The following is a 58,697-nucleotide window of genomic DNA, read 5'->3' on the forward strand; positions in this document are numbered from 1 at the left end:
TTGGATAAGAAAATAGATCTGTGACATCTACTTTGATACATCTTTTCGCCAAGAGAGACCAGAATCGCACCAGTATCAGTGAGTGAGCACCTTGCGCCATGAAAGTCGTATCAGCTTGTACGAACCGGTAGTCCTGTAACCCCAAAGCTTCAGCTAGGCATTCTTTTAGATGGACGACAATTGCCGAATCGGATCTTGATGCACTGTGTTGGCTCTTGTCTGTTAATACCGCCGAACTGGTAAGCAAATTTGATAAGGCAGTTTTGTTTACCTTTCCATGTGGTGTCAGAGGAACTTCTGGTATGATCTGGATGTTGTCTGGTATCATATAGCATGGAATTGCACTTCTGAGTTTGTCGCAAACCTCTTGATAAGTGATGGAATCTGATTCTTTTAAATCATCGCCCAAAACTAAGTACGCGCAAAGATATTCAGTTCCATCCGCATTCCTGTCCGGCATTGTGGCAACGTGTGCTTCTTTTACTCCTGCAATCAAGATCACTATCTTGTTTTCGATTTCTGTTGGACTTATTCTGAAACCTCGGATTTTAACCATGTTGTCTAATCTACCCATGAGCTCTATATCTCCTGTTGGTAGCCAACATCCTAAATCACCGGTCCTAAGAGTCTTGACAGAATTGATTTGGACGACATCAACATCTCCAGTAGCAATTACATTGCCGCTGATGTACAGTTCGCCTACAGTTCCAATAGGACATGGCTGGAGTGTCGTTGAGTCAAGAATCTGCATCGTGACCCCTGGCAGAGGTTTTCCAATCGGAATAGTTCCACGTCTTGTTTTTGGCACTTCGGTGCCTTCAAAACAAGACCAATCGATAGTAGCTTCGGTCATTCCGTAGCTGTTGATTAATCTCTGATCCAACCTGAGCCGACGCCTGATCTGATTGTATAAGTGCTCTTGCAGTACATCTGATCCAAGAACGAAGATCTTGATGGATTCCATGTCACTTTGACGGGCATGCTCCACAATTTGAAAACCAAATTGCGGTGTTGTTTCAATCATGGTGACGTGCTGGTCTCGAATGAGGCTCAAAATGTGTGGGATGTCTAGTCTTCGACTCGCAGGACAAATAACCAGCTTTCCTTGAACACATACAAGTGCCTTGACAACATCACCAATAAATACGTCAAATCGTCGTCCGTATTCCATAGTGGCGTATAGTGGGGCGCCGCGAATAAACAACTTTTCGAGAAAATCGGGTTTGAAGAAATGCCAATTTAAAATCGAGATGTGTAAATCAGACATTCATTATATTTTTTTAATGATGTGAAATTTCTGTAGTAAACTAAATAGATTTTATTGTTATATATTTTTCAAAAGAAATAAATACATACTATTGCTGGCAAACTGACAATAAAACTATACGTCACTATGGAAAACGAACAAAACGCAATACCCTAACCTTACGTTAACCGTACGCCACCTCGGTCGCCGTGTAATCCCTATGGCGTTACTTTTCGTCGTTCGTATTCCATAGTGGCGTATAGGTCCGATACGCGTACGCCACTATGACATACGATGTTTTTCATTTTTGCCGATATTTCATAATTATAAAATGTGTATAAAAAGTGGCGTATGGTCGATACGCCACTATGGAATACGAAAATGTCACTTTGTAACTATACGCCACATTTAATTAATTAATTACTAATTAATTAGCTAATTATGACTGATGAGACTTAGAAAAAATGAAAGAGAACATCATTATAAACATATGTGCCAATTTTCAAAAAAATGACCAAAAATCACTATACGCCACTATGGAATACAGCCGACGAAATGACATAGGTGCCCATTGGAAAACGTGTACCTCATAACTCTGAATGGAGTACTTGACTTTCCAAGCTTCAGCAATAGTGCGTAGACTTCGATGTGAAATGCGGCACTGCTTTGGTTTTCCAGTAGATCCCGATGTTCTGATAATATAGGCTGTGTCCTCACCTGTCACAAGAGTATCCATGTTCTCACCTTCTGTTGGTAATTCATTCTCACACGATTCTAACATGTCTTCAAGGTTCCACATTGGAGTTGGTGGAGGAAGGTTTTGCACTGTTGCTAAATGGAAATCAAATATGAAGGCTGCGGGCATCTCTCGGTCGAAAATATCCTTTAAACAGGCTTCGTTACTCAATGATACAGGCAGGAAATGCCCTCCTGCTTTCCAGATGCCAAGAATGCAAGCAATGGCATGTTGGTTCTTTTGCACAGCCATGACCACTGGTCTTCGCCTCAAATCCTCCGCCGATATATTACGACGCAAGAAAGTTGCTATCTTGGTAGATATCGTATGAAGTTCTCCATAAGATGTGTAGTGATCCTCACAAAAGATTGCTGTGGTAGTTGCATCTTGTAAGACGTGGTTCTCAAATTCTCTGTGCACTGGCATGAACTGATGACAAGTTGCTACATTGTCGTCATTGCTGGTGGAAAGAGATCGAATCAACTGGAGCTCGATTGGTGAAAGAATTTCCACTACGGATAGCACCTGATTGAACTTGAAGCCTTCGCAACATAGTCGTAACACTGCATCAGAGAGTCTTTCTACTATTCCGTCATCTACCACGTTCTCTGCATATTCGGAAATGAGGTGGTACGTGTTGGATTCTTCGTTGAAGATTATGTCTATGCTGAGAGGCATTTTGGCATGTTTTGTTCCGATTCGTATCGCATTGTGAGGAGATTGGGCTGTGTAATTAAACATCACATAACATAGCGAATGTATACTGCGACCATGTGCCTTCCACAACAGTCCATTCACTTGATCCAATGGATATATTGAGTGGCTATGTGTCTTCAACCACTCATATTTGACATATCTCACATAATCATGCATTGTTTGATTTTTCTTTACTCTTACTCTAAACATCACAGTGTTGATAAACATTCCATCAGTGTTTGCAAAGAGGTACGTTCTAGTTGTCACAGGAACAGCAATGAAGAAATCATCAACGCCAAGGTATCGTTGCAGCACCAAAGATGTACATGCAAGAAAATATTGGAACTCAGTAACCTTTATACTGCTGCAATACCGTTTGATCTCGCCCACTGATTCTGAACATATTTCCCTTCTATTCTCTTTTGCTCCATGTACCACAGCGTTCGCATGGTTCTTCTCCGCCGCTGGCTGGATTGCAAGATTGGAATCGCCTGGTAATGTGGATAAATTTGCATCCCAAAACTCTTTGTCGGCCTCATGATTGGCAGATGCGTAGTAAATTTCCTCATCATGTACATAAGCTGAGAAATGCTTGGATGGTGATCGATTGATTGACTCTTTACCTCTGATAATATCTTGCAGATCCTCTAGAATCATCTGAAGAGTGACAAGATCTACAATTACATGATGCACGTGGAGCACAAAGAGATGATTGTCTTTTGTAATAGCGATGTGACGAAACTTGTACAATGGGCATGCGATAACGCCGATGACGGGAATAGACTGCTTTATGTATTCTTCACAGTTAAGAGGTCCTTTCGGTGTTTCTGATGCAATCCTCGATGGTGCGTTCCTTGTTGTAGTCATAGTGTACGTATCCTTGTCGTTGGACATCTGAATTATGGACGTAAGTATTGGATGCTTCTTCACCAACCCTTCCAAAATCTTAGTTGGTTCAAAATGCCCGGAAGCAGGACAACAAGCTAATGTCTCCACATAAGCTGTTGACTTTGGAGACATTTGCTGCATCAATACCATGCGCTTCTGACCTGATGATAATGGGAATGATGACGGCAAGGGAGAAGCTGGTATCTTGAGATCTTTCTTACCCTTTGCCCGTAGAACCACTCTTTTGACATCTTGATACGAAGGGTTACCAAGAACGTCTGTAATGTTTATGTCTGTGTTACATTTACGCTCTAGTTCGGAAACCAGAAAGACTGCTTCGATGGAATCCCCACCACATTCTAAGAAATTTGCTTCCTCATCTGGTTCTTTCTCGCATCCCAAAACCTCCATCCACACCTCCTTGAGTACATCTTCTCTTTGACACGCTTCCCCTTCTGTATCTTTATTGCTAGCCATATCTGGAATAAAAGAGAATTGAAGAAGGATTAGAGATATCGATGTCCTTTGTAATGAATGTATAGTTGGATTTTGCTACGAAAAAGGGGATTAAGCCAGGCCCAATTACTGATAATTACCCCCTTTGGTCAATTACACTTCCAGCTGGGCAAGCCCACCCCAATGATAAACCACAGCAGACAATCCAAAAGATAGAAAATTGTTATATAATAATGTTATTATGAAACCTGTTGGCACACTTTTTATAGACCACTTGGCATGTGACGTCATTGCCCGGCAGTATGCGCACGAATTATGGCAATTTCCATTGTTCTTTTCCCTGCAGTGTGCGTACGCATCGTAGTTTGCTAAGGGCACGTGCATTTTAAATCGCCCGCTACATTTCACATAGTACAAGAAAGCTATTGAACAGTGTAGCGGCTCGTTCAAGCATATCGATAGACTAATCCCTCGCCTTTGTTGATAAACAGTGATGTCAAGTGGTCTATACCATGTTGATAGTTCTATAATGGGAAATCAGCAGGAGCTAATTGGAGGGATTAGTGGTTTTGATTTTTATACTTTTTTCGTAGAGCAACCAGAATATATATGTTCCGTTGGCAAAGAAGTCACAAATGTAGAGTATTCATTTTATTAACAGACAGAACAAGCTATGTATTTGTGTCGATCGCCTACGTCTTACTGCTACCAAGAACCATCAGGAGGTTTTGTAAGGGGTATCATTTCCGCCCAATATGCATCACTTTTCTCGGGAGGGGGAAACGCCCAAAACTTAAGGTTAAAATTTATCCATGTAAAATAATTCTATTATGTCTGTCATCAAAGTAACAGGTGTATTAAAGTCAGTTCTTCTGTGGCGAACTGGCCAAGCGGGGCTTCCTGTATAACTAAAGAACCGCAAGACCTACGGAAATATGAGTGCGATTATTGGATTCCTTAGCTCCTTTCATATGAAGATCAATGTACTACTACAGGTTTATTAGCAGCTACCTTTGACTATATATAAATACGTATTTACAAAATATATGCACGTGACCCATGGGCACGACATACCAATACCAGCAAATATCCTCATGTCATTGAAAAGGATAGGAACTCTTTAAATAAAATAAAACCTTCCTTTTTTAAAATAGATATCATCAAATTTAAGTATTAATTGAATAGCAAAATTATTACACATAGGCGGATTCCGAATTGTAGTATGTTATCAAAAACAACATTTTGAAAGTATTTGCCGACAGAAAAAAAAAACATTTATCGACGGAAACGTTTACAATTATTATAATCACAAAGTCGGAACAAAATAGACAATTTTGCTGCACAGTAGTCTCGTGTTGTTAACAACATTTGCATTCAAATGTACAGGAACACCACTCGCTATCATGTAGAAGACTTCCTGTCTACAAGCTGTTATGGCAGCGAGGAGGTGGTCACGTGCGTATCACACGTATTTATAAATATAGTCGAAGCATACGGTTTAGTTCCACTCGCCTTTGTATTATACGTACAAAATATTTTATAAAACCATCCTGAATTGTACAAAATGCATATTTCGGAAACTCGTTTTACAAAGATGACACCATATTGTTTTTGAATATAAAATGATTCAAATATTTGTCTGTCAAGTTATAATTTGAAACCCTTCATCCTAGAGGGGCGTAGCCAGTGCTGTCAATCAGGGTGAGCAATGCTAATAAAATTCCCACAGGGGAGATGATTATCTGTCCAAGCTTAGAGCCCTCATGATGCAGTCATGTCTACAGTAGAATTCACCACGAACTTTGCAGGACTTAAACCCCATTAAAAGCTATTAAACCAAGATAACACTCATTGAAAACAGCTCAACTTATTAAATCAGATCTTCTCTGGTTGTGCACATGTGTCTGTTTTATATGTGCGGTATCGCAATGAGCTGGTATTATAGCTTCAGTTGGGTAACCGATTATAAAGGAAACGCAAGGAAACGATGGTAAGTGGACCTTTGTTCACGAAATGAGACAATGGTCTGCTTTTTGTTAACCAGCATTCTTGAAAATGAGCAACATAATGATTGGTGACTTAACACGGTTTGGAAATAATTTCTTCATATTTGTTGGTGTTATCTGTCGTTTACATATCCTTCCTAAAACACCAAAGTACGCATATTTCCAAACATCTAAATTAGCTAAAAATTTAGGACATGTTACAAAACTATATTTTCTAGAATTTTAGAAGAGTACTTTTAATATTGGCCGGTTATTTTTAACACAGCGACGTTAACTAGGCAATGTACTATTACCTATAACATACACTAAAACACCAAAGTACGAATATTTCCAAACATCTAAATTAGCTAAAAATTTAGGACATGTTACAAAACTATATTTTCTAGAATTTTAGAAGAGTACTTTTAATATTGGCCGGTTATTTTTCACACAGCGGCGTTAACTAGATAAATCCCCATACTTTTAACGTACGCTATTTGTAGAGGTCACGCGTCAATGGTAAGTATGTGTCCCCGGAAGCTCCTATATTTTAGGCAGTTTAAGACACCTAGAAGATCGCATGCTATAACATGAGCTTATTTACATCCATTTTGGAATTTTGGAATGGGAACATTCAATCAGTCACGGGTTTGGGACTTTTTATGATCCAGCAAGGAAATGCTCCTTACTTTGTTCTTCTTGTGGTTGAAACTAACAACACTAAGACTCATACTGCCCTAGTTACTTTTACTTAGAAAACTAACCAAAAAATAATACCAATAAAAAAAAAAAGTACGGGGACATTCCCTATCCAGTTATCTGTTACGCCACAGTCACGGTATACAATTCCTACCATATATGCCAGTCAGCTGATAGGTAGGATGTTTTAGTTTCATAACATACTAATACCCAGAAACACATAATGTAACCACAGTTTCCTTGGGGAACAACCCAAAAGTTCGATGAAACCCTATAAACGAAAGTCCTTTTTCGTTAGGGAGGGAGGGGGTCAAAAAGTCAGATTACCTTTGTAAAGAAGTAGCTAAAACATCGGTCAACGCTGATCTTTTTTTTTAGGATTTTATACATAATTGTAAAATTTTAGTATTTTCTGAAGTACGATATTGACATTTTACAGTGGTTGCCTCAAAATGATTTCAAAGAAATATAGAGTGCATTACTCGCAACCTGTAACATGTAAGTTCATTTTTTAAACAAGCTGCACCACACTTTTAATTCTTTTTTTATTTGAAAATCCAGGAAGTCCTAATTTTTTATATGAAGAAAAATATTTCAAAATAAAATAGAATTATTGTTTCTTAAACGTGATCAATATCCTAGCAATGTCGCACCCCTCCACAACCCCATCGACCATAGCGACGGCCCCGTGCCCAATGAATACGGGTTGGAATTTTCGATATTTGACACTTACGTTAGAGGGGTGGGGGAGGAGTTAGCCTTCTAACGAAAGGACTTTCGTTTATAGGACTTCATCGAACTTTTGGGTTGTTCCCTTAATACAGGAAGTAGACCTATTATATATGAAGAGCTTTGTTGCAAAATCCCTTACATCCACTTTTTGACTTCTTGAGAAAAACAGCTTTTTGAATTGTGCAATTATTACTTGTTCGTTTTGATTCATTTTGGTTTGGATAAAGTGTTGATGAATAGAAACTAAAAGAATAGGTTTGGTATAATTTTCAAGTCTTCCTGTTTATTTTATTATTTCTTTTATATCGCGCCTTCGGATGCAAGACCTTTTGCAACTAAATAAATTTACCCCTTTTCTAGAAACCACCTTTGCAATCAAATTTTAGCCCATTTTTGCACTACTTTTTGTAACCTTACTTATGCTTTCAAAATCAAAAAGAAAAATTGAAATATCTCATTTACTTTTTAATTAAATTCCGCAAAATTCCGCAAAATGCCATTTTATGAGTATTTCCGAAGCTCAGTGTAACTTTTGTTAATTAAAATGATTTTTTCAAACACAGTGTTGACAAAATATTTAGCAAAAAATGTTTGCAAAAATAGTTTACAATAACATTTTGAAAACATTGTTGTAGTGTGTTTTCATACAAAACGTTTTAAAACGTTTTCATGACCCTTATATAACCCGACATTTTAATGTTATTCAAACGTTTTTACCTAAACCAAAAGCCAAAATATAACTTCTTTAAAACGTTTTTAAACGTTTTTGTGTTTGCTGGGAAAGCACACAGGTATGTTGATAAGCACACTGCCATTTAATATATACCACACACTTTCCTTGATTAAAGTTCTAATGTTATTTCGATTCATAAAATGAAATTCAATTCAATTCAGATTCAATTCTCTTTGTAATTGTAGTTAACCTGTTTCGATCCAATTCAAATTCAATTCTTACTTTGTATAATCATTTTGATTCAATTCAAATTCAATGCATTGAAATTAACTACAAACCAATTTCAATTCCAATTCACAGCATTTAAATTCGATTCATATTCAATTCAATTTTTACTACCAACACTGATACATTTTACCGGGCATTTGACTAAAAGCAGATTTAGGGAGAAAATGTGTTGCAACAACTGCAGATAAGCTGACAATACAAGTGAAATGACAGATTTGAAATACATGTTGTCCCAGCAAACACAAAAACGTTTTTAAAACGTTTTAAATAAGTTATATTTTGGCTTTTGGTTTAGGTTTAAACGTTTTAATAACATATTAAAATGTCGGGTTATATAAAGGTCATGAAAACGTTTTGTATGAAAACACATTACAACAATATTTTTAAAATGTGTTCAAAATGTTATTGTAAACTATTTTTGCAATCATTTTTTGCCAAATATCTTGTCAACATTTAAATAACATTAGGTTAAAATATTTGCACCCAGCAAACACAGAAATGTTTTAAGATGTTTTTTTTTCAAAACGTTTCAATAACATTTAAATGTCGGGTTATATAAAGGTCATGAAAACGTTTTTAAAACATAATTGCAAATATTTTTCAACCCAAAATAACATTCTGTTTAGAATGTTTTGTATCAAGTTTTCACAAATGTGTTTTGGAATGTTATTAAAACGTTTTTATACCCTTTATATAACCCGACATTTAAACGTTTTCTTTAAACATTTTGTGTTGCTTGGCAGTAGATAATGTTTTTTAATGTTATGAAAACGTTTTATACCCTTAATATACCCTTTAAACCACCCGACATTTAAACGTTTTCTGACAACCATTTATAGGGCTAACCTTTTGCGAATGATGTCGAAAACGTTTTGTGTTTGCTGGGTTATTTTGTATTATCTTACCAGTGGTACTCCCATTCCAACATTGTTATCTTTATATGTGATTCAAAAACAACCCAAGTCCGGCATATACATATAAAATGAAAAGTCCTCGAAATGGTTATCGTCATACCTAATACAGTTTAGTCCACTCATTTGCATGTAAAATTTGCCCTATTGACCAGGTAAATCTAACTGAATTTTAGTTTTCTCAAAATCATTTTCCATGGACTTGGGTGGGTTTTGTACAACTTATAATGGAAAAATACTCCTACAAATTTCTAAAAAAAGCATTGACAAAGTTGAAGCCCCATTCAATACATGTAGCTAATTTCTCTACTCAAGTATAGAGAAATTAAAATGCCTTATTTTGTCTTTAATACACGGCTTTCAGCTTAACCACTAGCATGCTATGTAAGGACATCTATACACTAACAAAGATGCCAAAACCTGAATTTTGATGATTTTTACGATCGTGCGGATGAGCAAATCACTGAATGGTGATTAATAATTTGATGATAACAAAGAACTTTCCACATAGTGGAATTGAGATACATACCAACTTGAAGATTCCCTATAATTGTTTCCACTTCCCATCTAGTCCATGCAGGTGATAAATATTATTTCGCTTTCCAATTTATGAGTATGATGAAAATTCCCTTTTATATACTTTTTATATTATGGGCCTACATGTATGTTATGTCCTGTCAGCATATGATTGGTTGATACCACATTACATGACATAAAGATATTCAAATTAGGCTAAAGAAAAAAAAGTTTTGTTTCCATAGGCCGTGAGTTTCGTTTTTTGAGAAATTTTACCACATTTTTTGTTGCTGTTGTTGAAAAATTCAGAAAAAAATCGGTTTGTTTTATCATTCTCATTTGCACTAATTTTATAATAAATATCTATAATTGGAGACATACGTCGTACAGTCATGAAAAAAGTTTGGAAAAAGTTTTTGTTGAGAAATCCAGAAAAAATCGGTTTGTTTTATCATTCTTATACCTCTTGTTATATTATAAAACCTACTCTGCACTAATTTTATAATAAATATTTGTGATTGGAGACATACAATCATACAGTTTGGAATACTTTTTATTTTAAATTAACTGATTTTGTATTTTATTGGAAAGCTAAGACATTTTTATCAAATCAAATGGTATAAAATGAGATTAAAAATAACAAGATTTTTAATGATAATCACTTGAGCTGCTTTATTTATCATCCTTCGTATGTGATGCTTTAGCTTTTGACCATCTGACCATTGTCTTTTGAACAATAGTTTGAGGTGTCGTCGAGGTTCGGGTCGAGGTTCATTTGATATACAAGTAAATGTGACCCGTTCCAACAAGCTCTATTTCGCTAAACCCAAAATATTTCGGTACTTAATTTTGAGATCGACCTATAATGCATCGAATTCTATATATAGAAAACAGGAAGAAAATGAAAGAATGAAAAGTTTTGAATTAAAAGTATTATCCCGTTTTGCCAAATGAAATGTAACTAAATCCTAATTCTTTAGTTAGTTCTAACTGATGGTAGGCCTAATGATAGACAAATTTAAATTTTTGGTCAATTTTTGGAAATAAGGGCCAAAACATGCGTTTTTAGGGCGTTTTTCGTATGATGTGACAATCAGGCCGAAAGACTTGTACAAAGACTAATTTCAAGTTATGCATTCTACTTTTTGGAAAACATATTTTCTAATCTATTTTATTATCAAAAATAAAATTAAATATTATAATTTCGAGCTAACTCTTAGCCTATACTCAAGATTTTGAATGCTTAGATTTGTGTCAAGAACTATAATAACTAAAGAAAAGTTTTCCAAGCTTTTCCAGTATCATTGACAACTGGTAGAAAACCTGGAAATCCAGACATTTCTTTTACTGAAAATTTTTCCTCTGTAGGGGGTGGTATGCACAGAGAGAAAACGAAATAGAAAGAAACAAAACAAGCACATAAAATGAAAGAAGGAACGAAGCTGAAAATGAGAAAGAATGCATGAATGTATAAACGAACAAATGAAAGAATGATCGAACGAAAAAATGAATGAATTGAAAGCAAGCATAAAAGCCTAAAGTAAAGTAAAACCGATTTGTTTCACTTATATTTGAGCATTTCTCAAAATGTAATATCGGGAATGCAAAGAAAATCAAAACCGAACCAAAGAAATTCCTGATTCATAAATTGAAACATTTCAAACAAAGGGCTCGAACATGGTGATAGGTTAAAGAAAAATATGTTAAATTGTAAAATGAAAGATCTGGACAACGCAAATGTTTAAGCTATACAAGACCAAATATCTAAGCGAATTCCTTTCTTCTCCAGATTTTCTTTCTTCACCACTTTTCCTTTCTTCCTTTAGGGGAAAAGCCACAAATTCGACGACGTCTTATTAACGAAAGTCCTTTCGTTAACGGGAGGGGGGGGGGCTCCGATTACTAGTTAAAGTATTGGTCAAAGTTGATCTTTTTGAGGATGGAATTTTTAATATAATTGCACATTTTTTGTAACGGGAGGGAGGGGGGAGGGAGGGATGGAGGGAGGGGCCAGTCTCCTAACGAAAGCACCTTCGTTTATAGGATGTCTACGAACCTTATTTCTTTCAAGCTTTCTTTTCTTCCCTCTGTTTTCCATTTTATTTGTAGGCCTACGATGTCAAGTGCTCGTCTGAGTAGGCCTAATATGATCGTGAGTATTGCACCCTGCATCATTCAAAGGCCTCATTTTGAAAATTATAATTTTAAAGTTTAGCGCAGTCTTTGAACTTGTTACTTGTGCACATATTTTCGAACAAAGCAGAACAATGCAACACATTACACAAAAACTTGTCTTTGTTATTTTGTAATGTCTATTAAAAGAAAATATAACCGGAATTGTATAGATCTACTCATTCAAGATCGAAAAAAAAAATCTCAAGAAGTAAATGAAAAAACAAGAAAAAAGCAGTAAGGCCGAAAAATGAATGTTTTGGTCATTCTCGTCCCCTCCCGCCACAATTTCTTAAATTTGTCATTTTTTTTATTATTATTTTTTCTTAGATTTTTCAAAAAAGTAAGACTTTGGAATGCTTAAACAAACCCTTTATAATGTAAAATAATGAGCTTATTGGAGAACAAGGATCACTCAAGTCTTTTTGTGGTATGTAGGGATTTTATCCCTCAGAATCAAGCACATTGAAGGGGAAAACAATAAAAAACACCTCCCTCTCTCTTCAATTCAGGAAAATCCCATGGACGAGAACCAAAACATTAATTTTACACCGGCTAACAGAAACAAGCAAAATATGTTCCGGAGAGAAGAGCAGGAAGCAAAATCACAGAAAATAAATAGGCCCTACAAAACAGAAAGAAGAATAGGGTAGAAATAGCAGGAACAAGAGAAACAAGGTAAATAGAAGGATGAAAATAATATTTCGAAGAAGTAAAGAATACAAGCTATACAGGATAAAAGAAAACCGAAAGCGAGAAATAACATACCGGATGATACCGGTATCAAACGGAATATGAAGAGAGAAACTATATAGGCATAGGCTTAGAGAGCAAAGAAATTCTAAATTTCAATGACAAACAAGGAATAAGATTATTTAAAAGTGGTAAACGAAAAGAAAAGAAATTTCAAAATGGTGTCATTCTCAACAAAATATTCTCTCACTCGGACCGGTCACTCATTCACTCAATCACTCAATCACTCACTAATCAATCAATCAATCAATCAATCAATCACTAATCAATCAATCAATCAATCGGAGCAATTAGGGAACGTTCATAAATACTTTGTGTGGGCTGGACAATTTTGATTTCTGTATGTCAACACTTTTGACCCCCCCCTCTTTCTGTATGTTAAAACTTTTAGACCCCACTCTTTATGGGCTCAAAACTGTTTGACCCCACCCCTTTTGTATAGGCTTATACTCGAACTTTTTGACCCAATTTTTTGGAAGGTCAACACTTTTTTGACCCCCTAGAATTTTCCAGCCCCCCCCCCACCAATGTATTTATGAACGTTCCCTGTACGCATAAAACACGGCTGTACATTGTACATGTCATGCAAGAAACAGGTCAAAGGTCATCAAAACAATTTTCCGTCCGACCAGCGACAGGTGTATTTTGATCATGGATAGCAACAACATAGAAATGAAAACGTCTTTGGTTTTGACAACTTTTGATGAAACTAACCAACTTATTAAGGTTTGCTTTTAATTTACAACTTGTACATTTATTTAGTTGTCGATATCCTCGGTCTATTCTTTTTCTGATGGTAAAGTTACTTAGTAGTTAGTATAGTTTTTAAAAAGCTTACAAATTTACAATTTTTAAGCTTCCTCAAATTTTTTCAAATTGTGTTTTACAATTAGGCCAAATAAAAAAATAAACATGTTTCACGTCCCCTCCCGCTTCCTTTTTTGAGGTTTCCTGAAATATTTTTTTATTTTTTGAAATTCACTTATAACTTTTCAAAAATATGTCTAGGAAGTTCGGATGCTTTCTGTAGCCTTGTTAAGATACAAGAAACATTTTAGGAAGGTTTTGTGATCATTAGAGGGGTGTAACTCTCAGAACAACAAATAAAAAAGGGCCTCCTCCTTTTTCCAGGCATTATTGTATGTACGCTAAAACAGCTCTAAGTATGGGTATTTTACATCAATTTTGCGATAAAAAATAGAAAATAAAAAGCCCCCTCTTCCTCCTTTTTTTTGAAAACCCGGACGTGAAACATGTTTTATTTTTTACTTGGCCTTACAATGTACATAGAGCCTTTTATAGCATTTACTCAAGAAGTGCAGCTTCGGATTTGCACACGATACACCTTCGAAGCTAGAGTCACTCCCAAGCTGTAGCCCCGGGGTAGACTGCGGAAGTCAGTCCTCCGATTGATCAGTCATTTATCTTTTGGTCATGACTATCATTTGAGGACTGAGTTGTTATAATATATTTTCCGAGGAGCAATTTCAGACAATAGCTGGGGATTAGTGGGGCAGAGGTTATCTATTGAATCCTTTCATGACCACTGAAGCATAGTCAAGTCTGCCCAAGGACAGTTCCAATAATCGAAACTCCCGGCTCCGACCGGGAGTTCCAACAGGTGCTGTGTATATGTGTTTGTATGTGTTTAATGTGCATTCACATACACGCTTAGCCGTCGGTTCGAAGAAATCGTTGCTCCAAAAATGATTGCAAATTACACATTTGTAATCATTTTTCACCACAAAATATGGTACATGACATATGAAAACACAGGTGAGCAATGTATGAATATATGGAGAGGTGAAACAGGTTATTAATTATTGTCAATAATATTTTGCGACATTTATAATGAAAATAATTAACACTCCAGCCACCCTATGGCACCTTCTACAACTTGAGAACAAGTCCTCAAACGTTCGAAATTTGTAGTTACTACAACTGGCCCAAGGACACTCGGCACAAATTGAAAGACCATGTCAACTCTCGACAAAAGAATGCATGCATGTCAGGTCATACGACACCAATTTGGTGTTTGTTATGACACCAATTTGGTGTTTGTTATGCTCCTCGAAATTAGTACCTTACAGTCTATGTCTGGCCCCGGGGCTGTAGCACATGCATGTAGATCAGCATTCTCTCGGTCGGGCTGACGTCACACAGTCATGACAGTGGAAAAACCCTTGTAAAACCAGTGTGCGCATGTGTAGTTCCCCCGTTCCTCGAGCTGGTTGCTATGCACGCGCTTGTGCAAAGGGGACAAAGAGGACAATGTTCCCGGATGTCCGACCGAGAGAATTTCCATTTTAAAATAGACTAATCATTATTCATTGATCTAAATATATTGAATGTATATGAATCTTATAAATTGGAACTTGGTGTACTTATGTACAAACATATTAATGATGATTTGCCTAACATATTTAAGGAATACTTTTGTAAAAGACATGAAATTCATAGCCACAAAACTAGGAAAAACGATGATTATGATATTCAGAAAAGAAAAACAAACTTTGCGAGCAAAGGTGTCAGGACATCAGGGCCTTCCCTTTGGAATGACCTTCCTCTCGAATTAAAAAATGCTATGAATGTTAAAACTTTCAGAAATCAATTTAAGAAATATTTATTGAATCAAACTTGGTTGTAATTTCATGTACATGCTTCTTTAGAGCGATTAATGTCTCAATTTATCTACAAATTGTGTATGCTAACTCTATATTTATACATTAATGTTTATGTCATTTCAATGATGTTATATTCATTGTGGTGACATAAACATTATTTAAATCATGTTTGTTTATATTATGTCTTAGGGGATGATCACTTCTGGCCTTCATGGCCTTTTGATCACCTCCTCCATGTCATTTTACTCGTCTTTTTTGTCTTTTTCATGTTTTTTATATATTCTTGCTTGTTGTTTAATGTTGTTGTTAATGTAGATGATGTGGAAAATAAAGACTTATTATTATTATTATCTATCATTATTAACCGGGGGTTATAAATCCTAACAGTTACAGTAACACCCATTGAATGATATAGATACCACAAAAGACCACGATGAAAACCACTGCGCATGCGTGAAGTGCTATGCTCACACAGAATCGCTGCAGTACAGGGCAGCGTAACCTGTGTGGCTACTGGTCGGTGCTTGGCATGCAGGGGGGTGAGGTTTGAATTAGTCTTGGTCCCAGCCGATTTGTGCTCCTTCGTCACTAAACAAACCGGTCGTCTGGCGACAACCTCATAGTCCGTCTTTCCTGATTGGCTGAATTAACTCAGTAAAATATGGAGTTGCCAAATAAGGCTTGATGGACAGCCATGCGGTGATATAAATCAACACAATGTATGTGAGTACGCGCTGCGAGTCAGTGACGTGAAAGGCGATATCAGACGATTGGCACCTCAGTGCAATTAGCTAGCGTACGGTACATTATGGTCATTTTCACAGTAAAGGGTGTAACTTTTGATTTTTGGGTCAAAATTTCAAACCACTTAAATATGTTTCTGTTTACTGAAATCATGCATAGAAGCAACTTAAATTCCAGTAAAATAATGTTTCAAGGCTTAAACCTTTTGATTTCTAATAAAAATTTGACATTTCCATAACATTTTGGTTAAAATCTAAGAAAAATGTATTTTACATAACCTCAGAAAATTATGACATGAAAGCTGGAATACATGTGAAATCCCATTCCAAAGTAAGTCAACAGATATAAGTTAAATTTTATACCATGTTTTGCTATGTTTGTAATTGCAGTTTTGAAAATTTTTAACATCAAGTGTCATTTACAATGGAAATTTCCAAACCTTAAACATATTTTTAAAGTTTTAATTGGGTTCCTAAAATAATTTGAATGTCTAACTTCATGTACAAATACTACTTGATGAAAGGAACCTCCCAGCCAAGTTTCACAGAAATTGGAGTTATTTTTTAGAATTGGCAATTCAAGCAATTTGTGTTTCGGAGGCTTCAGTTAACAACACAGGTGATCATAAAAGTAAAATATTTGGCTAACCACTACAAGTTGACATAAAAAAATAGGTAAAAAATATCACAATTACCAATTTTCATGCTTTGCTTTTAAGTATTGAATTTCAGTTGTGACAAAAATTAAATTATCACAGCAAGTCATTTTTTTTGTTTCGGAGGCTTCATGTTAACAATTGTTAAACATTGCAGAAGTAGTTTTTTTTGAAAACAACAGTGTTGGGATCATCTAAGCTGTTATTTTCTTGTGTATATTGAATCAATGATTCTATGCGGCAGATATTGTAGATTTATCACATGTTAATTTTTTCACCCATTTGTTAAGTATGGTGTTTTTTGCATGTGAAGCCTCCGAAACAGGCTTTTTTGGATATCAGTATATTTTTCAAACATTAACCATAATATCAAATTTTTTTTTAATTTATGACATTCTGCACATATCAAGTAATAATTACAATGCAGATATCAGTATGAAACACACCAATTTAGATATGCATAGATGATAATTAATCTTATTGTTGTTTCGGAGGCTTCATTTGTTTCGGAGGCTTCAATTGTTAACGGAAAGTTTGTATTGGGTCCCATTTTCAAACGGTGATATATATCTCCACGATTTAAAAACATGTGACTTGAGGATCTACTTTGCTACATTTTGATAAATAGATTGGATGAGCTCTTTTATTTATATTTGCACAAGCTTGCTGAACAGTTTGTTTCGGAGGCTTCAAAAAGTTAACGGAAAAACGGCTCTTTGAAGTCAAGATTTTATAAAAATTTTAAAAGCTTGCAAATCGACTAATTTTGTTACCCATTTCAAGTTAAGATAACAACTGTTATGAATCAAGAAGAAGTGAAGAAATAACCAAGAATTATGAACCAAAGCTACACCCACAAAGTTTGTTAACAATTGTTAACAGAAAATGAAGCCTCGAAACGACAAATATCAAGTCCGGTTCTCAAAAATACAGGGCTGTTCACAATTAAATCTAATGTGGCAGTGTTTACTGAACATATGACTGTACTTTCAGGATAAGAAAAATTATCCATGAACTAACTGAAGAAAACACAGGGTTTTACAAAAATGTTACTGTTTTTTATAGTTTTTCAAAATGGCAATATTAAGTACATTTAAGCCTGCTAAAACTGAACGCAGTAACTCCCAAAGCTGATTATGCTACCCAAGGTAGCTGCTAACTAGATGACTTATGTGGCCAAAAATCATGGAATTCTGTGGCTTTATTAGAACACTACGGATTAAAATGTTAAAAATCTAAAGTTACACCCTTTACCGTGAAAATGACCTTATGCGTTCGAGGTATCTACAAAATAGGATGTTTGTGTCACGCCTTATAAATCATCAGCCATATGGGTTCCATAGCCAATTGAAAACATTTTTTATTTAGAAATTCATTAACCAATCAGGGATCATCATTTCGGGGTTGTCGCCAGACAGTTTGTTTAGTGACGGAGGCCACACAAACCGGCTGGGACAGAGACAAGGTTCGAATACCGGGGGTGCCAACCAAGTGACTTAGTTTGTTCATCTTCTCTCCTTTTTCGTTTCTTCAAAAGTCCATTGAATGGCTGGATCAAACAGTTGCTATGCACCTCTAAGACCAGGGGCGTAACCAGACCTGACCTTCCGGGGGGGGGGGGGGGAAGATTGGAAAATTTCCCAATTTCTGATCAAATTTTTTAGTATTTATGTGCGAGCGGCTTGCTGCGAAGCATTAAACGGGTGGGGTGGGGTCCAGGGGCAGAGCCCCGGCAGGGGTCAAGGGGGGCTGCCCCCTGAAGCTCCTGCCGTGGTTTTTGGCATAATAGAAGCTAAAAAATCAGTGTTTCAGAGTACAAATTTCACAATGAAAGTAGGATAGATCTTCTTTCTTTCTTTCCCTTTTCTCTTCTCCCTTCCCCTTCCCCTTTTTCTTCCCTCTTTTTTCTTTTCTTCTTTCCCCTTTCTCTTCTTCCCTCTTTCTTTCCCTTTTTCTCTTCTCCTTCCCTTTTTTCTTTCCTCTTTTTCTCTTCTTTCCCCTTTCTCTTCCCTCTTTTTTCTTCCCTCTTTTTCTCTCCTTACCCCCTTTTCCCCTTCCCAATTTTTTGCTCTTCTTCCCAGTTTTTGGGATTTGGGGGAAAACGTTAAAAACATCAAAATTTGCTCCTAATCAGACTCCATTCGGGGGAACTGAACAACCTGCCCCCCCTCCCCCCAGCTCCCCCCACTTTCAATGTGCTGCTTGAGGCCACTGAGGTTAGGTTAAGTTTGCCTGCCATTTGGACAATTACAGAATGAGGTCCAAGTGCAAACACAAGCTATTGAAGCAACAGAAAATGAAGCAAGCACAAAATATTGTGTCCCTTAGTGACTGGCATGTTTACAGTACTTATAAACAGTGTAAAAAAAAAGGTTACGGTTTTTCATACCTTGATTCCAGAGGATTCCAATTAAAGGAAGTCTCAGGCAATCGCAACATTATGCAACAAGAAAGAAGAAAGAAGGAAAGAAAAAAGAAAGAAAGAAGAAGAAAGGAAAAAAGGAAGGGAAAGAACTTTAGGGTTAGGGTTAGTTAGGGTTAAGTATCAGATTTAGGGTTATGATTAGGGTTAATGTAGCATATCATGGTAGGGCAAAATAATTTAAAGGGGTCTACACCCCTGCCCAATTTTGTGCCTATTTTTGCATTTTTCTCAAAAATTATAGCGTATTGGTGACAAGTAAGATATGTATATTATAGGGGCTCGGACTACAACTAATGCACTGGAAATTTTATTTCAGCACCGACAACAGTTGTGGAGTTACAGTCAAAAATGAGGGAAAACCAATATTTGATCAATAAATCAATAACTATTTTCCTTGAGTTGCTGAATTTTCAGTGCAGTAGTTGTAGTCCTTGCCCCTATAATATACATCTTACTTGTCACCAATGCGCTATAATTTTTAAGAAAAATGCAAAAATTGGCCAGGGGTGTACATAGTACCCCCTTAACACCCTAAAATGATGGAATTAACACCTAAGTTTCAAATCCATTATTATTGAATTCATGATTTTAGCATTCTCTTTTTAGGGTATGGTACAGAACAATAACTTATTTGTCTATAATATTTATTCCTGTTTAGGTTCCAATAGATGAGGAAGCAATATTTGCTGAAGACTTGGTGAGAAAAGCTGGCAAACTGTTAGGTGAGTTTATGCAGCTCAGAAAAAAAGAGTCCTCACTTGCTTGAATTCTGAGGTATCATGATCCCTGAACAAGTATTTTTCAGGGACTTCCATAATACCCTAAACACATGTACCGGTACCATGCATATTTTGCTCACATTTACTACCCAAAACCAGCAGAAAATGGTCCTTATTCTGCCATTTAGACACCCTGAATTTATTTATTTATTTATTTTATTTATTTATTTCTTATTTAACCTGGGGTGACCAATCAATGCACTGGCACTGTTCTCCCTTGGTTCCCAGGAATTATGTTCTTTTTGATGTTTCATGTTTGAGGCTCTGTCAAACATACCTTTTTAACTTATTTTCCACACCCTAAATGATGTACGTGTGACATCACCTGCCCATGAAAAACTACCCTTGATACTTGTTTTTTGCACAAACATCAATCATGATGTCCATCTCGAAATAAAAGTATCCCCCAACCATATAACTTACATGTAAGCACAATTAATTAAAAGCAATGAAGCTGGTCATATGAAGTTGCAGTATGATTTATACCATACAGCATTTGTGTAAAATCGATTGATTGAGAAATTATTGATTGAATTGAATTTGGTGCAATTTGAAACAGATTATATGCAGTTTGAAATTGCATAACCTACAATATATGTAACATATTGTTCCACTCACCTGTAGTGGCGGTCAGCAGGGTCGTAGCTAGCCCAAGTTCAGTGCCGGCTAATTTGACTGTCCAATTGGAGTGCTGAATTGGGGCACAATCTTTTTAACAAACATGAGGGATCTGGGAATAGGCTAGGGAATATACCCCCTAAAATATTTTTGGTTTTCTACTCTTTAAACTCATTTGTGGAAAAAAGAAAGAAAAAAAAATTAATATTTTTTAAATTTTTTATTATTTTTTTCACTGGCAACCCTGACCGTAGTGACAACACTGGCGGTCAGCGCAGGGCTGTCAACTCTCACGCATTGGCCGTGAGTCTCACACATTCGGTCATTTTCTCACGGTATCATGCCAAGGTAGTATAATCTCACGCCCAGGTAGTAAATCTCACGCAGAGAGCTGTCAAATGAGTAAAATCTCACGCATCGTAAAAATAATTTGTTGTCCCTACCCCCCTTTTTAGATTCTCAAGCGCCATGGCTAAAATAATCCTGGGTCAAAATGAACATTCTAGTCGGCAAAAAATAATTCAGCCCCGGTACAACAGTGTCTCACGCCTAGCAATTCCAAAAAGTTGACAGCCCTGGGTCAGCATGTGTTATTCAGTTCAATTCAATTAATGCCAATATAATTTCATCGCAATATTATTTTTCTGTTTGAAATTTGATCTACTCAGCCATATTAAAGTCTGTTTATTTTCTATTTCAGGATTAAAAGATGCTAGTCTGAAGTATTTTGGTATACTTGAAGGGTTACATACTCCTGTGAGGAAATTCAGTTGTGTTGACAAGGTCCCAGCATCAGCAAAAGGTATGTTTCAACTTTTTTTTGGGCATAATGTAAAAATAGCATTTTTAGCAAATATAACAATCATGGCGGTTCAATAAAGGGCTACAAGCTGGCGTGTCTGCATTGAAACACAGATTTCACTGTGATTTAATAATAAAGAGAGCAAACGTGGAAGCTTTTTTGAACAAAATTTGCAGCGAAAAATGGGTTTCATTGGTCAAAGCAGAGTTTATTGAAGAATTAGGCCTACTTTAGGCCTAACGAGGATTGTCATGTAGACGGGTTTGAGTAAAAGTGCTCCAGCCAAGAATTACGCCCATGAATATCTTTTTCTCGTTATATGAGATTACTTGATCGGTATGATAAAATGGTTATTATGGGTTTGGTTTATGGGGTGATACAGATTACATTGCTCTCGCCTGATACATGTACGTACCACTTGACTAGATAGCCCGTATCACCCCCAAACCTCGCCTCCTAAGTCCTAACTAATATACTGCGCCAAATTTAAAGTATCCTTACACTTGGAAAAAAAATCACAATTTCCAAAGTGAGCAATATTGGGGTAAATTTGTTTTTTTAATAGATGCACTATCTAATCCTGCACATTATGACACCACATTGGATCCAATGTGACTTCAAGAAGCAAAGTTAGAAGCATTTGATTAGATGAACGTCCAGTTTTAAAAGTGACAAACTGGCCTAAAACTCCACAGACTAGACATCTGGTTTGAGAGTGGTAAATGGTTTTAATTTATGCGTTTGGCTTTAATTTCAAACAAAAGGAACAAAAGAAAACTGAAACAAAAGAACTGACAAACAAAATGAAAGTTATGAAACTGTGTTGTCTCTTTGTTTCGCTTGTTGCAATCTTTTTGCACCTTGTATACTGAGGCTAGTTTGTCACTTTTAAAACTGGACCTTCGTCTATTCAATTGCTTGTAACTTTACTTCTTGATATCACATTGGATTCAATATGGTATCATAATGTGCAGGATTAGATAGTGCATCTATTAAAAAAACAAATTTACCCCAATATTGTTCAGTTTTGAAATTGTGATTATTTTTCCAAGTGTAAGGATACTTTATTGGCGCAGTATATTATTTTGCAGCCAAACAACTATACAAATCTGACTGCCCTCACCATACTCTCTCGTTGGTGTGGATGACAAGCAAACAATTTTTTTTTTTTGGGTGGGCTTGGGCTTGGGCTTTATGTATGTTTTATTTATTTATTATTCATTTGCCATTTCAACAAAAGTGGCAAGCACTGACAACTGAGATTTTTGCAACTTTTTGAAGAATGTGGAGCTAAAGTGAAAACATTGTTTCCTTCCATTAGTTCTTTCCTTTTCAGTGAATTCTGCTACAAAAACAACAGCTCATGAAGTGTTTGAAGAAGAGTTCTGGATTCACAGAATATACCAATTTTGTCTCAAAATGAAGTATTTGAAGAAGAGTTCTGGATTCACAAAATTGAATACATGTTAGACCAATTTTGTCTCAAAATGCCTCATAACCCTTTAATATTGGTTTCTGACAAGTTATATAATTTTGTCTGCGTTCTTGTCAATGAAATGAACTGACAAATGCTGACAGCCCTGATTGTTTTTAGGCTATTCCAGTTAAAATCTATGTACCCCTTGTAGAAGACATGACCTTAATCTTCCACACAGGGAGTGTGAATTTCAAATGCGGTTACCAGAATGGATGACTCCATTTGAAATCTACACCCCCTGTGTTGGAGATCAAGGTCAAGTCTTCCATAGGGGTGTATGGATTTCAACTGGAATTGCCCATTGCATATTGCATGTAATTCAGCTTTATCAGGCATTACCTTTGCTATACCTCTTTGTGCAGGACTAACATTCCAGAAGTGGTGCTTCGACATTAACCAAGAAAAAAAGTTCTTGTTTAAAGACCCAGCTGCATTGCAACTCCTCTGTGCTCAAGCTAAAGCTGCTGTTGAACATGGTGAGTAGATCAATAAGGGGTGGCTTCAAAACTCGGCGGGCGGTTGACGGACGGTCGATGACATTTTATGTTCACAAACGTAGTTTAAAAATAACCCCTTTTTTCACGAAATTGGGAATTATCATGCATACACATAGTCAATGTTTAGTGGTAACCAGGGTCTTAGGCAGGATTTGAAGGTTTGGGTGTGTAAATTAAAAAAAACTGGGTGTGTAAATTTAAGATATGTGGACAAAAACTGGGTGTGTATTTACAAATTTGGGTTTGTAAAACACTCCCTACACGGCTGGCTGCCTAAGCCCTTGGTGATAACACCGGGTTTGAATATTGATTTTCAGTCAAAAGGGGTTATTTGTTTATGAAGTTTTTGTAGTCGCATGGTTATGGCACAGGTCTTTGGATCCTCCTTTAAAAAAATATATTAAGACAGCGACACTGTTGACCCATTACCACTAGCAGATGCAGGGTCATGCCATGGGCACATGCCCCCACCCTGGTTAAATAAATCAAAAAGCAAACAAATCTTTTGAGTTTTACTCTTTTTATGTAAAAGGCAAGAAAGCTTGACCATATAAATGTTTATAATAATTATACTAAGATATAGGTGATTTACCCTCGCTCTTATGTGCACAATTTTCTAATTCCTAGAAGGGAGTCCGCTTAGGCTCCCCAAGAAAGTGGCACCCCTGTGGTACCACAGTTCTGCATTCGCACCTGCTTACGAAACTATGCTGGAATTCAGGATTGTAAATAAAAATAGGAACTGCAGTCTGTAGAACAACAGCTCAATGGGCTATTCCATTTGAAATCAATACACCTTCATGGAAGACATGATATTAATCTTTCACACACAGGGTGTGTGAATTTCAAATGTAATACCTGAATGCAGGGTGACTCCATTTAAAATCTACTCCCCCTGTGTGGGAGATTAAGATTATGTCTTCCATAGGGGTTGTATGGATTTCAACTGGAATAGCCCAATGTTGTCAGGAAGCCAAAGGGACAATAGGGAATTAATCAAGGGACGGTAGTATCAAATTAATGGTAGTATGATATTTCATAATGATAATGGTCTTTTTGTATCATCAGTTCATTCATTATTACTATGTAGATCAGTCATACTTATGCAGGTATATGTTTCCTTATGTAGGACGACTGACACCAACTACAGAACAGCTGCAAAAATTAGAAGGTGAGTTACTCAGTTGATCATTAAATGGTAAAAAATGTTTTTGATCAGGGTTGTAGCTACAGAGGGCGGTGGTGGGCAGCAGAGCCCACCACTCAGTTTTGGAGCCCACCATTCAGCTGCAATTATACTATAATTTATAGCACTGGAGCCCACCTCTCTGGAGGCCAGAATTGCACATTGTGCAATTTTATTGAATTAGTCAAGAATTCTGTCAAGATTTTCATCAAATGTCACCCAGCACTAATAAAAATGTAAATAATAATGTTTGTCATATGCATCATAAACTGTCATATCTCAAAAGGCTACCTTGTGATTTTTATTGCCAGGGATAGCACAAGCAAAGGGTCCAATTGATTTTTTTTCGGTCCCTTAAAGCCCTGCAAAACCAATATTTAAGGGATCCAATGAGAATTTTATATTGGTATAAAATTTGCAGCATGCTTCTTTCTTTTATGAATGGATATGAGATTGTACTGTTATATTACCTCAACATTTATAAGTTAATTTTACAATGTATATCACCGCAGTTAGATGACAATAATAAAAAAAATCACACAAGGCAGATTTTTGAAATATACGACAGTATGTGATGCACACAACGAATTGTAGAATACATGCTAAGGGATTGGATTGGATTTCTGTCTCAGTTGTTATTCTCTGTCTGTCAATCTTCATGTTTTTCATGCTGTTTGTTACTGTCATTTTCTGTCTCAACCTCTGTCTGTCTTGCTCTGTCTGTTTCTGAGATGTGTGTGGTGTCCCAGTATGTCTAGTCTGACTTTCACTGCAATCCATATCCATATGTAACCTGCTACCACGAAATCGGTGTAAAGTCACTGCGACTTTATACTCATTTTGTTGAGTTGGTATTTCCGAGATATTAGGTCTGAATAAGTTGATGTTTGCTGCCACCTGTACAAACCAGTAGTACCCTTCGTGAATGGCCCATTGTGCCCCCATTCACAAAGGATACTTATAGTGGCTTTAACAGGTGAGTGAACACCAACGCAGTAGCCAGGGCGTTTGAGACTTGATGCTGATTACGTGGTAGCAGGTCACATATGTTTCTGTCTTGCATGTGACAGTATTTCCTTTTTTAAATCATGTAGGCCTTAATCTCGTCGTTTCCTACACCACAGAGCTGTGGAAAATTATCATGTTCAATTCTTATAGTCCCTGCTTGAATAGAAGATTGAACAAAACTGAAGATATTTAAGATCTAAGATTATGCGCAATCATACATGTAGTATTTTGCTTACATTTGATCATAACAACATGTACCCATTTTCCTATCATTTCAGAACACAGTGACCCATCATTTACAGTTCCCTTACCTTATGTGACAGAGTGTCATTCCATGCATGGCTATAGCAGTGTTACCATCAAAGATTGTGTGTTATTCAAGGATTTTACACTAAAATCATTACAGGTTTGCATGCTTACTTTTTTTTTTGCATTAAGATAAATTTCAGCCAGAATATATTGTGATGTAACTTTTTAAATTATTTCAGGTAGATTAGATTTTGTTTTGTAGATTGTTCCATGATTTTAGATTAGGTACTGTCATATTATTTCGGATCTGTTTTATGCATATCGAAAATATTTATTCGCATCATTCTAACAGTGAATGATATAGATTTCCGGGGGGAAGTTATAAAATAATGCATGAAAATTATTTTTAAAAGCCTGGTTTTTCCCTTACTGGTCCATATCTTATTGTGATTCACCGCATTATTGCTGAATAGCAGGCATCCAATGATGAACAACTGTCTACAAAGGTTGACTTTTTACAGTGAAAATACATGTTTTCCTTGGTCGCCATTTTTGCCGTGGTCGCCATTTTTGCCTTGGTTTATACTTGCATGTGACAAATCGCAATTCACATGTTATAGTCTGTTGAACTCTCAAGTTGCGAGTAATGTCATGTTGGATTTTGCAGTGGCGGATTCGAATCGCATGCACTACCGTAATCCTGTGGAGCATATACATACGCGTTGCAGGGTGATTTGCCCATACGCTGCCACTTCAAAATCCAACATGGCGTTGCTCTTGATTTGAGACAATTAAGACATACTGTGGATAGAGATGGTTTATAGTACTGTAAAAGTGGCAATTTTCATGGCACATAATTTTCGAGCTCAACACCGCTACCGCGAAAATAAAAACATGGGAATATGTTCTGTTATGCATCTACAAAGATGCAAAATTGCAAATTTAAGAACAAACAAAGTAGTTCGAAATCAACAAATCATGAAAAAATTGCATGTGCAAAAAATTTACCACTTTTGCAGTAATCTGTTATTAGGCAGAATGCAAAAATCATGACAAAATATAAATTGGTAATCTGAAAGATTTTTGTATTTGATCTTTCCAGTTTCCTGAAGGTACAGGCATAGTATTATCAGCAGCAAAGAGAGGCTTACAATTACAAATTAATGGTGAGGATTACTTCCTGTCATGGAGAAAAGTCCGCAGGTAAGAGCAGTTTCAGGTATGCTACAGTCTGTCCACTTAGAAGTACAAACCAAATCTGTGGCACCGGGGGTCGATGCTTTGTGTCACATGCGAGCGCGACGCGTAAAGAGCATGGTACACATATCGCGCAGCAGTTGGCACGCCAAAGAAGCATTGCACTGAATTAATTATTCTCATACCTCCTGTTTCCAAGGTCTATTTACTTTGTACTTCTATGTGGACAGACTATAGGGGTACTGTAAATTATGGTTCAATGTATAGTACAATTAACATCAAGCTAGTGACACTGAGTAAGACATGTGTAAACCCTGTGCGGTTACATATGGGATCACTACTGGTACACAGTGGCGGCACCACAGCGGGGGGTAAAATGGCCCCAGTCAGAACTCGTTTCCCCAGTAAAACCCAAAATAATGACAATTTAGCAATTAAGAGCAAAATTGGTTGATTTTGCCCCCCCATTCACTTTTCCCTGAATGCCCCCCCCTAAAAATATTCCTGGCACCGCCACTGCTAGTATACAGAGGAACCTAAAGTGCAGTTCCAATTAGGTGGTCTCATAACAGTGAATCGATACTGAGCTCATTGTTGCAATATGAATGTCACAGGTGTAGCATGTGTACTGCATGATGTGTGGCACTTGCCAAAATTAAAACACACTCACACAAGGCTGGTTTACATTACAGAAAAAAAAGAACAATTCCTTCCTCTTTGGTACTGATTAAACTATAGTTAATTCAGGCATGAACAAAAAATCTAAATCGTCCTCCAAAAAGGCAACATTTGGGGCACTCCGTGTACTCATATGGCTCCTTATAGGTACACCCTGGTCCCCAATTATCCTCCACCATTGTTGGATTGTTTTGCAGTTGCAGCACTTGATAGGCTTTGATAGTCAATGGATATTTTATGCATAATTTCAGGACAAATGAGAATGTTATTACAAAATTGCTTGTACTATAGTAGTTTCCTATGAATCCAGTGTGTTTCCTGATATCATTTCAGGTGGACTAGAGCAGAGGAAAATGTGTTGATGACCATGGTGATATACTCCATACCGTCGGATACCTACGTAGATCTATGCATTAAATCTCATCAAGCACATTATTTAGTAGCTGTCGTCATGGAAATGATTAAAATAATGCAAGTAAGTAATGAAAGGAGAGGCTGGCAAATTTAATCATAATTTTTTAAATTTCATCTTGTCAAAACCATAAGAATTAATCTGACAGTTAGTGCAACCTTGCGGTGCTCTAGCTTGAGATGAGTTGAAATCCATACACCCTCCTATGGAAGACATGACTTTAATCTCCCACACAGGAAGTGTGAATTTCAAATGGAGTCACATATTCTGGTAACCTCAATTGAAATTTACATCTTCTGTGTGACATGTCTTCCATAGGGGTGTATGGATTTCATCTGGAATAGCCCAATGGAGTAAGCTGGAAACATCATTATAAAACCCACTTACAAGTTTAAAAAAAACCATCTGAAATAATTTTATTTAACCATGTTAAATCTAACAAAGCAAAATCACTGTGCATGCATTCATCCCGCAGGGTAGTGCAATGACCCAATAAACCTCACATCATATACATATGGTTTTGTTGGCCAGGCCATCGAAACACCGTGACTACACAGTGACTATGCACTGCTTGGGACATGATGAGTCCTGGGGTTAAAACCTGATAGTCCCAAGCAACTTTTTTGTTCATCTTATCTCACTTGCAGCTAGTTTTCAGCTAATTTTCTGTAGTATGCCATTTTAAAACCAATATCCAAAATGTAACAATGATGTGTGTAATGGTAGACAAATGAAACTTTGATCAACACTTCACTGTATATTGGAAATTGAAGACAATTTTGGACATATCACATAACCCTGTTTTTTATTCAAACATTATATTACAGGCTGAACTCAAAGGTCCTGTCTTCCAGACATCGGATTTAAAGCGCAACAAACGTGGCGAGATCATCGAATGGAATAATATCACTTTCTCAACAACGAGATTCAATGCTGAAAGAGAAATAGCAGAAAACCTTGTTGATATATCAACAGTTACCTGACAAGGATTACCTCTGTTGATTTTATATGGGCTATTGAATCAGGTGCTAATTATAGATGTGACATCAAAGGGGGTTGCTTCACAAAATGTATGACCCATTGTATTCAGTGGTGACCAGGGGGGGGGGGGGGTACTCAGTACAAATGATCAATTTGTGCTGAATTTGGCCAACATTTTGGGATATCGCCATAATCATTCCCAATATTTGTGGAAAAAAGGCTCAACTCCATGGAGTTGGGCCTTTCCCGGAGGCCTTTCTTCCATGGAAACATGATTAAGTGTACTTAAGACTATTTAGAGAGTGGATTTGAGTCCTTCTTTCACACACAAGGAAGAACTGTCTGCTAGCTATAAAATTTGTAAATTGGTGCATTTTGGGCCCATCTTCCACTTAGGTATTCAATTGGTATATTGATGGGTCCACTTTCAAATTTTCAGCAGCATACCCCCCCCCCCCGGTTTGGTAATGATGAAGTTACATATTTCAGTGGTGTGTTATGTGTTATTGGAGGACATATTACACATGCACCCCCACCCCAACAAGTGTGTGTTGTCAGGACTATTGTGGTGCAACCACATAAGGCACTGACGTCACTACCAAACTCAAGGTGAAACAAGGTCAAGATACTTGCTCCGGAAGATAAAATTATATTACAGAAAATACAATGGAATATTGTATTCGGATAGTATGTCTCCCTTTTCAGTATTCGCAAGATAAATCTATTGTAAAAGGAATCCAGCAAACTATTCATCCCAAACATTACCCACCATCAAAAGCTTGTTAATATTATTCTTCCACAGGATTTGAAGGTGCAAATTCTCACTTCCCATATATTTTATCCATCCACGCAATTTGGGAACAACCCAAAGATTTGATGACTTCCTATAAACGAAAGTGATTTTATTAGGAGGCTGACCCTTTCCCTCCCTGTAACCCAAGTGTGAAATATTGAAAATGCTGAACCTCGGATAATCAATTTTGACCAATATTAGTTTATTACAAACGTAATCGGGACTTTTTGACCCCCCTCCCCCCAAAAAAAACCGAAAAGGACTTTTCGTTTATAGGACGTCATCAAACTTATGGTTTGTTCCCTTAAGTATCTACCTGATAAATATTTCATGTGCATGTTGCAATATGTAAAAATAATGTAATATATTTTATAGCTTTATTAAATACACCATATTGTTATTTTTTCATAAATTTATCTGTTTGTATATAATGGTACGTATGAAAAGATATTTTATCTGTGAACATATTATGCAATGGACAATAAAAGTATATGGACTATAAAAGTATTGAAAATATTTTTTGCTAAATTATGTAACGTTATAGCTTGGAAAAGTGTTTGTAGATGCCATGTTTCTATATAATGAGTTTTGCTTGAATATACAATGTATTATAGTCTCACTTCATAGAAGATTAGCCCATCATCGACCTCTTCCACACTTTTTTCCTCCCATCAAATAAGAGAGTTTGGTATATGTGGAAAACTGGAAAACTGGAAAGTCTTTATTTTTCTCATGGACCCTGTGACATACTACAGTCAAGTTCTAGGTTTCCTTTCAGAATTAACTTGGAAAAGTTTTGTACAAAATTGGTAAAAACATTTTGTTCGAAACATCTGGTCCAATTTACAATGTTAACATCACACATTGTTGCCATCGGTCACAATGCCGTCCCAGTAAACACAAAACATTTTATTATAGGAAACATTTAAATGTCCGTTTGACATAAAGGGAATAAAACATTTTAATAACCTTCAAAACTTAATGCAAATCATTCTAACATGTTAAGTGTTCCCAAAATATTCTGCAAAAATGTTTGCCAACAAATATTTTGTAATAAATGTTATAGTTTTTTTTCCACGCAAAACAGTTATGAATGTTTTCATGCCCTTAAAATAACCCAACATTTAAATGTTATTAAAACATTTTGACCAAAACCAAAAGCGTTTGTAGCACGTTTATGTTTTAAAAACATTTTTGTGTTTGCTGGATCATCATATAAGAAGAGATGAAGGTGTGAAAGTTGCTCAAACAATGCAGTAGGCTAGCTAGATCCAGGCTTTGTGAGAGTTGAATGGATCAAAGTGCAATTTTCATCTTTTCTTATATGATGAGCTATTGTAAATTGAACCAGGTGTGTAAAACAAAAAGGCTACCAATAATATCATAAATGTAACCCGTTCTGACAAAACCAGGAACAAGCCGCATTTTTGACATTTCATGATTTGAATAAAAATGTAAGCACTAGACAATAAGCTTTAAAATGATACCAAAATTGTATAACATCAATACTTTAATGTATAATTTTATGAATGATACATGTACCTTGCCTATTTTTGTTATTCTGAGCAATGGGCTAATTAGTTTTCTGCCTTACACAGGATTGAATAGGGGTTATCATAGTTCAATTGTGGATTATTGATTAAATAAACCTTGTTTTAATAAGTAGTTTCAAGGATTTGAAAGTACACTTAGTCCCACAGTCAAATACCAAGAAATTAAGAATTCCAAAATTTGACTTTTTTTATAGGAATGTCATCTTTAAAGGCCTATAACTCAAAAACATGCCTGGCGACTTGTTCCGGGTTTTGCTGGAGCTGGTCACAAATTTGTAAAGAACTTTTTGATTTATTTTAAAAAGTCTTGGGATCTTAGAACCTATGGACCCTTAAGAAAACAGCAAAACATTTTTATGTGTTAATGTATGTGACATCAGACAAACAAATATTGATATTTTGCTTGTTGGCAAACTTTAATTCAATGACATATATTTCTTATTTACAACTTACTGTAAAATGATCATTAATACACATTTGTAATTTTCCTGATAAATAAAATACACGTCATACAATGCAAATTGTGTGCATAAACATATTTCTCTTGTTAGAGTCTAAATGATGAGAAAAAGCAATGTTTCAGTGGCAGAAAGACGCACCTCCATTATTAAAAATAAAATAAATAAATAGCTGCTGTGTGTATGATTTACCTGTACATGTACCTGATAGCATTAGTTGATTCATGCAGACATGCACAGTGCTTGCCTGGTATAGTTGTATGGGGGTGTACTTGTGCATTAGGTGCATCAGTGTCAATCATACAAAGAAGCTAAATGGACTCAAGTCTTTCTGTCACTGAACCATCAAAGGTAGTGAATTTTTTGAGCAAAATATGTTAAACATCAGATTCAATGGGGTTTAACAAAACTTGGGTGGGGTACTTAAATATATTGGAAATGATTCAAAACTCTTTCTCCACTGTCGTAATACAGCAAGTACAGTGTACATCTGAGAGACGGTAGAATAGATCTAAATAAACATCAATTGGTAAACTTGAATTGAATACCTGTGTGGAAAAAGGGCCCAACTCCATCAAAACTATTAAGAAAAAACGTAATATTTGGACAAGTTTTATAGACCGAATGTTTTCATCTTCAGGGGACCTTTAATACATGAACATACAGTACTAGTATTACATACATTCGAAATTAAATATGATGTTTCCATGGTAACGGTACAGGTCTTAATTCAAGCTGGATTTGGGCCCTTCTTCCACTAATATACTGTAAGAGCCCGTAAGCAGATGTGTTATAAATAGCTACAGAAATTTGGTAATTATCCATTAATTGCACAAGTAGAATCATGTAATCTTAGCAAGAAAGTTTATTGTAGTGAAAAGCAGATTTCATGGATGAACAAAATTACTCTTTAACCCAATTTGTGGAAGAAGGGCCCAAGTCCATGGAGTTGGGCCTTTCTTCCATGAAAACCATGATTAAGTGTACGTGGAAGGCTATTTAGAGAGTGGATTTTGGCTCATCTTTTACACACAAGGTAGAACAGCCTGCTGGCAATAAAATGCTGTGTCTAACTCAATTGGAGTTGGGCCCTTCTTCCGCTCAGGTATTCAATTATGAACCACTTTGCAAATTATAAACTTTGGAAATATCTATGTACAAATGAGTATGGTCATTTAGGAATATTTTTAAAATAGTCAATAGTTAGTGAACAACCCAAAAGTTTGATGATGTCTTACAACGGAAAGTGTTTTCATTAGCCCACTCCTCCCTCCCTGAAACAAATGAGTATGGTCATTTAGGACTATTTTTAAAATAGTCAATAGTTAGTGAACAACCCAAAAGTTTGATGATGTCTTACAATGGAAAGTGTTTTCATTAGCCCACTCCTCCTCCCTCCCTGAAACAGAAGCGTGAAATCAATTTTGACCCTTCTTTTAACCAGTTTCTGTCCCCCCACCCCAAGATGCCATGTAACCTTTGTTTTGTTTCCTTACACAAATTTCATTGCAACAATAGCAACATGCTAAAATGGCCCAGTTTGTAAGGTATTTCAAGTTTGAACATTCTGCAATCAGCAGTGCACCTGGCCCTAGTACTAGACTTTTAACTGTGGCGATCCTTAAAAAAACACTATACCCGAAAACTGCCAAAGCACAGCGACCGCTCCCTTTTTTTTCGGGTAGAGTGGTCACTAGGTTTTAAGTGGTTCTTGGAGTAAAGTGTGTTAAAAAGGGCCTAGTAGGGCTACAGCAGGAATGTGACAGGAAATCAACACCAGCAATATGAGATAGTTGAACGATGAAATGGAGCACTGAGCAGAGCAATTTTGAGTTGATGTTCAGACCACCGCAGCATGTTGATGTCTAACCTTTGTACAGCTTTAGGTTTGAACATTGTTTCACATCTGCAACAAAAGTTAAGCTGAATTTATACTTGTGTGATTACTTTTGCAGAAAAGCGATTCTCACATATGCTCAGTGTTTACTTCTGTTTTCAGAGCGTCAAGCTGATCAATCGATACAAATCAAGAGGCAAAAATCTCAACTTCTGAGCGATTTCGCTTGACACGTGAATGCATCAACCAATCATTTCCAACCAACTGGATCTATTATTTTACTAATAAATTTACACCTCAATATTTACCTTTTGGTGATGAATTAATTCACAGCAATAATTATTGACAGCAATGGGTGTTTTAAAATGTATTTTGTGGCATTTAGAATATTTTAATTGTCGTCTGCAATATAGCTACATGTATCGCTGTGAAAAGTATAAATGCAAAAGCAAGGAGCGATGCATCGCAAAATTTGGCAATTGCCCATCGCTTTTAAAAAGCAGTGCATCACAATCGCTTGGCGATCAAGTATAAATTCAGCTTTAGCAGTCTACACACTGAATGAAATAAAGTATGGTAAGGTTGCCATAATAAGTTATCCATTGAAAAATTATGAAATACATCGCATGTTGTAACTTTCAAGACCCCATTACTTTATACTTATATGGCGTGCATCAAATAATACATTTTGGTACTTGCAAAACATTGTAGATAGATTTCAGCAAACTGGACCCCAGCTGTGGTTACAGGTGCAATTGGAAGAATCAATTTTCACATTTTGATGATCATACCAGATCAAAATCAAAATTAATATTGGTACATTTTTTTGGCTAGTCCAACTGACCAGCAGGTACTCAAAGAAGGGATCCACAGGGATACAACTGTGAAACACTATAGCAAAGGATTATGTAAAAACAGGGTCAATGTCACACAACATCCAATAATGGAGGAAAAATGAAAAATTTCCCCCATTGGATGTTGTGTCACATTTTGCCTTTTCTAATTTAAGGAATTGTAACAACTTTATAAATTTATCCACATCACTGCATGTATGTAAAAAGCAGGCATTAATTACATTGTTGTAGTTCACACCCCATAACTACCTCGGGTATAATTATGTACATGAAAGTTGGAACTTTGCATTGGAATAAGATGACAACATCATGAGCCATGACACATGCAAGATGTGCCATATTTAGCCTAATTAGCATCCCTCCCCTAAAGTGCCCCATACAGATTTGTTCAAGTAACTTCATTTCAATGTACATGTACCTAAATTGCATCAAATGTATAGTTAAATCTTCCAATTTAGAATTATGATGATTTTGACTTCACATATTTTTAATGCCCATGTTTAATAAACCTCCCTAAAAGTGACAGAAGTTAATTTGGTTGATTACGGTGGGGACACCCGACAGTCTGAAACACCATCAATCCGAACCCCCCGTCAGTCCGAAACTCATCAAGCGTTATAGGGTACCCTAACCCTTACCCTAACTAATGGGTTTTCGGACTGACGGCGGTTCGGATTGACGGTGTTTCGGACTAAGGGGAGACCCCAATTTCAGTACATATACATACACCAGCGATATGACTTGCACCTTTGAATGTCATCTAAATGTATTGTGCACTTGACATAATTGTTGTCATTACCATATACTTATTATTATTTTAAAAAAGGCATACTGATGGGGATGAATGTGTAAATACCTCTTAATATGGAAGTGTATGTACAGGGGTGAAAATAAATAAGAATCTACTTTTCTTACAATAGACCCCTAAAGGCTTGGAACCAGGAATATATATTTTTTGCATATCAGCGAACAAAGTAACACACACTGTGCCAATTGATAATGGTCATGATCTTTTCAGCACTGACATAAGATAATCCTAGCCAGATGATGATGAGTCAATCAGATAATATTTTGTTGTTGTCTTGTTTTTATGCTTCAGCTCTAAATCTGGATCCCAGCTCATTTTCAAACATGACCTTACACATGATCACATACATGTCCATAACTTCTCTACTCCACTTTGTCATACAGAGAAGCTTTCACCACAACCACAAGTTCCTTTGATATTTGGGTTATTGAAGACAAATTCACTACTAAGTTGTGATTCCACATAGTCCATTTCTGTTCCTAATAATGACAGTTGTGCTTTTGAGTCGATGAAGACTTTGATACCTGAAAAAAAGAGAGAGGGGGAGGGGGGAGAGAGAAAAAGAAAGGAAATTAGAGTTATGCATAAATAAATCATGCTGGTATCCCTCCCCTATAGTTTTCTTCACAGTTCTTCAGCGGTGTGCCAATTTGGCACATATTTAATGGCTACCTGATTCACATCATCATCACATCGGCATCTCATTCCCTGGTCAAGCTGCATAGCAACATGTGACCCAGTTCTTTTACGCGATAATCAGAGAGAGCAGACAGAAACCGCTGAAGGAATTTGCTGAATAGTATAGTACTTTTTGCGTTGGAGGATTCAGGAATAGATGATCAACGATCTGATATGTTGTTATCTTAGTTCCCTATTTGGAATAGCCTATATTTTTGGGCAGGTGTGGTATGCATGTACTTTTCAACTGATGGGCTCATTATCTCCACGTACCATTCGGTACCTGTAGATCAATAATACTTAGCTGAATTCTTTTCCCTATTTCAGGGCAATGGTCGAGGTTCCATGCCCTTTAACCCTAACCACCCCTATTACTACAAAATCCTACAGCATCGAGCGACTAGCCCAAGCGTCCCATGTGATCTGATTGTGCAGTCATCCAAGCACATATACACACAGACCAATCTTGTCCTCTGGACCCGACGAGGAGTCTGTGGTACAAAACTGGACTGTTTCAACTGTATTTTCAATCTTTTCACCAATACAACTTACCATCTTGGCTAACTTCTTCATCAAATTTGCCTTTTTCCTTGGCATAATCTAATGTATATGATAACCCATTGCATCCTCTGGTTTTCACTCCAACTCTTAGAGCTTGAACATCTGGCTTACTCTGTAGAATTTCTTTCACCTTATGGACAGCAGCTTGAGTCTGTAAAACAAAACAAAAGTTTGTATGTTTAAAACTTAAATCCTATTCCTAGCAATTAAGTTACACAAATGCTGAAATAACGCGCCAAAGATTCACAGAGGATGATAATAGTTTGTTTGTCCTCCACCACACTTGACTGACTCTCAATGCAGGTCATTTTTATCAAACTTTTAACCTTTTGTACAAGCACCCTATTATAATAGCTAAAATAATAAATTCTTGATCATGAGAGCAGGTACCTTCTGCGTACTAATACTGCGTTAGCTATTTCCCCATGGAATAACACAGTCGCGCGACCTACATGCACAGGAGAGGTCGGACATTGCTTTTTTCCAGTCACGCTGTGCATGTAATGCTTGCTCCGTAGCGTGTGATCTTTGCGTAGTACGCTCGACGCAGGGCTGGACACAAATATCAGTGTGTTGGCTCTCATGATTGACAATTTATTATTTTAGCTATAGTCTAGGCATGATAATTGATATGTCGAGTCTGGAACCGATACATGCATTTGCATGCACTTTGTAGGTATGAAAGGTGAATTCAAATTTGCCATCAAACTGCATCATTTTATATACTGGTATCAAATTAAAGCCCTTGAGTAAAGAAAGCCAAAACTGAAAACCGTTTTGTCATAGCACTTTCCGTCTACAGCAAAGTTACATCTTGTCAAAGATTGACTTTCATCAAAAATATTCAGCCATTACCAATATTTAATGCATCAATTAAAAAACAAAACAGCATAGTCTCATGATAACTTGATAAGTGCAGATTTTCTATGTGGAACTGCTGTCAAAATCCCTCTAAAATTCCATGTGCGATTGTCTCATCAGTGATCACCAAAAAAAAATCATATATTTGGGTCAAATGAAGTAGGTAGTTTCCTTGACCAATGTTTTCTACTAAAGTTAAATTTTTATTACTTCCGTGGTCCAAGCTGTGCGCCAAGCATCGACGAGCTTACACACAGAAGAAATAAACAATCCGCTGAGCTGATTGGCTGATCAACGCACTTGACGTGTTGACAACAAGCCGGTTGACCCATTGGTCTTCGGCGCGGCGCGTAGTAGGCGACCTTGTCACTTCTTCGCGATCGCAATTCACCAGCGTGTACCCGGACCACGGAAGTAATAAAAAATTAACTTTAGTATGTATTTTACCGGTATCTAAGGTTTGCCTCTCAGAGTCTGCTCATAGTACTTTGTCTTACCATTTAAATGGACGCAACAGGCACATTCGAGCGTGACAAAGAATTACCTGATTTACCTTTGCCAATATTAAGGAATTGAACAGAAATAAATTATAAAACATGCATGAAACTTTAAGCTTCTAAATCTATAATATTTGACATATGACATTCACATTCATGGTCATGGACATGGCATGCGTCACTCTTTCACACTCATGTTTTGTACTTCAACGCCTCCCATGAAACAAGTAACCCATTCCCTAAAATGTATACTATTAGACATACCATTACTAGAGCCGCTCTTGTAGGAATTTGACGTTTTAAGCCCTTTACAGCTCTAACAGTTGCCCTCCCAACACTCGCAGCCATCGCAAAATTTAGATAATAATTTACACAAAATTTTTGCGTAACATAACAAAGAAAACACCGTTCAGTAAATGGTTCAAGAGAAAACTTTAAACGTCTAGGATTGAGGGTACTAAAAACAAATATTTAATCACCAAAATTTTATTTAATTGGTTTGGCTTTGGTAATAAAAATATAATATTTATTAGTAATTTGAAGAAAAAGTTATTTATGATAATTGTAAATAACTTTTTTAATATTTCTTCACGCAGCTATTTTAAAGAAAAGTTTGACCTTTATCAACCGTACGTTATAATGAATAATGAACAAGTTGCCAGCCTATTCTCAATTGAATGCACTTTGGAAGGAGAACGTAAAATCGCTGAAGAGGTTGCACCTCATCTACAGAAATGCCAATTTTCAGAGGGAAGGGATTAGTGTATTATGTACTACCTACCCAGCAACCACAAATCGTTTGACAGAAAACATTCAAATGTCAGGTTATATGAAAGGTGTACCAAGGCCCTAAATATTTTGTAATATGTAGGGGAAAGTGGGGTAATGCCGGACTGTGGGGAATCCCGGACACGTCGATTGCAGCTAAACGGAGAAGGGTGGTACTATTATACTACCTTAGGGTATTAGCTACCTCAAGGTGTACCTCACGTGTACTACTACCAGCGCTTTGGGTCTCGTCTTTCTTTGTGAAAATTACGAAAAACAGAAATTGCCATTTTGACTTTTTATCTGAACAGTGATTTATTAGCTGGGTGACAGTTAAAGCGACAAGGGACACAGATTAAGTATGGCTGAAAATTATGTTTGATACTTGATTGTTAGCTGGATGTATGAATTCTGGTATCTTAAAATGGATTAGTAGAACAAGCACTGAAAAAATAAATCGAGACCGTGAGGGGTAATCCCGGACACACATGCGTCTCTATACAGATGGGGTAATGCCGGACACTTGTTATTTCGAAAATATAGACAACAACAACAGCCCCCATAGTTGCATGCTTGAGGTAACAGAAGTACCTAATACATTCAGGCGATTATCATCCTACTCCACTTTCCCTCTTAGCAACAATCATGTGTCCGGGATTACCCCGTGTCCGGCATTACCCCATCATTTTTTTCCATTTTGTTTTTAATTATAACTTATTAACTATAGATGTTGAGTTATTAAAAACTGGTTACTAGTTAGAACATTACTCCTACTTTGCATTGATATGATTTTCACTGATGAACTTTATTTAATCTTGTACCTGTGTAGCCTTAACGAAAGGTGCCCGGGATTACCTCACTTTCCCCTACATGTATATGAAAAATGTAAAATAATGCGCCAAAGTTTTACTTCACAAAATAAAAGTCATCAGTGATGACTTTTATTTTTGATATTTGATGTTTTTGATGTAGGCTATGCTTCTATTAATTTTGGATGTTTGTTTTTAATTGTATAAGACTTGTATAATTCTACCAATTATTACCGGTAGGCCTATGTACTATGTATGTACCTGCTATAGATTATGATTGAGCCGGGCCGGCCGGGGGATTTCCAAACGGCGTGCCAAAAATTCATGTCAAACAATCTTTGCCACCCCTCACCCTTTGCACATGCCAAATTTTGGTTTCCTAATTTCCAAACCTTAGTGGTCGATGGTCTATATGATACTGAGCGTATTGAGCTGGAAATTTTGCATTGAACGTTTTTGTACTGTTTTAAGCCCTTTTTAGCCCTTTTAAAGCGTGTTATTTCGGGTGTCCCGTAAATGTTTGTCAAAAATCACCTGCTCCCCTTTTGACAAAAAGTTCACCCCGTTGGCTTTGCTTTTTATCAACATATTTTGCAAACATGCTTGCCAAACTTTTGCCATGCAATTTTTTTAAACGTTGTTGTTGTAGTAGTATTTTTTGATATAAAACGATTTTGGAAATGACTTATGACCCGATATTTAAATGTTATTATTAGCATAATGTGACTCAAATTGCGATCTGGTCCATGGAGGCCAAAGGAGGCATAGTTTGAAAAATAATTGAGTTACTCATACGACTGAAGATACGGTACCCGGTAGGCTATAAGCATCGAGATAATCATCAAACAACTGCCGAATATAGTCTCGAATATGGTATACCACATTAGCTCACATTTGAGACTAATTAGGCAGTTTTTGATGATATCTTCAGAAATACACTGAGTTGGAACTTCTAATTTCAATAAGTTATGTTTATGAGAAAATAGGGCCTTTCACTTGAAATCAATATATGCTAATATATTACATGATCATGATGATTATCATTAATAAAAACACTGTAGACTCACGCTGTATAAATGTCGGTAATTCCATTAGGAATTAGTCACATTTACAAAAAACATTTAGGGGCCTACATGTTCTTTTTGCATATTAGTGCTTGAAAGGGATGACATTTTATGTTATACGTAAGTTTTAAAATATAAAGAATATGATTTTCCAAATATATCAGATCACCTTCCTTTAATTAAAGCCATACCGTATTATAACATTTGCTGAGGAAGACGCCCTCACTGAATTTTTAAAATTACTTTTTTTACACGATTAAATTGTACTTTATTAGACCAATATACCCTGCAAAAATCATGACTCTAGGTGCTGTAGTTTTGTCAAAATCCGAGATTTTGAATAAAACGGCGGAACCGGTGCTTTATTATTACGATGGAATTATTAGTCGAACGCATACACGATGTTCATAACACACAGTACGTACACGGCGTGCGGGACGGTGATATACACAACACAGGGTCGTACCACAACATGACCGAAGGAGTGGTACGTATTGGCGACATGTGCGCTGGTAGTAAATTCCAATTTTCTTTGCTTTGCCGTATAGTAGTTGTTCGGCTCAAAAATAAAAGGGGATAAGCTAACATTTTATGGCAAATAAATGCTAATCTATTTTGTTTGAAAATGTTATAATATGGCTTTAAGTTCTAAAGTTTGGTGATGTCTATTTTATTATGTATTTCAATTGTTTTTTTAAACAAAAATTGATTGACAATGAGGACACCTTAGGGAGCGATCGTTATTTATGGCAGGGGGGGAATGGGTAAATTTAGGGGGGAACACGAAATTTTTTTGTGGTCTTGAGGGGGGAACCTGAAATTTTTAGTTGAACCAGGAGGGGGGATTGTTAAATTTTAAATGGAGAAAATTGGGAAAACAAGGGGGGAACGCGAAAATTTTGAGCGGACGCGAGGGGGGAACGTGAAATTTTTTGTCGATATTTTTGCCAAAACACCCATTCCCCCCCTGCCGTAAATAACGATCGGTCCCTTAGCCCGATTTTTTACGGTTTGTCCAGTTTGTCGCATCATGTTGGTTCTGTTGGCATGCATGGTTGGTGAATAGGACATTAAATTTGTAGGAGGGCACTATGGCAAATGCACGGTCTTTGCCTGAAAAGGCCTGAGGGGTCGACCGGGCCCGGGCCCCAAAAGAAAAAGGCTTTACCCGGGTATTGTTTGATTCCTTCTATAGTCTGTATACCTCAAGTTCTCGAGTCAGTAATTTGGCATCGTTTTTTTCTCTAAATGCAATGATGAGAAATTAAAGTAGGCCTATACATTTTCAGAAAGGAAATTGTGCAAGAAATCCAACTAGCATAACAGATTCCTGCAAATATTTACACTTTTTGAGAAAATATCAAAATTTGATGAAGTTACTTTATACTGACTCGTGTGGGAATATTGTGTAGGCCTATCATGCGGTTCCATTCAATGTAAGTTATGATTAGGTTTCTTAAATTTTTCCCAATATCTGGGGATCTATCAGGCTATGAGGTACCGGTACTCAACCGAATTACTAGTGCAACATTAAGTAACTATTAAATTTATTGTTGTTGTTGTTGTTATTGTTTTTGATTATTATTTTATTTATTTCAAATATTATGTTTAAACCTTTGGTACAGCGTGACGGCCATGGCAACTTTACGAATCGCTGTATTTTTTTTTACATCGGTTGTGCAGTTTGAATAATTTATTACAAAACAGGCAAAATATTTTGCGAATTTCACTAATCTGCCAAAAAGTATTAAAATATGAAAAAAAAAAACATCCCCCCAAAACATCGGAAAAGTGCATTACAAATTTGTTAATGAAACAAAAAGGTATCGTGATTACAAACGAAAACATGAGGGCAAAACACATGTAGTAGTTTCAATTTGTTTGATGATCGCTGGTAATTTAAAATTCTCTGAATTTGAGATTGTTTTGCATAACTGGGCAACCAGGGGGGGCCGGCCAAGATTGGCTGAATTTTGACGTTGTCATTGGTTTTACACGTAAACACAAAAATGTCTCAAATTATTCCAAAACTGTACGTATGTTATTAAGCACTATTTTATCAGTCTAAATCCGTTGAGGTTCGCCAGTGAACCTCATTGTAAGTACTGTTTTTTGAATGTTTTGTATGAATAACGCACGGTATGTTTATGATATATACCTAAAATTTCCCCCATTGTGTATCACGGTTCGCGTGGTCTAATGGTAATGGGTCTCGCCTGCGGTGCATAGGGTCCCGAGATCGAGTCCCGCTCACTCCCGGCTATAATTTTTTTTTTTCTTCACATTTATTTTGAATCCAAAAATATTTATTTTTATGTGAAAATTTATACATTCACTGAGAAATATATTTTGTGCATTTTTTTTTTCTGTAACGGGGCCAATAGAGCTAAAAACACAACTCAGCACGGGCGTCCAATGTTCAGGCAGTGTTGCCGTCATATTGTCTGTTTTGTTTACGATATTGGCTGTTGCCACAGTGAATAATGTAGTCCACCATCGTCTGTGGGCAACACCAGATAATGCATAGCGCCCTCTATAATAAATTGGATCATTGTTTTCTGAAGATGTAAGCTTATGCTGGGTCGTTTTTCACATGGACTTTTTGCTTTTTGCAATGTATAGGAGCTGAATTGTGGAATCGGTAGAGCAAATTCGGAAGCATACCATGATATTAGGTCCAAGAGAAGCTTATAAAACTGCTTGTGTGATCGAGGCATTTGATTGTAAAACTAGTACTTCGGCACGCAATTTAATTGGTAAGCTTAACTTCACACTGTTCATGACTCAAGTCCCCGACCCGGTCTCATGTCATTTGTTCTCAAGTCAAAGACTCAAACGCATACAAGTTGTTTTAAAGAAGAATAAACTTATATGTAATTGAAAAAACTGAACAGAGCATAAGTTTCGTTGATTTGGACGTAGTGTTTTTATCTTGCAGGCATTGGAAAGTATTATTTTATGCAATCTCCACTGAGTCTGAGTACAAATTGCAGACGACAAAATGGCCGAAGCAAATCAGCAGCAACCAGAAGAAGATGTCACGCTACCAAGAGCAGCACTAAATAAAATGATCAAAGAACTCCTACCAAATGTTCGTGTTGCTAATGATGCAAGAGAACTCATACTAAATTGCTGCACAGAGTTTATTCACTTGATATCGTCAGAAGCCAATGACGTTTGCCTCAAGAGGGACAAGAAAACAATTTCTCCAGAACACATTCTTGCAGGTACGTTTAAAAAAAATAAAAGATGGAAAGAAAGTTCTGATAATTACAATTTGTCATCAGTTTATTAATTGCAGGGGCTCTCAAGTCTCAACTACATGGATCGAATCCATGGGTTCCTAATCATCCATGGAAAACAGGGTACCGTACGTACGGTACTGAAAACCAGTACACCATGTTCATATGGGCCATGACTTGGTTTGTTTACATTGCAGTAATTCCTTCAGAATAATCAATTGATTCCAAACAGTTAAAACTTACCTCATATCAGTTTTAGTTGCCCTATAACTCCAAATTGACATGACAATGCATTCTATTTGCTCAATTTCATACCAAAATCAAGGAAAACATGGTTTTGTTATTACAAAGTAACATGGAAATCACACAGGGTTTATCTGGTCACTCTAGTAGGCCATTTGAAGTAATCAATATTGGTACTTGAATGGCGTGACTCAGTGACTTTCTGCTCATTGTAAGACTGATGTGTTGTAAACTTGATTGCATAACATTAAGATTGCCAACTGATAGCCTTTGTTGTATTTGAGTTGTCAATTATGGGAGTAGGGGAGATTGGGGTTAGTTGAAACATTTTTCACAAAATTGTCTTTTTAACGCAAACCGATTACTTTCAAGAAACACTAACCATATCAGTATAAACATATACATACATGCTACAAATACAGCCTTAAACTTTATTGGACCTGCTTATGATTATTCATATAATCCAATTTGAAAATTTGAAAAGAAGTGTTTCAACTAACCCCACCCCTGGGGTAAGTTGAAACATAGGGTGGGGTTAGTTGAAATACGGCTTGTAAAAATTTCAAAATAATTATTATTGTGTTGTTAGGGTTATTCTTCCCTTGAAGGCACCCTTTAACATACAATCAGTGTGAAAAAATGAATAAATAAATATGTGGGAGTGCGGGTCAATACTTTGGACACAAGGTGACGAGTGTCACCATGGACCAAAATATGAGAAGCCTAAAATATTATAAAATGTACTTTCTGTGTGCACTTTTTGCTTGTATTATTGCTTTTTAACCATATTAAAGCAATATTGAAGAAATAATAAACATGTTACAAATTTTTAAAAAGTCAAATTTATAATATTGCTTGATTTATTAAGTCTGGTCTTGTTTTGAACTAATTCAAACACTATTTTTAGAATTTAGCATGTTACAGGCATCAATTTTGTCTGTCCCAGGAGTGAACAGCCCGCCCAAAATGATGGGTGGATGGGTGGCTAGCTAAAACACTATGAGTTACATAATGCTCAAAATTGGAAACATAAACTTATCAAAAATGATTTTAATTGACACCAGGTACAGAAATGGTATTTTTCGAAATCACTTAATTATGTAGATTTTTTTTTTCAGATATTCTGTGAAAAAATGCTAAAACAGATCCCAATTTTCAGGCTTTGTGAGTCAAAATATGTCTTTTTTGTAGATCATTTTCTGAAGTGATACGCTATCTCTTAATTGCTGCAGACTCACACTCATTGTATCTTGTGAAAGTGAGTTCACTAACTTCCACTTTAAAACCATTTTTTTCTGTTTTCCCCCATCAGCTCTTGACAGTCTTGGGTTTGGAGCTTACTTGGAGGATTGTAGAGGTGTGTTGGAAGAATGTAAGACAGTGGCAGCAAAGAAGAGAAGACAGAGTAACAGACTTGAGAATCTTGGCATCCCAGAAGAGGAGCTACTTAGGCAACAGATGGAGTTATTTGCCAAGGTATGGGAACATTGGCTGTGTATATTACTGATCCATAGCACCCTGGGTGCTTTTAAGTCACTTTCAAAAGGGGGGTTATTACTGGGGCACTCCAACTTTGGAGGTGACGCGTATGTAGGGCTGTTAAGACCCCTTTTTTCAGCATCGCTGTCACCCAAAGACCCCATATTTTTTTACTTAACACATGCTCTGTCACCCGAAGACCCTTATTTTTCCATTTGATCTGTCACCCAAAGACCCTTACAAGTTCAATTTGAACAGCAAGTTTCATTTATCACTGATTTTGTTACTTATTTTGAAAAAACAAAGAAATTTGAAGCCATTTAGAACTAGAAATTCGATTTTCGAGGTTTCTGTAGCGCTGTTTTGGTTCTCACCCAAAGATTCCATTAAAAAAAAATGTCATGTTCTCACCCAATGACCCCATATTTTTTACATTTTGCTCTCACCGAATGCCAAAAATCATGCTCTCACCCAATGACCCCATATTTTTTTACATTTTGCTCTCACCGAATGCCCCTGGGTGCAAAAGTGCCAGCCCTACACCTATATCCATTTCAAATTGAAGTGCCCCCCCGGGGGTTATTAAAAGTATTAAATGACAATTCAAATTGGGAATTTGCCATTTTTACACACAACTCTAAAAAGTCACATGGCTCAAGACAGCTTAGTAAATTGGCGGGAAATAATGAGTCAGAAATGCGCGAATCTGAAAATATTGTGATTACGCCGCGATTCGTGGACGCTGGCGCAACTCTGCGCGTATGTCCAACGCAGTCAAAGCGCATTCGGTATGTTGTTAACGCCAGCAAATTGTGGTGTCAACAAAACAAAAATTTGCAGTCAAAATGCCATTTTTTAATTATTTTGAATTTGGCGCACTGAAAGCAGAGATTATAGATTCATGGGTGCAAAATATGCATATTTAGACCATGTACCAGATACAGCTTTTGCAAGTGTGAAAGTCTTACCGTTTTAAAATATAAGGACATTTTGTGCATAATTTTTTTATTAAAACGTCGATTTCTCAGAGTTCACTTTTGACAATATTGCGCGATTTTTGTGACAAGATAACTCAAAAAATATGCAAGCAAAGGGTAAACTTTTGCACTATCCTTTAGAGTACATCAAAGTCTAGGGAAGGTTTTTTCATTTTTCAAAATATTTGTTTTTAAACAAAAATATACACCATTATGTCAAAGCTTTGATTTCATGTTTGTCCCCTACTCCCCCGACTTAACTTGGCCGATGGTTTGCCAGGGCACATTCCGAAACAAAACATGAAAGCATAAGACTACCGTACCTAGTGCTTACTGCTTCTTCTGATAAGCACCCCCTACAATAACAAAATAACAAAAATATACACCATTATGTCAAATTTTTAGCTTAATAGAGTGACAAAATGGCTTTTTTCACATGTTTTTTCAATATTTTGAAAGAAGAGACAATTTAAAAAAAAAAAAAACCTTCCCTCAGTTCATGTCTCTTCTTCATGAAAAGCTAACTGAATTTATTTTACTCCGAACGGATTTTTTTCTAAGTTGTCACAAAAAAATTGGGTTAAAAAAGTGAATTTTTGTGATTTTGTCAAAAACTTGGGATTTTTGAACAAATCTGACGTCACCATGGGATTCCTTGACTCATTTCCTTTCCAAAAATGTATAGTTTTATATACTTCGGACATACAATTCAGAAATAATGAAGCTCGAAAAAGTCCATGTTCTCTCCCATTACTCTGCCCTTAACATGTGCATTGTGCAATGAAAAGGGGCGCTTACAGTTGCCACAGGACAAACTCTGTAGGGGTGCTTATCAGAAGAAGCAGTAAGCACTAGGTACGGTAGTCTTATGCTTTCATGTTTTGTTTGAATGTGCCCTGGCAAACCATCGCCAAGTTAAGTCGGGGAGTAGGGGACAAACATGAAATCAAAGCTTTGGAATCATAACACTGGGGAATTTGAGTACCAGTACTAAATAATATTTAATCACCAAGCAAACATTTATGTAAAAGAAATTAGCTTGATGCGCAGTGATAACCATGCATTGTGTTTAAATTTTTATTTTGTCCAGGCAAGGGAAGAACAGGCAGCAATTGAGCAACAAGAATGGGTCCAACTTCAAGCAGCACAAGCAGCTCAGGGGCAGACAGTCCAACAGCAACAACAGCAGCCTGGAGGCCAGCAGGTGTCCATCGCTACAGCAGCTGTTGCACCACAACAAGCACAAGTACCACCAGAAGGACCATCATGATGTCAAATAGTGGAAGTGTAGGCCCATTTTCAAGAGTGTAAAAATAGTACTGGTACATGTAATTTGTAGCTTTGGTCACAATGCCAAGTCTGTGGCGGTCATGGTGTTAGCCAGAGACCCGATTAGGCAATTTCAGTGGATAAATCCTCAACCCATCTTATGGACAGGCACTTTTGGATAAGCACAAGCAAGATGTTATTTTGCCATGCTGAATCTGGACCTGGAACCTGGATCACATGCAAAACTTTTTGGATAAATTTTTGTTGAAAATTGTCACCGTTTAAATTCCATTGCAACCACCTTCAGAAAAGAACATGTGATATTCAGTTTTGCTCTTGTTTTAATAGCGACTGATTGATTTGAAATTTACAATCAAATTAATCAAAATGCAGTGAACCAGAGGCTGATGTTTTTAAAAGTTGTTTCTGGTTCTTGAGCACTTATTTTGAACCATGGCTCAGTAACCAACCTGATGAGTAATCTCCAAAAGTTGTATGTAGTATACAACTGTATAGTTTGTTTGGCTTATATATTGGCCAAAAAAATGATACTCATAACATTGTTTATTGATATAGAATTGTGTGCATGCAGTTGGGTGCAATACAATGCTAGTTGTGTGTTGCGTAATGTGTGAGTGACGCACAAGCGTAATTTGGGACTTTTTTTGATGTATGCAGTAACAAAATGAAATACGGAATAATTTGGGCCGGCTAATTATAATTATAAGCTGAACAAACTTTAATATGAAGTGCCAAATGTACATGTATGCACATGAGTTTGTTTGGAGGGGTTGAGTTTTAACGTGTTAGGGAACAAACCAAAAGATCGATGACGTCCTATAAACGTAACTAGTTTCGTTTCTCAGCCGACCCCCCTCCCTCCCAGCCAGAAAAGTAATAATGAAATGTTGAAAATTTTGACATAATAATAATAATGACACATTCTTCAGACCGATGTTTTTGAACAAACGTAATTGAGTTTTTTACCCCCTCCCCCTAAGCGAAACTAGTTTCGTTTATAGGACGTCATCGATCTTTTGGTTAGTTCCCTTAGAGTGTGATTGTATGTCGTCGCACGCTTCAAATGATACTTTTGTGGATTCAGAGACTCTGTTGAACAAGACTCAAAAGCTGGAATGATTTTGGTTGATTTTTAACAAAACTGAAGAACTTTGTATTTTCACAAAGTTAAATTAATGCCATATTTCAGCATAGACCAGACCAGAGTAAATTACAAATTATAATAACATTATTTTGCCCTTTTTAGATAGTAAATTGTAATTAAAAAAAAATTGTTCAAAAATCAAAGGACTGTTTGAATCCACAAAACAAAAAACAAACACCAAAAAAAACCTCATAATTTTGCAACCATGTATTGTATATAATGCTAAGGATTTTCAGCAATAGCACACTTGGTTGTGGATAAGTGAACTAATCAAAAGTTTGATGACATACGTTATTACGTGTACAGCTCAACTTACCGTAATTTTCCTAACCAGACAGTCCATGCCAAAATTGTTACTACACCTTTACATTTCATCAAATCTCTTTTTGATGTCTGTCATTTTGAACATCACACTTGAAAGATGTATGCTATGTAGAAACTTTATTTTGCAATTTCATAATGTGCATATTATTAGCATATTTGCAATATTGCCGTTTGTTATGACTTGATGAATGAAGCTGTTAAAACAGATTTTGATATTTTTGCTTATTTTTCCTTTTTTGCCCCAAAATGTGTAAAAATCAAAATTTTTGGATGACCTATATTTTCTTTGAATATTTATCAAATTTCTTAATTTAGGTATAATACAGTGCAGAAAAGATGTCAAAAAATCTGTTAAACAGATTTCCAATAAATTTTCCATTTTGGGTTAAATACTCAATTTTCATGCGCGGGATATTTGAAACATAAAATGAAAACATGTCCATTGCACTTTTTCCTCGAAATGTACTATAATATCAAGGTTACGGATATATTATAATCCCTTCTTATCTTCACTGATCCATCAGATACCTATTGTTATGAATGATCAATGAAAAGGTTCAGAACTGGGCTACTAAGGGTCTGTCAAGTATCTATAGTTATTTTCATGACTGTGTCAACTCAAAAATCATGCAAGGTCGAATGTAGGAAAAGTATGATCAGTTGAGCTGTATTGAGTGTATTCCCAACAATTGTGTGAAAAATTGGTTAAACTATCTGACAAAGTTGATCTTTTGAGGTTGGAATTTTCAATAAATATGTCACACTTGCTTTTTTTAGGGAGGGAGGGTTACTAGGTTAGCCTCCTAACAAAAGCATGTTTGTTTATAATAGGACCTCATCATCTACCTTTTGAGTTCCCCAAGTTCTGATGATTTAAACATTGCCTTCTGTGGCCCTGTTGGATCAGATCTTACAGCCTACAGGCTGAGTCAAAAAGAAGTAAACTCATGTTTGAGGGGCTGTAACTAGAGATCTGTAAGAAATCTGCGAAAAATGAAAATATCATTGGAAAGAGCAAATTCTACACATCTACATAAAAAAGAATTGTTGCAATTGCTTACAGCAAAGTCATGTTTATATACTCATTTGAATACAACCACCCATTTTTGTAGCTGCACATGGTTTCACTTCCCAAGTACATATTATATTGATGGTTAAGGCGCGATATTCAAATTCAAATAAAGTTACGTGGCAGTTGTGGTTTCGATCAATAATTCCCTTGTGTTAAGGTTCGTTCATACTACCACCGCATTTGCGATGCGTTGCTTTGCGATACCGATATATCGATTACTTTTGCCGCAACTCGTCGCATTTCCAAGTTAAAATGTATTCAACTTTGTTGCGATATCGCAGTGCAGTAGTTTGCAGTACGATGCAGTGCGGCATCGCAAAGCAACACATCGCAAATGCGGTGGTAGTATGAACGAACCTTTTAAGTGTTGTTTTCAATACGAATTTTACCTCATTGCACTACATTATAATGAAACGGGCCAAATGACAACATGACATGGCACCAAAATTTACCGCACCGGAGCACATGTTTCTGTCGACGAAATATCATGAAACTAATCCCACTGAAGTTAAGCGTCTTTTTCGTCTCCAATTTCCCACAGTTAATCGGATTCCATGTAAGGGAGCAGTATATAAGAATGTGAACAAGCTCAATGTGCAGGGGACACTATAAGGAACAGACAGACGGAAGCTTCAGGGAGACCACGAACTGCTACAATGTAGATCACAAGTGAACATTGCTAGAGTTAGACATGTGTTACAGCAAGACCCAAAGATCAGCTCAAAACCCTTTACCCATCATTCCCGAATCAAGCTTCTGCCAAAAGACTTGAATTGGTATCCCTACAAACTACAGTACCATCAAGGACTTCATCCTGTTTGTTGAATATTAATTAAAAACAACAATAAATCCTGTTAGCACTTTGCTAATTCATCGAAATTAAATAGATGAAAAACAATCAGCCGTGTGCAGCTAGTTTGCTGTGAGCAATTGCAACAATTCTTTTTTTTATTTTATTTATACGTGTAGGATACTTTTTTGTATTTCTTACAGATCTGTAGTTACAGCCCCTCAAACATGAGTTTACTTCTTTTTAACTCAGCCTGTATTACAAATTTAAATGGCTATAATACTTGTATTGTGAGTAAATTAATGTGGTTATAATATTTTGTAACAAGTGGAATTTTCATAAGCATAATAAATTTGGAAGAAAATTGTCATTTTGGGAGTGATTTGTGTTTCTGTAGGGTCGATCTTAAAATGATTTTCCACAAGGAGACTACCTCATGGCATCAGGAGTTGTGAATCAATTGGAGAGAATCATTTCGACAATTCCATGATTTTTCATTTATTGAATTGCATTTCCAAGTTCTTTTCAACAACATCGGCAACATGAATTCCAGTCATTTTCAGAAAACAAACTTGGAAATGCAGACATTTCTTTTATTAAAGAGTCACTCAACTTATTTTCTGGAATAGCCCATCATACAGTTCATGTTCCTTTATCTTGAATTTGCAGCATTATTTTACTTCCCTATTTAAATGTGGGTAACCTGATTGACAGCCTCATCCCCAACTTTACCCTATCAAAATGCAGATTTTGATATCAGGTGAAAGCTCATATTTTTCTCATTAACATATTGAAATTAGGCGTTCCAAATCAGTATATTTCTGAAGAAATCATCAAAAAACTGTCGAATTAGTCTCAACTGTGGTATACCACATTTTTGACTAATTCAGCAGTTTTTTGATGATATCTTCGGAAATACACCTTAAAGGGGCACTTCGTGATCCACAGCCTCATCCCCCCACTTTTCTCAAAAAAAGTTGAGATTTTTATATCACTGGAAACCTCTGGCTACATAATGTTTATGTACAAAATATTTCTTGCAGATTAATTCGCTTAGCAAAGATATCGTGAAATTTGAATTTCGTTCTGGTGCACCAGAACGAAATTACAACGTATTGTCTATGGAGCAGTGTAATACACATAATCATGCATAACTCGCAAACACAATATCGGAATCAACTGAAATTTTGGGAATATGCTTTTTTCGTGGATATGTACTGAAAAATGTCATAAAAAGAGGATGCTAGGATCACGAAATACTCCTTTAATTGGAACTCCTAATTTCAATATGTTAATGAGAAAAAAAAATCATTAATGAAAACACTGTAGACTACCAAGTTACGCTGTATTAAATGTCAGTAATTCCATAAATAATTAGTCAAATTTATAAGGGACATTTACATGATCTTTTAGGGACAACATTTTATGTTATACTTAAGGGTGGGGTATGAACGTTTGGACAGTATTTATTTTGGGACATTAGAGCACATCAGACATATCGAATTGCATTCTGAATACGAAGAATGTCCTTCTGATATCAAATAATTTTGATTTTTTGAAATTAAATTTAATACACATTTTATGGCAAATCATTAAAAATTGATATTTTTGATATTTAACAGTACTCAAAGTAAACTTTACAAATCTGATGATTTAGACTTAAAGTGTATGTAGGTGGGATGAAAAGCCGACGATCAATTGAAAATTTTGACCTTTCGTATTGGAGATATCAATTTTTTTCCCAAAACACAAAAAATTAGGTCTTTTGGGAAAAAATCCATATCTTCAATATGAAAGGTCAAAATTTTCAATTGACCGTCGGCTTTTCCTCCCAGCTACATACACTTTAAGAATATATCATTAGATTTATATAATTTACTTGAGGGCTGTTATATATCAAAAATTTGAAAAATATCAATTTTTTATAATTTGTCATAAAATTTGTATTATATTGTGATTTTCTAAAAATGAAAATTATTTGATATCAGAAAGACATGCTTCAGTATTCAGAATGCAATTCGATAGGTCTGAGGTGCTCTCATGTCCCACAAAAAATACTGTCAAACGCAATAAACGCTCATTCTAGATCCCTTAAGGGCTGGGGTATGAACGTTTGGACAGTATTTATTTTGGGACATTAGAGCACATCAGACATATCGGTGCATTCTGAATACGAAGAATGTCATTCTGATATCAAATAATTTTGATTTTTTGAAATTAAATTTAATACACATTTTATGGCAAATCATTAAAATTGATATTTTTGATATTTAACAGTACTTGAAGTAAACTTTATAAATCTGATGATTGATACTTAAAGTGTATGTAGGTGGGATGAAAAGCCGACGATCAATTGAAAATTTTGACCTTTCAGATAAGATATGGATTTTTTTCCCAAAACACCAAAAAAATTAGGTCTTTTGGGAAAAAAATCCATATCTTCAATATGAAAGGTCAAAATTTTCAATTGACTGTCGGCTTTTCCTCCCTGCTACATACACTTTAAGAATATATCATTAGATTTATATAATTTACTTCGAGGACTGTTATATATCAAAAATTTGAAAAATATCAAATTTTTATAATTTGTCATAAAATTTGTATTATATTGTAATTTAAAAAAATGAAAATTATTTGATATCAGAAAGACATGCTTCAGATTCAGAATGCAATTGATAGGTCTGAGGTGCTCTCATGTCCCACAAAAAATACTGTCGAAACGCAATAAACGCTCATTTTGGATCCCTTAAGTTTAAAAAAATTTGATTTTCCAAATATATCAGGTCACCTTCCTTTAAATAAGACTATTTACAGGATCACTCCCTGTATACATATTGTCTCACCAAAAGGACCTCCATTATGAGTCGGGTGTTACTTGAACATTGCCGAAGAGCCAATGTTTTACAATTTCTGTCATTAAGACTTATGTTTTACCAAAAACTAAAATACCACATTATTTTTTACAAGTAAAATATTAATATTTCTTGATTTAATATTGTATGTGTCACTGAAAGACTCCACTTAAGCAACCGTCCCACTACGCATTTCAAAAGCTTTGAAAAGCGTGCCACGCCACCGGAGATTCCTATAACACACTTCCCTTCGCCCATCATGTAGACTATGCCATAGTCGATTTTTGATAAATAAAAATATGTTTTTAATCATGATGAACGAATTCAGTTGAACTTGAAATTATCATGATATTTAGTACATCAAAATACTAGTAAATGGTTATAAAAAAGTTTATAATTATATTAGTTAGTAACAGTAAAAGTAAAGTATACGTACACTTATAATATATAATACAACATATTATAATGGGATCATTATAATGCTCACTTCAATACTGAATAATTCTGATTTTAGAATCTATGAGTTTATTAATCGCGAAAGAGCTGCGAAAGCCCGAGATATCACTTGGGAAGCTGACAAACAGAGAGAGTACGGTGACTGAAAAGATCAGATGTGAAAATCTATCAATTGTGCACAAATTATACCAATCCGAGTTTTCAGCTTTAGTGCAATAGCCAGAGTATATGCACTAATAGACTACCCCGTAGTCCACTTGCCCATTCTGCATTATACTCTGGATATATTGTATTCAAGCTTAAAACTCTGATTTAATTAATGTGTGCACAATTGATAGATTTTCACATCTGATCTTTTCAGTCACCCTACACTGTTTGTTAGTTCCCCAAGTGGACTACTGACATTGGATTGCGGTTTTCATACTTAACACGGCTGTCTATGAGCTTCTATGGATGAGATTGTCGGAAATCTGGCCTACTAAAATTGGCCATGATGTAATGCATCTTCAAATGGATCTGGCTTGTGATTGGTCGCCCAGATCTCGTTATGGTTTAAATCCTCCGGGTACCTATCATTACCATTAATAACTACATGGTACACAAGTATGCCGCCATTGTGTTATGTAATTGCATGAACGCGTCAATAAGTGCATGAGCGCGTATTGTATTTGCTTGCGGTTAAATTTGATTGATAAACAAGTATGATTGACAGTGTGAATGTTAGGGACTTTGCCCGCTCAAAATCCCGTTTAAAATTCAAAGTCCATAGTCTATTTTTAACCTGGAATTTCGCGATTAATAAACGGGCAGATTTTAAAATCAGAATTGTTCAGTGAAGTGCCAACACAATTATGACATTATGATATGTTGCATTCAATAATATAAGCCTACGTACACTTTACTTTTACTGTCACTAATATAATTACATAAACTTTTCATAACAATTTTATACTAGTATATATTTTGATGTAATAAATATCAGTATAATTTCGAGTTCAACTGAATGCTTTCATCATGATTAACATTAATAACATGCTTTTATTTATCAAAAATAGACTATGGCATAGTCTAATGCACTAATGGCCACTTGGATTACGGAGAAGTCTACCCATCATGCTCAAACACTGGAATGCAACCAATTTGGATGACAAGTCGACTCGAATTTCGATCTCGACCAATGCGAGGTTATCCACTTCACTCATGTGTGACTTCCAACAAAAGGCGCTGGTTCCCGTAGTATTCCTCATTCAAACCAATTCAGTGAACAACCTCGGGGTTACTTGAATGACTTTGGCGGGCTATTTTGAAACAGGCATGGTTGCACATGCAGGTACAGTCGTAAACAAGGTATAGCAGTCGCGGATAGGATATGTAGCTTATAGAACACGGATAACCTCTATTCCAACAGTAACATGGCTTTAAGTAGGGATGACCAATGAACCATCAACTTGATTAGAACACTCCCATAGACATGCAGGGAGCTCAACTGTGCACTGCTTGCACATACATTTCTAATTTGATCTCATTCTTTTATTTTTCAATATTTTTCTGTAAAATTTGGGGAAGTTACTGCCAATTATATTTTGTAACTATCTTGCAAATTACAGCAACATAACTTATTTTGTTTTTCTGTAAGTGCGAGTCAAAATTGGTCCATCGCCACAGTGCGCTTAATTGCCAGTGGCTGAGTTTAGCACTGCTCAAGAATGGCACAAAATATTCAAATCAGTAAGATCAGGTGAAAAACGTGGCCTACTGAGCTGTAATTTGGCAGAGTTGCCAGTAATACCTCTATCATACCCTCTGTAAAAAGGTTAAAAAATTGAACAAGTAGATCTCGAGTTACAAATTAAATCACCAGCTTCCCTTTGGAATTTTTATATTCCTTTCAAATCGTGTTAAGAAGACACCTTTCTGAACATAAATGTGAAGTTTCGTGCTCATTCGATGTATTGTTCACCTGATCTTAACCCTAAACGTTTTCTTATATTTAGGCCTATAACATCTACAACTTGCTGCTGGCTATACCTTGTTTAGGACTTTCAAAAGAAGTACCTGAATGTGCAACCATAACTGTTTCAAAATAGCCCGCGATAGTCATGCAGGTAACTCTGAGGTCAAGCATTGAATTGGTTTGAACAAAGATACTCATAATGTATTGAGTGCTACTTTGGTTTGAATGAGGAATACTACAGGAATACACATGAGCATGATGAGGATAATCTCTATTGTTGTGAATGAGTCAATGACCTTCAAAACTTAAGATTTTGTTTACATACACCTACTAATTGGTCATATTAAACCCAATAACATTGAAATTCTTGGTTGTGAAAAAAAGTTCACCTACTTAGTGCAATTTTGATTTTGTGCCATATCGGCTATCTTGGATGATTTTTGGCAAATGTCCTCTAAATGCATGATTTCAATGCCTTGGTTTGAAAAAATAAGTTATGCCAGTGACTAGTTAAGTGCCATTTCATAAGAAACCCTTTGATACTTTCACAATATGCTTGTTTCATGTTTGCAAATATGTTAAAATAAAGAAATATATAAAGGTAAATATATGCTTATGCCAATTTTGCTCCCAACTGCTATTTTTGGACCTTGTCATTTTATTTCGTTCCAATGACCGGTCAGAATGGAAAACTTTGATAATTCATAATTCGAAAAGTTTTTGACCGATTTTGACCATTTAACCACCAAAATACTTCTGTTGATTAGTTCTACTCAGAAAACAATCTTTTGTAGCAATAGGGTCAACATGAAATTTTGATGGTTATCCCTACTTTAAGGAGACGTGTATATAAAAGACCTTGAAAAGTTCTAACTTCTTTAAGAATTGTTTTTGCAACGTACGAAACCAACTGATGCATAGCTCCACAGAAACAATGTTATCCAGAGTATTAATAGCAAATGTACGTTGAAATCTCAATTATACTTTCTTGAAATTGATTGAAGTAGATTTAAAATTGAAAGATTAATAGATTATCATTGAATTTTAAAAGGAATTTAGACTACACAAGGCTAATCCATATAAATTCAGTCATTGGTTTTGATTGGTATTGAATTTGCTACTCGAGATGTATTGCTTCAATTTGTTTACTTGGATCTCCAGCATGCAATGATGTCACTCTCAACTAAACATGAGAAACAGTAATATGCATTAAGGGTATACGAGGTATTGTTGGTCGAAGCAGCCAAAAACAAAAATTGATTTTCATTATCTAAATCAATATATTATTGAAAAACAACACTTAAATGTTTTACAAAAGTTCATTCTACAAATCATATACCTTGAAAACTTGCTTGATATATTGTTGTTAATGAGTTATGCGTTTTACAAAAGTGTTGTTGTTTCAGTCCTCTTTACAACATAACTCAAGAACCACAGGACCTACAAAAATATATATGTGATATTTGAATTATTCTACACACTCGCTATTAAATGATCAATGCAATTTTTGCCAAAGCTCACTACCATTCGCAAGATGCTGTGAACTACCAAATCGCAACAGTTTAAAATAGTTGATAACCTTAAGGGGACCGCTTTCAGATGCCAATGCCACACTGCAAAAAAAAAAAAAGTGTTCAACATTAGAACACCACCTGTGCAAAATTTAACACACTGTATTCAATTTCATAATGCTTGGTGTTCGTAACCATAATGCTTAGTGTTCGTAACATAACGTCAGAGGAAACTTTTAAACACATAGTGTTTGAAGTGTTCAGCATTAGAACACCACCTGTTCAAATTTTGACATACTGTATTCAATTTCAGAATGCTTAGTGTTCGTAACATAATGTCAGAGGAAACTTTTAACACATAGTGTTTGAAATGTTCAGCATTAGAACACCACCTGTTCAAATTCGACATATAGGCCTATTTAACATACAGCATTCACTTTTGTAATACTTAGTGTTCGTAACATAACGTCAGAGGAAACTTTTAAACACATAGTGTTTGATCATTCACTAAATGTTCATAAAATGAACACTGTATGTTTAATCTACAATTTTCACAACACCATTATATAGGCCTATAGCATAAAATGCTCGCCTGATTGTAAAACCATTTTTATAATTGGTTACTATTATTTATGGAGATCATCAGTTGTTCTCATTTTATTTTACCCAGGCCTGCAGCTTGCACGGAATGAAAGAACATTGAACATGTTGAACATTTTGCGGTTTATAGAAAAATACC

At 36.0% G+C, this 58,697-nt stretch overlaps 3 protein-coding genes across 3 annotated transcripts; 2 read left to right on the forward strand and 1 right to left on the reverse strand.

Annotated features, from left to right (window-relative positions):
• Positions 1 to 13,379: 13,379 nt before the first annotated feature.
• LOC140137674 (uncharacterized) lies at positions 13,380 to 31,183 on the forward strand. Its single transcript, XM_072159425.1, has 9 exons — positions 13,380 to 13,477; positions 19,858 to 19,921; positions 21,297 to 21,398; positions 23,238 to 23,351; positions 24,502 to 24,543; positions 25,845 to 25,972; positions 26,918 to 27,018; positions 28,024 to 28,165; positions 28,930 to 31,183. Exons 1-9 carry the CDS (start codon positions 13,403 to 13,405, stop codon positions 29,083 to 29,085), a joined length of 924 nt encoding a protein of 307 aa, XP_072015526.1. The 5' UTR covers positions 13,380 to 13,402; the 3' UTR covers positions 29,086 to 31,183.
• A 613-nt stretch (positions 31,184 to 31,796) lies between these two features.
• LOC140137676 (iron-sulfur cluster assembly 1 homolog, mitochondrial-like) lies at positions 31,797 to 38,361 on the reverse strand. The gene is made up of 3 exons (XM_072159426.1): positions 38,248 to 38,361; positions 36,617 to 36,776; positions 31,797 to 35,910 (listed from the first exon to the last, which is right to left on the reverse strand). The coding sequence occupies exons 1-3, from the start codon at positions 38,329 to 38,331 to the stop codon at positions 35,762 to 35,764; spliced, it is 393 nt and encodes a 130-aa protein (XP_072015527.1). The 5' UTR covers positions 38,332 to 38,361; the 3' UTR covers positions 31,797 to 35,761.
• A 4,811-nt stretch (positions 38,362 to 43,172) lies between these two features.
• On the forward strand, positions 43,173 to 49,097 carry LOC140137677 (protein Dr1-like). The gene is made up of 4 exons (XM_072159427.1): positions 43,173 to 43,380; positions 43,563 to 43,851; positions 45,422 to 45,585; positions 47,656 to 49,097. The coding sequence occupies exons 2-4, from the start codon at positions 43,626 to 43,628 to the stop codon at positions 47,833 to 47,835; spliced, it is 570 nt and encodes a 189-aa protein (XP_072015528.1). The 5' UTR covers positions 43,173 to 43,380; positions 43,563 to 43,625; the 3' UTR covers positions 47,836 to 49,097.
• Positions 49,098 to 58,697: the final 9,600 nt, after the last annotated feature.

The sequence above is a fragment of the Amphiura filiformis genome, chromosome 17, assembly GCF_039555335.1.
Source record: "Amphiura filiformis chromosome 17, Afil_fr2py, whole genome shotgun sequence".
In the NCBI taxonomy this organism is placed as follows: domain Eukaryota; kingdom Metazoa; phylum Echinodermata; class Ophiuroidea; order Amphilepidida; family Amphiuridae; genus Amphiura; species Amphiura filiformis.

Excerpts from the sequence above, each read along its gene's own strand:
- LOC140137674 (XM_072159425.1), top strand. The coding sequence starts at position 13,403 with ATGGATAGCAACAACATAGAAATGAAAACGTCTTTGGTTTTGACAACT. Across the intron at positions 23,352-24,501 it reads TAAAGCTGCTGTTGAACATG|GACGACTGACACCAACTACA; the intron begins GTGAGTAGATCA and ends TTCCTTATGTAG. Across the intron at positions 27,019-28,023 it reads TCATGGAGAAAAGTCCGCAG|GTGGACTAGAGCAGAGGAAA; the intron begins GTAAGAGCAGTT and ends ATATCATTTCAG.
- LOC140137676 (XM_072159426.1), bottom strand. The coding sequence starts at position 38,331 with ATGGCTGCGAGTGTTGGGAGGGCAACTGTTAGAGCTGTAAAGGGCTTA. Across the intron at positions 36,777-38,247 it reads CAAGAGCGGCTCTAGTAATG|ACTCAAGCTGCTGTCCATAA; the intron begins GTATGTCTAATA and ends TTTGTTTTACAG. Across the intron at positions 35,911-36,616 it reads TGAAGAAGTTAGCCAAGATG|GTATCAAAGTCTTCATCGAC; the intron begins GTAAGTTGTATT and ends TCTTTTTTTCAG.
- LOC140137677 (XM_072159427.1), top strand. The coding sequence starts at position 43,626 with ATGGCCGAAGCAAATCAGCAGCAACCAGAAGAAGATGTCACGCTACCA. Across the intron at positions 43,852-45,421 it reads TCCAGAACACATTCTTGCAG|CTCTTGACAGTCTTGGGTTT; the intron begins GTACGTTTAAAA and ends TTCCCCCATCAG. Across the intron at positions 45,586-47,655 it reads AGATGGAGTTATTTGCCAAG|GCAAGGGAAGAACAGGCAGC; the intron begins GTATGGGAACAT and ends TATTTTGTCCAG.